The sequence below is a fragment of the Ictidomys tridecemlineatus genome, chromosome 2, assembly GCF_052094955.1.
Source record: "Ictidomys tridecemlineatus isolate mIctTri1 chromosome 2, mIctTri1.hap1, whole genome shotgun sequence".
In the NCBI taxonomy this organism is placed as follows: Eukaryota; Metazoa; Chordata; class Mammalia; order Rodentia; family Sciuridae; genus Ictidomys; species Ictidomys tridecemlineatus.
The window spans coordinates 229,964,534-230,027,771 of record NC_135478.1 but is presented as its reverse complement, the minus strand read 5'-3'; the positions used below and the strand labels follow the sequence as shown (position 1 = coordinate 230,027,771).

The 63,238-nt window shown below is 56.7% G+C and overlaps 1 long non-coding RNA gene and 1 pseudogene across 3 annotated transcripts; both read right to left on the bottom strand.

Moving 5' to 3' along the window:
- Positions 1-5,660: 5,660 nt before the first annotated feature.
- LOC144375517 (uncharacterized) lies at positions 5,661-34,917 on the bottom strand. Of its 3 annotated transcripts, XR_013435560.1 has the most exons (6): positions 34,794-34,917; positions 8,983-9,099; positions 6,909-7,193; positions 6,319-6,483; positions 6,081-6,214; positions 5,661-5,967 (listed from the first exon to the last, which is right to left on the bottom strand). It is a non-coding gene; the product is annotated as an uncharacterized LOC144375517 (long non-coding RNA). The 3 variants fall into 3 exon arrangements; XR_013435558.1 differs by having other exon boundaries at positions 6,319-7,193; XR_013435559.1 differs by lacking the exon at positions 6,909-7,193.
- On the bottom strand, positions 9,108-12,134 carry LOC101957681 (oxysterol-binding protein-related protein 9 pseudogene; annotated as a pseudogene).
- Positions 34,918-63,238: the final 28,321 nt, after the last annotated feature.

Below are 63,238 nucleotides of genomic sequence, written 5' to 3'. Positions count from 1 at the left end.
CTGTGGCTGCGCCCAGGCCTGGGCCTCGTGATGCACGGAGTGTCCGCGCGCCCAGAAATGACAGTGGCAAATGGAATCAGCTACTTCCTGAGTTAATCCATTTGAAGAAATAAATCAGGCCCTGGCCTTCCCATGTCCCCCAACCCTGACAAAATGAGAACTGCAGGAGTTTGTACAGCCGCGTGGTCCAGCCCCCCGCCCCGAGGCTGCTCCTGTCCTCTTTGCTCAGCACGGGGACCCCACACTGCTTCTTAGTGCCGAAGCGCTGGGAGGTGGTGATGCAGAGACCTCACCTCTGAAGGAGCAGCGTCAGGCACCTGCACCTGCCTCGCCCCAGCTCCTTCCTGAGTTCCTGCAGGAAGAGCTTCCTCTCTGCAGGAGGCGCAGTGCCCTGAAGAGCTCGCCTGGAAGCCCATGTAGAGTTTTCATTCAGTGAGCTCTGTTTTCCTATTTTGAGAGAGAGGGAAGGAGGGACTTGGCCTGGCATGTGTCATTTGGTTGAAGGGAAAAACAGACTGAGAATGAAGGCTGTAACGTGTCCACCATGTAGTTTTACTTGTTTTAAGAAAAAAATCATACTTTATCCATCCTGACGCTTTGGCATATTCATTTTATTGACAAAATGAAACAAAGCTCTCAAAGGCACCATGTCTACGGACTTTGTGATCACAGCAGTGTAGGAAGGTGGCCACCCCAGCCTTGAGCTGGACACGCAGATCTAGCCAGAAGATCCCATTTTATTTAACCCAACAGATTTAGTTCTCAGGTGGGACCACACCTCCGGGGCAGACAGACATGAACGGTATTGGCTGGAGCCTCAGGAGGCTTATAAAAGGGGGTCAGTAGGGAACATAAAACAGGAAGTGCAGAGACTCAGAGCTCGCCTGCTAGACCCACGAGATGGAGAACAGAGTTCACAGGCTCAGGTCTCTGGACAGCACCCCGGAGGCACCAGCTGAAGCCCAGGCCCACCGTCCACAGCGCTGCCCTGCGTCCTCACTGACTGGAGACTCGGAAATGGGATTCTGTTGGAGAGTTCCTGCTGCTTTGGCTGGAGGAGCAGCTCCCCAGAGGCCACACAGGGCAGTTCCCCTTGCTGGCCGCATGGTCAGTCCCTGTCACTGTTAGATTTCAGAGGATGGAAATCGGGCGGTCTTGATGATCTACAGGTTGAGAGCAGGATGACATTGGGCAGATCTGACAGAGGCAGATGTCGTTCCACAGTCCCAAGGTGTCTCCAGGGAGGTGAGCTCAGGGCCCTGCGGACTGCCTGTCCACCTCCCCCACTCCTTCCGGCGGCTTGGGGTTTCCTTCTGAAATCAAAGCTTTGGTGGGACTTTCCTTGGGAATGGCTCCTTGGCACCAGGCAGCTGGACCCTGTGTCCACGTGCTCCCGTTTCCTATCTGGGGACACTCCCTTGCAGCCCGTGCATCTTGGTGGGGATGCCTATGCACTGGGTGACAGCAGGTTGGTGATGCGGCTGGTCCTGCTGGGAGCTTCCTTCGGTATCTGCAGAGACAACGGGAGGTAGGGTCAGGGAGAGGCATTGGAGCGCCTGCCTGGCCAGTCTCCCTGCCCCTCCACGTGACACCAGCTGCCTGGGAACCCCTGCAGCACTCCCTGGCTTGGTGACGGGTGCTGGGGCTCAGTGGAGAATGGGAGACAGCCACGTCTCAGGCAAACTGCACTCGGGGCAGTTTCCAGAGGAAGGGCCGAGAGGCCAGTGGTCAGGAGACGCAGGAAAGACTCCGCACAGGTGAGACGCGGCGGCGCGGAGGGCACATCCCCGCGTCTGCACGTGACCAGGAGTGTGCACGTCTGCGGGTGCACCGTGTGCCCGAGCGTGTGTATCCGTGTCTGCGTGTGTGTGCTCCTGCGTGTTCCCCTGAGCAGTCTGCAGCGAGCTCAGGGCACCCCGGCAACTGCCCGTCCTGGGCAGGGCCCGCCGCAGACACGCACAAGCCGCACCAGCGCTGCCTGCTCCGGGGCGTCTCTGGGAGGCGAGTCCCTCACCTCTGCGCCCGGTCTCCCTCCGCTTAATTGCAGGTGATGAATCAGAAGCGCCTTCACCTGTTTCGCCGCTTTCATCTTCGCAGACAGGCAGGTGGGCTGGGCCTTGATGTGGTGCTTAGGCCCCTCACTGAAGGGCTGGGTCTCCCGCAGGCTTTTCAGGGTTGGGGGTTACCTGATGAGCCTGTGTAATAAACTGAAGCTTTGTTGTTTGGCAGGTTTTTTGTGTGTTTGTTTTTCTTTTATCACTCTGGAGAGGGGAGGGGCACGCCAGCGTCCCTCTCTCAGGCTCTGCTCTGCCTTGGGATTTGTCCTTGACTGGTTTGTCGTTGCTAGGTTTCTGTTTCTAAAGTGAAAGCCCTAAATCCAAGTACCCCAATGTCCAGATCTCTGGAGTTTAGAGTCGTGGCAGGGCTTGTGCTGGGCTGGGAAGTGTCACCTCTGGACCCACCGGTGGCGCTCTCCATACCTCCCTGCAGCAGCGCTCAGGGACTTCTCCGGGGGACCTGGTGTCCCTTTTCCTGTGCCAGTACTCTCTGGAGGTGTTCTTTGTTCAGGGCAGAGCCGGAGGGGTTTACTGAGTGGACACACTGTCCCTAGGAGCCCCTGACCATGGGGACGCACCAGGGCTGGACGGTGTGGTCGACCAGCAGCCTGCAGACACGTGTCTGGAGGTGTGAACAGCAGGCTGAGGCTGGAGGGTCCTGCTTTCCATGTGGGAGAAAGGCCACTCTGCCGCTGCTGGGACAGGTCAGGTGTGAAGGCAGGTCTGAGGTGGCTGCACTAGGTGGGAGGAAGGGAACGTGTCAGACAGTTCCTCTTTGCATTCTAATAGTCAGTTTTTAGCGTGAGGAAGATTCGGGAAGCTTTGAGCTTTGTTCTCAGTCCTCGCCCTCTCCTTGGTGGAGGCGATCAGACTCTGCCCATACTTGCCAACATGCTCCCCTCTGCTTAGCTCTTTGTAAATACAGCCGTGCTCCCCTCCCCCCACGGGCTCATTCCCACAGTTTCATTCACTACTATGCTGCGTCTAATCACATCTCTGGGAAATAAGATGAGAAAGTTATGCTCTTTTACTCCATCAGATTTAATAAGTTTGGATGTGTTCCAAGTACCAGGCATTAATCACACTTAAACCCAGGCCTTGATAGTTCATCCACCCGGAGTATTGGTGTCAGGGACATAAAACAGTCTCTCCAGCGCCACGGTGCCCTCCGACTTGAGCACTTGCCTGTGTTCATAAAACTGGCTTTGTGTGGAGGACTGGAGGGGGACGGGGCGGGACTTCAGGTCAGGTCAGACGTCCCATTGGTGAATCTCCCTTTCCTCTACTTTCTAAACCCAGGTTCCAAGCTCTGCAGAATGACATGAAGCAATTAGCAGTGAGGCGAGCTCGGAGCTAGGAAGAGGCAGCCGGCTGCACCTTGGCAACCGGAGAGCCGGGTTAGATCTGAGTGGAGAGGGGCGGTCCTTCCCGTTGTCTGGCTCTCTCCATCTCCAGGTGTGCACTGGGGGCGGACACGGCCATCAGATGATGAGGCCCATTTTCCAGTAGGCGGGTGGGTGAGAGGACTGGCGGTCGCCCCCGGGTAGGAGGGGCTGGATGGACAGACAGGAGGCACTCTTCACCCCACACCCCTCCCTCTGCTCCTTAGGGTGTTATGCTGCTTCCTGCTGTGGACAGCTCACTGCCGCCCATCCCCACCCAGGAAAGGAAGGTTCTAGAATATTTCTCCTTTTCTTTTGGCAAGAACATTTTGTTGTCATAGAGTTCTTTTGTTATTTAATCAGATGGACACAAGTTTGCACTTGTTGGTGTGAAGCTGAAGAGTCCTCTGTATCACGGACGGACATGCCCCCGTGGGCAGTGCTTGTGGGACAGGTGCTTGTGGCTCGTCTGCAGCAGGTGCATTTGCTGCTGCCCAGCAGGATCGAGGGGATGTCAGCTGGATTGTGCATGGGCACTTGGTCCTCCTGGGATGTGTGTGTCTCTGGCACAGAGGGTTTACCCTCCCGGCACAAAGACAAGGCGTGCTGAGCCACAAGCCCCCAAGCGGGTGGCGGGGGGCTGGGCCATGTGTGCAGATGGAACCTGAGGAGTCTGAGAAGGGACGGCTGGGCTGGGAGGGGCCAGGAGGCTGGACAGCCATCAGGGAGAGGATGTCCCTCCCTCCAGTCTGACTCAGGCCCTGCCTTGGGCCTTGCTTGCCACTCCTGGGCTGTCCAGGGCCTCACCTGGACTCAGTGGCTGAGGCATGTCCACCACTAAGGGTTTTTCTAGAATGGTGCCCGTGCATGTTTTACTTTGCTGGATGAGAATTACGAGTGTAATATGTTCCAGCCCCTCACCCCAGTGTCGGCAGATGAGACCTGCACACGGCGCGTTTCCAGCCCCAGCAGTGCACCGACTTGGGGTAGGTGGGTTTCCATGTGAAGCGTGGCTCAGACACCTGGGAGGCATTGGCTTCCACTGTGTGAATGTCTGAGGTTAGGGCCTGCCTGGGTGCTGGTGTTCAGGGAGTAGGATGTGTTCGGCCGGGGTGCCTCAGTCTGTGGTTGGCACAGCCGTGTGTGTGTGACCCGGGCCCGCGGGGGACACAGTGAATCAGCAGGCCTGCGGGGGCTTGATGGCAGGAGCGCAGCACTGGTACTGGTGCCGGAGAGGGCCGTGTTTCCTGGGAAGTTCACCACTTGGTGTGGTAGACCAGCTTTCCTGGAAAACATCTCAATTCACATGACATCAGACTGTGCAGGCGGCTGTCCTGCATGATTCATTCCCTGAACGTTAGTTTAAGGAGTATTTATCGCCTGCTGTGACGAACTGGCAGCCTTCCAGGGCTGGCTGGAGGATGGGCCATCCTCCAGGCAGCTGTGCAGAGGGAAGGCAGGACATAGCGATTCAAAGAGAATCAAGAGGGTTAGAATTGCCAGGTGCTGGGAAGAAACACGTGTGGAGACCAGCAGGTGGAGGTCACGTGGTCCGAGCAGGCCCTGTGCAGACTGGGCATCGAGCAGCGAGCTGAATGCAGCCAACTAGTGAGCCTTGAGGCATCTGAAGGAGAGAACATTCTGGAAGGAACAGGAAGTGGAGTAGGAGTGTGTCCTGTGTGCTCAGTGAACATCTATTCTTTTCTTTCTGCATGCATTGTCTGTATAAATAGACTTTTACTGTAACCCCAAATTTCAAGTATACCAGATTAATGGCTGAGGATTGGAACTGTGTCTGAAATGTGTCTTACACCTTCATAATGTTTAGCCCATAACAAGTGCCGGACAAATACGAGTTGAGTCTGATGGAACCAATGATTTAAAATATTAAATTAATACTAACCATCACGTGAGGGGTGTGCAGTCGGCAGGGGACATTTTCCAAGGAAGAGATCAAGCTATCACAACCTTTCCTTTGAAGAAGTTGCCTTTCCACTAAGATTAAACAGTCTCATCCGGCTCCAGTTAATCATCGAGCACTGTCCCAGGAAACAGTGTGGTGCCGGATATTTAATGGGATTTTTCTACGTGTAGAATGGAGCATCTGCAGTTAACCCAGCAGCTCGGCCGAGTGGAAGGGGCCATCCCAGCTTCCCCGGGAGCACCCAAGGCTCTGCAGGCTGATTCCCAGGTGACTGCATGTCATCCATGGTGTCACAAAGCCCCACATGGCAAATGGGCACAGCTTTTATTTGTCTGGAATGCTTCCAGGGCTGGGGAGAAATGAGGGTGTGTCTTACTTGTCCGGAGGCGAGCTCGGAGAGGGGTGCTTGGGCGACTGGGATGGGTGGGAGCACTCCCTGTGCGTCTGGGGAGTCCAGGAGATGGAGGCGGGATTTTGCAGCAGGTGGTCAGTATAAAGGCCCTGAGCTGGGCCGGTCCTTGGAACAGCTGAGAAGCATCAGAGGCCATTGTACCGAGTTCTGAAGCGTGTGCCATCTGTATAACCCAATCTGTCCAGGCTGGGCCTTGGAGGACAGGGTGAGGACCAGACTGAGAGCTGAACACTGTTTGGACGCACAGTGACATTCCTGAGCTTGAAGGGGACAGGGAGGCCCACAGGGAAGGAGGCTCTTCTCACCACTGTGACCGGAGCCAAGTTGTTGCAGGACGCTGCTCCGGTTTCTTCCGGGGAAGGTGGAAACTCAGTGAGGAGGTCCGGGCCGGCTGGGCTGGACGCACTGAGATGCCGTCTCCGCCACATACCGCCAGCCTCTGCAGCAGAAGGGCCAGGGCTGTTCATTTTGCAACAGGGAAGGGGGCAGCCCCCAAGCCACCCTCAGGAGCCACATGCAGCTTTGGGAGAGCCACCCTGCTACCTTGACCCATGTCAGGTGTCCCTTGCCAAGGCCACCAGAACACCAGGATCCAGGTGGCAGGGGCCGTGTGGGTGGGTGTGTCTGCCTTAAGACATGCCCAGGTCTCTCTCCTCCGGATCTCGCTCCTTCCAGATTCCCCAGGTGTCCGTGCAAAACTCTGGCTGCCTTAACTCACAGGAAAAATAAGTCTGTCAAGAATCTTTCAAGACCTTTCATAGAATTTACGCATCTCCTGTCAACCTTTGGCTCCAGAGAGAAATTGTTAATCGGGCAATTTGAATGATCTTGATATTGATTTCAGCCTTTAAATGCTTTTTTAGATGTTTCATCCTAACGCCATCATGAGAATCAGGAGGGCAAAAATGATCTTCTCATTCATCAAATGACTGCACCCGCCTACGCAGACAGCGCTGGGACCCTGCCCTCTGATTTCTAATCAGGCTTTAACATCCATATGCATTTCAGGCAGATTGGGTGCGTTCCTGATGGCTGGCAGCCAGGGCCCCGAACGCACGCTCTGCAGACTGTGCCTGCAGCTCCAGGAGCCCCCGCTCAGCAAAGGGCTCCCAAGAAAGCCGCCCGGATCTCACCTGTCGGCTTGAGCCTCCCACCTGGAGACTTTCCTTGGACATTGAGACGGAGGGCCTCAAGCTCTGGAATTGGGTAAACGTGCTCTCCAGTGGTCCTTCCGTGGTTCACCACGGCACAACGGAGGAAGCCCCCACGGGTCTGCGGGAGGGGCTGGGGAAGGGGTGGTCTCCCTCACCACACGGACCACCGCCTCATGCTTCACGAGAAGGGACCTGCCTGCGGGAGGCTCCTGTGGCTCCTCAAGTGCGTGGCTGGACACGTCCCTTGCAGCAGCCTTCCTGGGGCTGGAGGGCAGGGCGCGGCCCAGAGGACAGAGCAGCTCCAGGGAGATGCTGAGCTGCTCCCCTCCCATCAGCATCTCCGTCTCTAACATGGATAAGGCTCTGTGACCTCACCCAGAGTCTGACCCCAGAAGTCCCCAGGTATAACCGAGCTTTCACATCATGCCCACAGGGCACTAAAGGAAACTCCACCTGTTCCCTAAACTTGCATTTTCAATAAAGCGTCCATTGACAGCATTGTTCAGAATCCCATTGCTCAGTGTCCCTATATGACTCAGGACCAGAGGAAACCTGTCCTCTGCTTGTGAGCTGTGTATTTCCTTCAAATAGGAGTAGTGTAACTTATCTCTGGCTTTACTGAGAGTAGATTTATTCAGAGAGAAGCTTCAGGTTTAATTCCTGAAATTGATATCTATCTATGGTCTGTCTATCCATCCATCCACCCACCCATCTACCCACCCATTCACCCACCCACCCATCCACCCACACATCCACCCTACCCATCATCTATCCACCCACCCATCCACCCACTCAACCATCCACCCACACATCCACCCCACTCATCCACCCAAACATCCACCTCACACAACCACCCCACTCATCCATCCACCCACCCATCCATCCAATCATCCACCCCACCCACCCCTACATCTACCCACTCACTCACCCACCCAGCCGTTCACTCCACTCATCCACACATCCACGCCACCTACCCACACATTCACATCCATCCATCCACCCCTCCATCTACCCTCCCACCCATCCACACACCTATCCACTCCACCCATATACCTATCCACCCCCCACACCCACCCATCCATCCACACATCCACCCCACCCATCCACCCATCTACCACCCATCTACCCATCCATCTATCTACCCACCCACCCATCCATCTACCCATCCACCCACCCATCTACCCACCCATCCACCCATCCACTCACCCATCTACCCACACATCCACCCACCCACCCACCCATCTACCCACCCATCCACCCACCCACCCACCCATCTACCCACCCATCCACCCATCCACTCACCCATCTACCCACCCATCCACCCATCCACTCACCCATCTACCCACCCATCCACTCACCCATCTACCCACCCATCTACCCATCCATCTACCCATCCACCCACCCATCTACCCATCCATCTACCCATCCACTCACCCATCTACCCACCCATCTACCCATCCATCTATCCATCCACCCACCCATCTACCCATCCACCCACCCATCTACCCATCCACCCACCCATCTACCCATCCATCTACCCATCCACCCACCCATCTACCCATCCACTCACCCATCTACCCACCCATCCACCCATCCACCCACCCATCTACCCATCCACTCACCCATCTACCCACCCTTCCACCCATCCACCCACCCATCTACCCATCCATCTACCCATCCACCCACCCATCTACCCACCCATCCACCCATCCACTCACCCATCTACCCACCCATCCACCCATCCACCCATCCACCCACCCATCTACCCATCCATCTACCCATCCACCCACCCATCTACCCATCCACCCACCCATCTACCCATCCACCTACCCATCCACCCACCCATCTACCCATCCATCTACCCATCCACCCACCCATCTACCCACCCATCCACCCATCCATCCACCCATCCACTCCTCCATCTACCCACTGGCCCATTCACCCCCACGCACCCATTCATTCATCCACCCCACCCACCCTCCACCCATCCACACACCCACCTGTCCCCCCACCCGTCCATGAAGGTATATAGATACATGGTGACCTTTCTTACCCCTACTGCCAATCTTTGCTTCTTGAGTTTCATCTTTTCCCTCTTTTGGTTGATTTTGGTCTTAGTTGATTTTGGTCTGGACAGTTGTAAACCATCTGAAATCTGTTTGGAGGTATCCTAAATTGAAAGAGAACCCATTAATCCCAAGTGTTGAGGACTGATTTGAGGTGTCATATGCTAATGAGCTCCAGAAAACAGATGTGAAACCGGGCATTGGGATCCAACCCTGGTGCTCAGTGGAGGAGGCACTTGGAAGCAAGGATCCCTGCCCTTCTCTGGACAGACATTCCTGGGGCAAGGGAGTCGTTAGGACTGCTCAGGGGTCACACTTCATTTTAGTTTACTAGATATGACCAGAGAAGAAATGCCACTCCCAGAGAACTTGACGCCTGTGGAAAGAGAGCTTAAATTAATCACCAAGTCCTTCACTCTTGGCTGATGTGAGCCTGTTATCACGTGAAACCTGACTTCATGACAGCCTCCTTGATTGAGCATGTCATTCATTTTTATTCAGACAACATTTCTTGGGTCTCCACTGTGTGCAGGACTCCACTACAAATGGGGATACAGCAGCAAACCAAGTGAGAGCTGCCCCCGCCCTTGTGCACCCAATGTCGGTATCCAGATGGTGCTCTGTGGAGAAGCAGGGTGTGCAGGGTGGAGCCCAGGCTCCTGCCTACCTACGGCGGGCCTCCTGAGGGAGCTGGGAGCCCAGCAGGTGGAGCCAGGTTGATCCTTGAGCAAGGGGTGTGGGGAGGACTGTGTCAGGCAGGGCTGCAGGGCGGTCTCCCAGGTCCCCTCCCTGCAGGGCGGTCTCTTGTGGGGGCTAGCACCTGTACCCACACCTCCTTCAGCATGCGGCACCTTCCACAGCACCTCCACTGGCCTCTGAAGTCCCACAGGGTAGTTTGCTATGTCTATTGTCTGTTGATATTACATGTTAGCATTTTCTCTTCAAATAGAGGGTAATTTTCAAAATATTTAGAATAGAACCTTAAAATATTCCATAATCAATTATTTAAAAAATCATTTTTAAACAAAGGTTGGAAAAATTACTTTATGAAGCCTTAAGAAGCACTGAAGATAATTCAGTCATAATCCAGGTTTACAATTTAATAATAACAATTAAATAATACAATTTAATAAAAGTTATCATGCGTGAAACCATGAAATTTCCTCACACTCGATTTCAATACATTTCACTAATTTTCTAAAACAACTCCGAGGAACCAGTATTTACAATAGGTGGAATATTCATGAACAATCTGCCGTCAGGTGCATTTTTGTGTGTCTGTAGTTGTATGGTCAAACCCAGGAGACTGCATGGAGGAGGAGAGGGGTCTGTCGGTCTGTCTCCGTGCAGAGGGGGCTTTCCAGGGCAGGGGTCTGGAGCAGGAGCAGACGTCGCGTTCCAGGACCCAAAGGGTCCTCAGGACTGAAGTCAAGTCTCACCTGCCGTAGAGGAAGGGAGGCTTCCCGGGGTTTCACCGTCATCTGCAAGTCCAGCCCCCTGGATGGTCTGCGGGACACTGCCATGAGAAGGGATGTTGGTTCCTTCCAGGGAAGATGGTGGTTAACTGGCACGACCCGCCCTGGCCATCGGGGTAGACTTGTGATTCCAGCCCAAGGCCTCACAGCACCAAGGCGTCCGCAGCGCTCGTCCTAAACCCAGCCTCCTCCATCTTCATGGAGACCCTTGTCTCCCACTGAGTTCCCTTCTCCTTCCTTTCTTCAAGTCTGTGCTTGGCGTCAGTTGTGCATCAATGCCTCTGATTTCTAAACGAAAGTGACATCCTGCCCAAGGCGGTGGACTCACCTCCTCCGATGTCCCCTTCCTCACTTTCTCCTGGACTACAGACACAACTTGGTGTCTACAAAGACCGCATCTCCCCCTCTTGTGTAGTTTGCACACACCACACCATTCAATTCCCCTTCAATTGCGCAGAAAGACTCCTTGTCATCTGGAGAAGGAATCTCAGCAGTGCGCTGTGATTCTTGCCTCCGTAGAAAGTCCAGTGTGGGAGACGGTATTTTCACCGTGACCAGTTTTGGAACGATTCACACTGTATTCTCCTAGTTTCGCCAGGGCACTGTGAGGACAGACCTTTGGGGAGTGTGAGGATGAGTGCTCATCATAGTCTAGACAGAGACATTGCTTTGCCCTGTGTTGTGCGCCCCAATCGACATCCCATGAATTTTGATTCAGTCCACACATGAGCACTGAATTGGATTTTCTTGTTAAAATGTTCAGCGTAAAAGGCTGAAGTGGGTGGACGATGGTAAACCTGCTCAGCCACGAATGTCACGCTGTTTTTGAAAACCCAGGGAACGGGTCCTTCTGAAACTAGCTCTGTGTTCCCTCCAGTGTCATTTGGTAATGTCCAGCGACACTGAAAGATCTCACCCAAAATGGGGCTGTGTGGTTTCCTTTCCTTCCTGCATGAAAGTCTGAGACGTACCATTACAACCTGAACCTTCCATCCTGGGATCTTTCTTGTCACTGATGGTCACAAACAGGTTCAGATGTGCAAAAAAGTCTGCAGAGGTTTCTAAAAGATCTTCTTTCAAGAATAAATGTTGGAAGAACTACTTAGGTAGTACTAAGTACTAGTAGTACTAAGAACTACTTAGGTAGTACTTGTCACTACTGTGACAAGAGGTGCACGATGACACTCTTGTGCTCCTCACTGACCCTGCCTCCCGTCATCGTCTCTATCGACATGTCAATCCAAAAGGTCAGCATCACTCGTCCCATTGGACGTGGAAGAATGCAGCGATTCTGTGGCATCTGGGTGCTTTAGGCGATTTCCTGAACTGCTGTGTGTCAAGACTGAGGCAGATCCAGAAGAACCTATTAAGCGCTTTGGGGATGAGCCACTCTGGTGGAATCCATCGCGTCATGGAACTCATCTTCACTGCTAGAGTAAGAGAACTCTGGGACCGAATCTGGAGACAAGGCGACATGACTTGGAGAAGTCAGACTGCTACTGGGTGGGGAATGCCCACTGCCCGTGCCACTTGGTGTTGGAGTCTGATGATGTCCCAGGGTAGCTGACCCAGGTCCCACGGGTCAGGAAGACGGACGCTGCTCTGACTTACACAGCTGGTCCTGGAGGTCGGGCAGTCTGGGAAGGCATTGTGCCGACCACAGGTCCCCAGGGACTGGGTTGATAGGTTGGGTCTACGGGGGATTCAGAGCACTGATGATTCCCTCTGCGCACTTCTCCGCGTTGCTGTGCTCTTCACAACCCGCAGCGGCACGGCGCGGTGTTAATAGATCCTACCTGGCTCTGTTGTCTCCCCAGGAGTCTCTGATCTCTTTCTCTGCTCATGAGTTTTGAAACTTGTCGTCAAAAAGCTTTAGTTGTTCTATCAAGAATCGTAGGCAAGCTTCTGCCTGTGGGTTTCTTGTCAGAGTCTTGGGCACTAGAACAGACCCTGAATCCAAACCTCCAGAGGGCGTGAGAAGGAGGGGGGCGGGGCAGGCAGCAGGGACCCCGGGACTCAGGGGTGGGGACCAGCCCCTCTCCCAGACCCTCAGGGTCTACTCACCCCGCAAGTGGCCAGCCAGAAAGCCATCCGCTGAGGCCCCTGCCCTTGGTACTGCCTGGGGCGGGAGCGGGGCTGCTCCTGCCCTGGGGCCTTAAAATTCTTATTATTTGAAAAAGTTAATCCTTGAGTAGCACACTTTATATAGTGTCTCTAGTGTCTAAGAGCACGCCCAGCCAAAGTGCTCGTTTCAAAACATCCCAACGTCTCTTGGTAGAAAACACACGTAAGCTAATCAGAGAAAGCAGAACTTGCCCACAGCTCCATTGTCGAGAGAGCTGCTCTACCTGTAACGTGTGACAGACTTCCAGGCTCCCGTCTTTCCTGACCTTTGCTGCAGTAGGTTTGTGTGCGTGTGCTCACACACCTGAGCATGCACATTCACACACACACTTAGAATACGATTTTGTAATTTTTGCTTAATAACATACTATTATATCTCCCTGTGTCAAAACGGTTTTTCTGTCACATTTCTTGTAGAGTTTGCTTTTGTATCGTCAACATGTCTGTGGAAAACCATCAGAAGATTCAGAAGTTTTATAAAGTAAATTAAAACACGCCTTGCTTGGTTATGTAGGCAGGACCTCAATACTGAATAGTGCTTATTTCACCTCATAACTGGAGCATGTTTCTCCAAAAATTGCTGCTGTTGAGTATCAAAAGGGTTTTCATTTTTAAAATTAAAATGAATGATGGGATTGACAGTCTTGTGGCTGAATCTTTGCATACATCTTAAATTATTTCTTGAAACCCAGTTCTCAAGGTGAAGCTGTAGCGTCTAAGAGCATGCCTAGCCAAAGTGCAAAACATTCCAAACTTCCTTTATCCAATATCCCACCTCTGCGGGGAGCGAGCCCAGGGCTTCCCCTTGCCAGGCAGATGCTCCTGAGCTACGTTCCTGCCCAAATCCTGTAATTCCTGCAGTTTGCCCGCCGACGTCCTCAGAGTCGAACCCGCACACCTGCATCGGGGCCACTGGTGCCTTTGAAAAGACATCTTATTTGACCTTCTCTGATCACAGAAGCTCCGTAGGTGCCCCTGTGCCCTGCCGCCGTCCTGTGCCCTGCCACCACTCCATCTCAGAGGGGCAAGAGGGCTGCCTCTGGGCCAGGTGGTGCAGGCATGTGGCCGGGCCCGGGGGCCAGAGTCTGGGCAGACCCGCCCACCGGATGCCTCCATCTGAGGCTGTCTCCGAGAAGCTTTTCCTTCTGCAAGTGCAGGTGAGTCGGACACCACCGTCCTGTTTCAGTTCCTGCATCGCCCGCCCCCTGTGCACCATGGCTTTCCTGGTTCTGTCCCAAGGTGGCAAGGGTTGAAATCCAGGGCAGCGGAGGACCATGGCTAACTAGGCAAAGCAAGGGGGTGGCTTACTTGAGTGGGGGTGGCATTTGGGCTGGGCCCTGCCCAGGATCCCTCCTGGGATCCAGCTGAGGAGGTGGGATGGGGGGTGGGATCCAGCAGAGGGGGTGGGATCCAGCAGAAGAGGGTAGGATCCAGCAGAGTGGGTGGGATCCAGCAGAAGGAGGTGGGATCCAGCAGAGAAGGGTGGGATCTAGCAGAGAAGGGTGGGATCCAGCAGAGGGGAGTGGGATCCAGCAGAGGGGAGTGGGATCCAGCAGAGGGGATGGGATCCAGCAGTGGGGGTGGGATCCAGCAGAGAAGGATAGGATCCAGCAGTGGGGGTGGGATCCAGCAGAGAAGGATGGGATCTAGCAGAGAAGGATGGGATCCAGCAGAGGGGGTGAAATCCAGCAGAGGGAGATGGGATCCAGCAGAGAAGGGTGGGATCCAGCAGAAGGGTGTGAGATTCAGCAGAAGGGAGTGGGATCCAGCAGTGGGGGTGGGATCCAGCAGAGAAGGATAGGATCCAGCAGTGGGGGTGGGATCCAGCAGTGGGGGTGGGATCCAGCAGAGAAGAATGAGATCCACCAGAGGGAGATGGGATCCAGCAGAGGGGGTGAAATCCAGCAGAGGGAGATGGGATCCAGCAGAGAAGGGTGGGATCCAGCAGAAGGGTATGAGATTCAGCAGAAGGGAGTGGGATCCAGCAGTGGGGGTGGGATCCAGCAGAGAAGAATAGGATCCAGCAGTGGGGGTGGGATCCAGCAGAGAAGGATGAGATCCACCAGAGGGAGATGGGATCCAGCAGAGGGGGTAAAATCCAGCAGAGGGAGATGGGATCCAGCAGAGAAGGGTGGGATCCAGCAGAGGGGTGTGAGATCCAGCAGAGGGGTGTGAGATCCAGCAGAAGGGAGTGGGATCCAGCAGTGGGGCAGTGGGGGTGGGATCCAGCAGTGGGGGTGGGATCTAGCAGAGGGGGTGGGAATCAGCAGAGGAGTGGGATCCAGCAGAGGGGGTGGGAATCAGTAGAGGGGGTGGGATCCAGCAGAGGGAGGTGGTATTCGGCAGGGGTGTGGGATCCAGCAGGGGGTGGGATCCAGCAGAGGGAGTGGGATCCAGCAGAAGGGTGGGATCCAGGGAGCTGAATCACTGCTCATGGGGCAGGTGAGCAGAGGAGTGTTTGCAGCAGGGGTGAGTCCTGTGGACAAGCTGGTGTCAACTGCGCTCTCCACGCACCCTCATCAGGAGGACCCTAAAGTGCTAGGATGGGATGTCAGACTCGGGTGTGTTGAAGGGACTGGTAAGTTAGGGACAGTGGGAAACCTTCCCCTGCAGAGCAGGGGTGACCCAATGACCCGTTCGCTGGCTGGAGGGTGTTCCTGGAGAACTGAAGCCCGGCTCTCCTGGGTACGACTCTGTGGGCAGGAGGAGCACCCACTCGAGTGTTGCTGGGGTGTTGTGTGTCTCCTCCGCTTTGCTTCCTGGCTCGGGCTGTTTAGTGGCTCTTGGTTTGGGGTACACAGTGGATCATTTGGGAATTTTGTGAACAGCCCAGGCAAACCAGACTCCCTGGGTGAGATCTGGCCTCTGAGCACTGGACACAGCCAGCAGCTGAGGCTGGGGACCTGCTCTACCAAGTGTGTATGTCCAGCAAAGTTGTCTGTCATCTGAGTTTGAGGGGAAGAGTCTCCAGCTTTGTTATTAAACGCAAAATGTAGAATTACAAAAAAAAAAAAAAAGTCACCCCTGCACGGGGTCGAAGTCTGGCCCAGACGGGTAAAGTGGTGACGTTCTGGGTATTTGAGGGGCATGTCCTGGGTCCGGCTTTTCTCCGCTGCTGTCAACCTCTTCCTTTCCTCAGGGCAGAGCCACCTCCTACTGTGTCGGGGGACCCTCATTGCGAGTCACGTCTGCCTCCCCTGTGCCGACCCATGCTGGCCTGGAGCAAGGTCTCCACGCCCCACTTTCTTGGCTGGGAGCATCTCACTCTTAGGCATGATTTGTTATAGCCTCAACACTTGCAAATTCTGGTTCTAAGATTCTGTGCAGCGGGTCCCTGTCTTCGATGTCGATCTACTGGGGACTGACTTTTGAGTCCCTTCCCCACATGGTCGACCCCTGGGAATGGTTGAAGACCAGGGCGTGACTCAGTGGGCAGCTGCAGTTCTGGGAGTGACCACTGGGATCGCCCTGTGGCCTCTCCACTGGAGAGTGAAGATCCCAGGCCCAGAGAGGTCAGGGACCTTGTTCAAGTCCACAAATCAGCCAATTTCATTACCTGAGAGTAGACACAAAGTATTGACGGCAGAAGGATCTGAAATTGAACTGAAATGAGGTTTTGGATCACCTGCGGACTTCAATTACCCGATCCATCTCCTGGCTGCAGGACAGGTGGGCTGGGATGATTGATAATAGAGCTCCTTTCTGAAGTGGACTTCAGGAGCACTGGCCAGTAGCCTGCTGGTGAATGTCGTGCTGCTGAGAGGCCGAGACGCGGCCCTGGGCTTGGGCGCCCCCACTCCAGCCTGCCGTCTCAGCCGCTGCCTTTCACTGCAGTTCTAAACCTTCATTTGGGGGAGAAGTTTGATGAATTGGAAATTTGAGGCCTGCAAGAAGAGGAGGGAGTGGGACGGAATAGTGACTTCCAGGGCTAACTTGCAGAGCAGGGGTGCTCAGCCATGACGAAGTCAGAATGGTCATTCATGTTCCAAAAACTGTTCTCGAATTTACTAGGGACAATCTGATCATGCTTCTCAGGCCAGGTGCCTTCTTGAGAAGCCAAAGGAGCATGCCCACTGGCATTTATTGAGTGCTTGCTGTTTACAGGCTCCACCCGCCTCCGTCTTCCTCACTCACAGTCTCTTGCAGGACATGATGGAGAGGACCACTGCCTCAGGGCCTGGCCTGGCTTCTCCTGGCCCTGGGGAGTCTCCTCTGCTCTGGGCCTGGCCTTGCACTGGGGAGGTTCCCCTCCTTCCCTCTCCTCCCCAGAGTGCCCCTCTCACCAGCCTGAGTTGGCACATGCTGTGCTTCTTTCTCCCCTGCCCCGTCCTCTCCCAGGACCCACAGGGCACTCTCAGCAAGTGCTCGGCCAGCCCTGTCCACTTTACCTCACGTGCCCTGGGCCTGTCCACCTGTGGATCCCTTGGTCTTCTCTGGCCTCTCCATGGGCACCCGGGTGCCCCCAGGGCCGCTGCTTCTGCTGACTGGTCTTTGAATAATGAGGCTCGGTGGGTGCACAGGCCCTGTCTGTGGCGTCTCGGCTGCACACCGCTTGGCCTCAGTGGACAGCAATGTCAGGACGCGCTCTGCGCCCACTGCCCACTCGCTTTCCACACGGGCGCTGGCAGGACCTGGCTTTGCAGGTGGCGTGGGCCCCGAGGGCCTCTTGCTGAGTGTCCAGTGCCCGGAGCTGCTGGCTGGCTGGTGAGATGGATCGTCGCTGCCCAGGGTCTTCTGCAGGCAGTGTCCTCCCTGTAGTCCCCAGGACCCAATGCACTGTGCTGCCCTGGACCCTGCTGGTCCTACCCAGGGCAGGAGAGAAGCTGTGGTGTGGCCCCTGGTCTCTGGCCAGGCCGGCTTCCCAGGCCCTCCTCCCAAGCTAAAGCAGCCGGCCTCCCTTCCCAGCCGAGTGGCACTCAGACCGGCCAGTGTACTCTGTCCCACTGGGACGGCCAGCGCTGTCCTTAGATCTGGTGCTTCAGTGGGTGGAGGTGGTGGATTTTCCAAGGATAGAAGCTTGCATTCCTGGAGTAAGCCTTGTTCCCTGTGGGCGTGAAGCCCATGTTCTGTGTGGTCTCGGCCTGTTCCTGGGTGAGGCTGCTGTGCCTGCCTCACGGGGGACCAGGAGGGACTCGCAGTATGAAGTCCAGCGAGCGGAACGGTCCGAGTCCCCAGCCCACCTGTGACAACATCTAGTTTTGTGTTTTCTTTCTGAGCAAATCTGTTCCTCCTGCCTGGCTTTTCTAATGGTAAGAGGTTCATCAGGAGTTCCGTTCAGTTTTGAATTCCTGTGAGTCACTTTTAGAGGAGTCCCCTGTCTGTCCCAGTGCTCGCGTCCTGTCTGTAGAGTGACATCGGCGCTGGGCCCCGGCTCAGGCCCAACATGGCCTCGTCTCTTGGTGTTCTCCAGAAGGCTGATGCTGTTCTTTCTGAAGAACCACTTGGTTGATGTCTTCAGATTCCTGGGTCCAAGGAGGGAGCAGGTGAGCGTGCCAGCCAGGCCCACCCAGAGGAAGGCACTGCGGCCACGGAGCCCCAGACGGGCAGCTGGGCTGGGAGGTCAAGGTGGGGGCCGAGGTCCGATGCTAAGTTTGGACACAGTTCTGACATCCACCTAGGACTGGGCATTGGCATTGTGGACTATTGTTCCCTGTGACTGACCAGGATCAGAGCACACAGGCCCTCGGGCAGTCAAGGATGTGCTCCAGGGTCACCGTGTGAACCTAGAAGGTCCCCAGAGTCTCATGTTTTAAAGATGGGGACCCCATGCAGCAAGGACCAGGGTGGTGACCCTTATTCCCTGTGACTGACCAGGAGTTTCCGTCCAGGGACACAAGGGTCTCACGGGGCAGGCCAGGGGGACAGCAGGAAGCCCACTGAAGAGGCTGCCCCAGGTTGAGCTCCCTGGCACACCTTCTGCTGATCCTAGGAGAAGCCACATCAGCTTCCTCTAGGAGTGGACTATGTGGGCTGCGGCCACAGTGCCACTCAGCGTTAGGTGGCAATGTGCCTGAAACCGCGAGCTGCGAATTTAGGATGTGTAGTGGTTAGTGCCTGGGATGTAGGGGACAGGCCACTGTAGTGGTTAGTGCCTGGGATTTCGGGGGACAGGCCACTGTAGTGGTTAGTGCCTGGGATGTCGGGGGACAGGCCACTGTAGTGGTTAGAGCCTGGAATGTCGGGGGACAGGCCACTGTAGTGGTTAGTGCCTGGGATGTCGGGGGACAGGCCACTGTAGTGGTTAGTGTCTGGGAGTCAGGGGACAGGCCACTGTAGTGGTTAGTGCCTGGGATGTCGGGAGACAGGCCACTGTAGTGGTTAGAGCCTGGGATGTCGGGGGACAGGCCACTGTAGTGGTTAGAGCCTGGGATTTCGGGGGACAGGCCACTGTAGTGGTCAGTGCCTGGGATGTCGGGGGACAGGCCACTGTAGTGGTTAGAGCCTGGGATGTCGGGGGACAGGCCACTGTAGTGGTTAGAGCCTGGGATGTCGGGGGACAGGCCACTGTAGGGTTCAGTGCCAGAGATGTCGGGGGACAGGCCACTGTAGTGGTAAGAGCCAGGGATGTCGGGGGACAGGCCACTATAGTGGTTAGTGCCTGGGATGTCGGGGACAGGCCACTGTAGTGGTTAGAGCCTGGGATGTCGGGGGACAGGCCACTGTAGTGGATAGAACCTGGGATGTCGGGGGACAGGCCACTGTAGTGGTGAGAGCCTGGGATGTCGGGGGACAGGCCACTGTAGTGGTTAGAGCCTGGGATGTCGGGGGACAGGCCACTGTAGTGGTTAGAACCTGGGATGTCGGGGGACAGGCCACTGTAGTGGTTAGTGCCTGGGATGTAGGGGGACAGGCCACTGTAGTGGTTAGTGCCTGGGATGTGGGGGACAGGCCACTGTAGTGGTTAGTGCCTGGGATGTCGGGAGACAGGCCACTGTACTGGTTAGTGCCTGGGATGTAGGGGGACAGGCCACTGTAGTGGTTAGAGCCTGGGATGTCGGGGGACAGGCCACTGTAGTGGTTAGAGCCTGGGATGTCGGGGGACAGGCCACTGTAGTGGTTAGAACCTGGGATGTCGGGGAACAGGCCACTGTAGTGGTTAGTGCCTGGGATGTGGGGGACAGGCCACTGTAGTGGTTAGTGCCTGGGATGTCGGGGACAGGCCACTGTAGGGTTCAGTGCCAGGGATGTCGGGGGACAGGCCACTGTAGTGGTTAGAGCCTCGGATGTCGGGGGACAGGCCACTGTAGTGGTTAGAGCCTGGGATGTCAGGGACAGGCCACTGTAGTGGTTAGAGCCTGGGATGTCGGGGGACAGGCCACTGTAGTGGTTAGAGCCTCGGATGTCGGGGGACAGGCCACTGTAGTGGTTAGTGCCTGGGATGTCGGGGGACAGGCCACTGTAGTGGTTAGTCCCTGGGATGTCGGGGGACAGGCCACTGTAGTGGTTAGAGCCTGGGATGTCGGGGGACAGGCCACTGTAGTGGTTAGAGCCTGGGATGTCAGGGACAGGCCACTGTAGTGGTTAGAGCCTGGGATGTCGGGGGACAAGCCACTGTAGTGGTTAGGGCCTGGGATGTCGGGGGACAGGCCACTGTAGTGGTTAGGGCCTGGGATGTCGGGAGACAGGCCACTGTAGTGGTTAGAGCCTGGGATGTCGGGGGACAGGCCACTGTAGTGGTTAGAGCCTGGGATGTCGGGGGATAGGCCACTGTAGTGGTTACAGCCTGGGATGTCGGGGGACAGGCCACTGTAGTGGTTAGAGCCTGGGATGTCGGGGGACAGGCCACTGTAGTGGTTAGAGCCTGGGATGACGGGGGACAGGCCACTGTAGTGGTTAGAGCCTGGGATGTCGGGGGACAGGCAACTGTAGTGGTTAGGGCCTGGGATTTCGGGGGACAGGCCACTGTAGTGGTTAGAGCCAGGGATGTCGGGGGACAGGCCTGTAGTGGTTAGTGCCTGGGATGTCGGGGGACAGGCCACTGTAGTGGTTAGAGCCTGGGATGTCGGGGGACAGGCCACTGTAGTGGTTAGTGCCTGGGATGTCGGGAGACAGGCCACTGTACTGGTTAGTGCCTGGGATGTAGGGGGACAGGCCACTGTTGTGGTTAGAGCCTGGGATGTCGGGGGAGAGGCCACTGTAGTGGTTAGTGCCTGGGATGTCGGGGGACAGGCCACTGTAGTGGTTAGTCCCTGGGATATCAGGGGACAGGCCACTGTAGTGGTTAGAGCCTGGGATGTCGGGGGACAGGCCACTGTAGTGGTTAGAACCTGGGATGTCGGGGGACAGGCCACTGTAGTGGTTAGAGCCTGGGATGTAGGGGACAGGCCACTGTAGGGTTCAGTGCCAGGGATGTCGGGGGACAGGCCTGTAGTGGTTAGTGCTTGGGATGTCGGGGGACAGGCCACTGTAGTGGTTAGAGCCTGGGATGTCAGGGACAGGCCACTGTAGTGGTTAGAGCCTGGGATGTCGGGGGACAGGCCACTGTAGTGGTTAGTGCCTGGGATGTAGGGGGACAGGCCACTGTAGTGGTTAGTGCCTGGGATGTAGGGGGACAGGCTACTGTTGTGGTTAGAGCCTGGGATGTCGGGGGACAGGCCACTGTAGTGGTTAGAGCCTGGGATGTCGGGGAAAAGGCCACTGTAGTGGTTAGTGCCTGGGATGTGGGGGACAGGCCACTGTAGTGGTTAGTGCCTGGGATGTCGGGGACAGGCCACTGTAGGGTTCAGTGCCAGGGATGTCGGGGGACAGGCCACTGTAGTGGTTAGAGCCTCGGATGTCGGGGGACAGGCCACTGTAGTGGTTAGTGCCTGGGATGTCGAGGACAGGCCACTGTAGTGGTTAGAGCCAGGGATGTCGGGGGACAGGCCACTGTAGTGGTTAGAGCCTGGGATGTCGGGGGACAGGCCACTGTAGTGGTTAGAGCCTGGGATGTCAGGGACAGGCCACTGTAGTGGTTAGAGCCTGGGATGTCGGGGGACAGGCCACTGTAGTGGTTAGAGCCTCGGATGTCGGGGGACAGGCCACTGTAGTGGTTAGTGCCTGGGATGTCGGGGGACAGGCCACTGTAGTGGTTAGTGCCTGGGATGTCGGGGGACAGGCCACTGTAGTGGTTAGAGCCTGGGATGTCGGGGGACAGGCCACTGTAGTGGTTAGAGCCTGGGATGTCAGGGACAGGCCACTGTAGTGGTTAGAGCCTGGGATGTCGGGGGACAAGCCACTGTAGTGGTTAGGGCCTGGGATGTCGGGGGACAGGCCACTGTAGTGGTTAGGGCCTGGGATGTCGGGAGACAGGCCACTGTAGTGGTTAGAGCCTGGGATGTCGGGGGACAGGCCACTGTAGTGGTTAGAGCCTGGGATGTCGGGGGATAGGCCACTGTAGTGGTTACAGCCTGGGATGTCGGGGGACAGGCCACTGTAGTGGTTAGAGCCTGGGATGTCGGGGGACAGGCCACTGTAGTGGTTAGAGCCTGGGATGACGGGGGACAGGCCACTGTAGTGGTTTGAGCCTGGGATGTCGGGGGACAGGCCACTGTAGTGGTTAGGGCCTGGGATTTCGGGGGACAGGCCACTGTAGTGGTTAGAGCCAGGGATGTCGGGGGACAGGCCTGTAGTGGTTAGTGCCTGGGATGTCGGGGGACAGGCCACTGTAGTGGTTAGAGCCTGGGATGTCGGGGGACAGGCCACTGTAGTGGTTAGTGCCTGGGATGTCGGGAGACAGGCCACTGTACTGGTTAGTGCCTGGGATGTAGGGGGACAGGCCACTGTTGTGGTTAGAGCCTGGGATGTCGGGGGAGAGGCCACTGTAGTGGTTAGTGCCTGGGATGTCGGGGGACAGGCCACTGTAGTGGTTAGTCCCTGGGATGTCAGGGGACAGGCCACTGTAGTGGTTAGAGCCTGGGATGTCGGGGGACAGGCCACTGTAGTGGTTAGAACCTGGGATGTCGGGGGACAGGCCACTGTAGTGGTTAGAGCCTGGGATGTCGGGGTCAGGCCACTGTAGGGTTCAGTGCCAGGGATGTCGGGGGACAGGCCTGTAGTGGTTAGTGCTTGGGATGTCGGGGGACAGGCCACTGTAGTGGTTAGAGCCTGGGATGTCGGGGGACAGGCCACTGTAGTGGTTAGAGCCTGGGATGTCGGGGGACAGGCCACTGTAGTGGTTAGTGCCTGGGATGTCGGGAGACAGGCCACTGTACTGGTTAGTGCCTGGGATGTAGGGGGACAGGCCACTGTTGTGGTTAGAGCCTGGGATGTCGGGGGAGAGGCCATTGTAGTGGTTAGTGCCTGGGATGTCGGGGGACAGGCCACTGTAGTGGTTAGTCCCTGGGATGTCAGGGGACAGGCCACTGTAGTGGTTAGAGCCTGGGATGTCGGGGGACAGGCCACTGTAGTGGTTAGTGCCTGGGATGTCGGGGGACAGGCCACTGTAGTGGTTAGAGCCTGGGATGTCGGGGACAGGCCACTGTAGGGTACAGTGCCAGGGATGTCGGGGGACAGGCCTGTAGTGGTTAGTGCTTGGGATGTCGGGGGACAGGCCACTGTAGTGGTTAGAGCCTGGGATGTCAGGGACAGGCCACTGTAGTGGTTAGAGCCTGGGATGTCGGGGGACAAGCCACTGTAGTGGTTAGGGCCTGGGATGTCGGGGGTCAGGCCACTGTAGTGGTTAGAGCCTGGGATGTCGGGGGACAGGCCACTGTATTGGTTAGAGCCTGGGATGTCGGGGGACAGGCCACTGTAGTGGTTAGTGCCTGGGATGTCGGGGGACAGGCCACTGTAGTGGTTAGAGCTTGGGATGTCGAGGGACAGGTAACTGTAGTGGTTAGAGCCTGGGATGTCGGGGGACAGGCCACTGTAGTGGTTAGAGCCTGTGATGTCGGGGGACAGGCCACTGTAGTGGTTAGAGCCTGGGATGTCGGGGGACAGGCCACTGTAGTGGTAAGAGCCAGGGATGTCGGGGGATAGGCCACTGTAGTGGTAAGAGCCAGGGATGTCGGGGGACAGGCCACTGTAGTGGTTAGTCCCTGGGATGTCAGGGGACAGGCCACTGTAGTGGTTAGTGCCTGGGATGTCGGGGGACAGGCCACTGTAGTGGTTAGAGCCAGGGATGTCGGGGGATAGGCCACTGTAGTGGTTAGTCCCTAGGATGTCAGGGGACAGGCCACTGTAGTGGTTAGAGCCAGGGATGTCGGGGGACAGGCCACTGTAGTGGTAAGAGCTAGGGATGTCGGGGGACAGGCCACTGTAGTGGTTAGTCCCTGGGATGTCAGGGGACAGGCCACTGTAGTGGTTAGTGCCTGGGATGTCGGGGGACAGGCCACTGTAGTGGTTAGAGCCAGGGATGTCGGGGGATAAGCCACTGTAGTGGTTAGTCCCTGGGATGTCGGGGGACAGGCCACTGTAGTGGTTAGTCCCTGGGATGTCAGGGGACAGGCCACTGTAGTGGTTAGAGCCAGGGATGTCGGGGGACAGGCCACTGTAGTGGTTAGAGCCTGGGATGTCGGGGGACAGGCCAATGTAGTGGTTAGAGCCTGGGATGTCGGGGCCAGGCCACTGTAGTGGTTAGTGCCCGGGATTGCGGGGGACAGGCCACTGTAGTGGTTAGTGCCTGGAATGTCGGGGGACAGGCCACTGTAGTGGTTAGTGCCTGGGATGTCGGGGACAGGCCACTGTAGTGGTTAGAGCCAGGGATGTTGGGGGACAGGCCACTGTAGTGGTTAGAGCCTGGGATGTAGGGGGACAGGCCACTGTAGTGGTTAGAGCCAGGGATGTCGGGGACAGGCCACTGTAATGGTTAGTGCCTGGGATGTCGGGGGACAGGCCACTGTAGTGGTTAGTCCCTGGGATGTCAGGGGACAGGCCACTGTATTGGTTAGAGCCAGGGATGTCGGGGACAGGCCACTGTAATGGTTAGTGCCTGGGATGTCGGGGGACAGGCCACTGTAGTGTTTAGTGCCTGGGATGTCGGGGGACAGGCCACTGTAGTGGTTAGAGCCTGGGATGTAGGGGGACAGTCCACTGTAGTGGTTAGTGCCTGGGATGTAGGGGGACAGGCCACTGTAGTGGTTAGTGCCTGGGATGTCGGGGGACAGGCCACTGTAGTGGTTAGTTCCTGGGATGTCGGAGACAGACCACTGTAGTGGTTCGAGGCTGGGATGTAGGGGGACAGGCCACTGTAGTGGTTAGTGCCTGGGATGTTGGGGGACAGGCCACTGTAGTGGTTAGTGCCTGGGATGTCAGGGACAGGCTACTGTAGTGGTTAGAGCCAGGGATGTCGTGGGACAGGCAACTGTAGTGGTTAGAGCCTGGGATGTCGGGGGACAGGCCACTGTAGTGGTTAGAGCCTGGGATGTCGGGGGACAGGCCACTGTAGTGGTTAGTGCCTGGGAGTCGGGGGACAGGCCACTGTAGTGGTTAGTGCCTGGGATGTCGGGAGACAGGCCACTGTAGTGGTTAGTGCCTGGGATGTCGGGGGACAGGCCACTGTAATGGTTAGAGCCTGGGATGTCAGGGACAGGCCACTGTAGTGGTTAGAGCCTGGGACGTCGAGGGACAGGCCACTGTAGTGGTTAGTGCCTGGGATGTGGGGGACAGGCCACTGTAGTGGTTAGTCCCTGGGATGTCGGGGGACAGGCCACTGTAGTGGTTAGTGCCTGGGATGTCGGGGACAGGCCACTGTAGTGGTTAGAGCCAGGGATGTTGGGGGACAGGCCACTGTAGTGGTTAGAGGCTGGGATGTAGGGGGACAGGCCACTGTAGTGGTTAGAGCCAGGGATGTAGGGGACAAGCCACTGTAATGGTTAGTGCCTGGGATGTCGGGGGACAGGCCACTGTAGTGGTTAGAGCCTGGGATGTCGGGGGACAGGCCACTGTAGTGGTTTGTCCCTGGGATGTCAGGGGACAGGCCACTGTAGTGGTTAGTGCCTGGGATGTCGGGGGACAGGCCACTGTAGTGGTTAGAGCCAGGGATGTGGGGGGATAGGCCACTGTAGTGGTTAGTCCCTGGGATGTCGGGAGACAGGCCACTGTAGTGGTTAGAGCCTGGGATGTCGGGGGACAGGCCACTGTAGTGGTTAGAGCCTGGGATATCGGGGGACAAGCCACTGTAGTGGTTAGGGCCTGGGATGTCGGGGGACAGGCCACTGTAGTGGTTAGGGCCTGGGATGTCGGGAGACAGGCCACTGTAGTGGTTAGGGCCTGGGATGTCGGGGGACAGGCCACTGTAGTGGTTAGAGCCTGGGATGTCGGGGGACAGGCCACTGTAGTGGTTAGTGCCTGGGATGTCGGGGGACAGGCCACTGTAGTGGTTAGAGCCTGGGATGTAGGGGGACAGGCCACTGTAGTGGTTACAGCCTGGGATGTCGGGGGACAGGCCACTGTAGTGGTTAGAGCCTGGGATGTCGGGGGACAGGCCACTGTAGTGGTTAGAGCCTGGGATGACGGGGGACAGGCCACTGTAGTGGTTAGAGCCTGGGATGTCGGGGGACAGGCCACTGTAGTGGTTAGGGCCTGGGATTTCGGGGGACAGGCCACTGTAGTGGTTAGAGCCAGGGATGTCGGGGGACAGGCCTGTAGTGGTTAGTGCCTGGGATGTCGGGGGACAGGCCACTGTAGTGGTTAGAGCCTGGGATGTCGGGGGACAGGCCACTGTAGTGGTTAGTGCCTGGGATGTCGGGAGACAGGCCACTGTACTGGTTAGTGCCTGGGATGTAGGGGGACAGGCCACTGTTGTGGTTAGAGCCTGGGATGTCGGGGGAGAGGCCACTGTAGTGGTTAGTGCCTGGGATGTCGGGGGACATGCCACTGTAGTGGTTAGTCCCTGGGATGTCAGGGGACAGGCCACTGTAGTGGTTAGAGCCTGGGATGTCGGGGGACAGGCCACTGTAGTGGTTAGAACCTGGGATGTCGGGGGACAGGCCACTGTAGTGGTTAGAGCCTGGGATGTCGGGGTCAGGCCACTGTAGGGTTCAGTGCCAGGGATATCGGGGGACAGGCCTGTCGTGGTTAGTGCTTGGGATGTCGGGGGACAGGCCACTGTAGTTTTTAGAGCCTGGGATGTCGGGGGACAGGCCACTGTAGTGGTTAGAGCCTGGGATGTCGGGGGACAGGCCACTGTAGTGGTTAGTGCCTGGGATGTCGGGAGACAGGCCACTGTACTGGTTAGTGCCTGGGATGTAGGGGGACAGGCCACTGTTGTGGTTAGAGCCTGGGATGTCGGGGGAGAGGCCACTGTAGTGGTTAGTGCCTGGGATGTCGGGGGACAGGCCACTGTAGTGGTTAGTCCCTGGGATGTCAGGGGACAGGCCACTGTAGTGGTTAGAGCTTGGGATGTCGAGGGACAGGCCACTGTAGTGGTTAGAGCCTGGGATGTCGGGGGACAGGCCACTGTAGTGGTTAGAGCCTGTGATGTCGGGGGACAGGCCACTGTAGTGGTTAGAGCCTGGGATGTCGGGGGACAGGCCACTGTAGTGGTAAGAGCCAGGGATGTCGGGGGATAGGCCACTGTAGTGGTAAGAGCCAGGGATGTCGGGGGACAGGCCACTGTAGTGGTTAGTCCCTGGGATGTCAGGGGACAGGCCACTGTAGTGGTTAGTGCCTGGGATGTCGGGGGACAGGCCACTGTAGTGGTTAGAGCCAGGGATGTCGGGGGATAGGCCACTGTAGTGGTTAGTCCCTGGGATGTCGGGGGATAGGCCACTGTAGTGGTTAGTCCCTGGGATGTCGGGGGACAGGCCACTGTAGTGGTTAGTCCCTGGGATGTCAGGGGACAGGCCACTGTAGTGGTTAGAGCCAGGGATGTCGGGGGACAGGCCACTGTAGTGGTTAGAGCCTGGGATGTCGGGGGACAGGCCAATGTAGTGGTTAGAGCCTGGGATGTCGGGGCCAGGCCACTGTAGTGGTTAGTGCCCGGGATGTTGGGGGACAGGCCACTGTAGTGGTTAGAGCCTGGGATGTAGGGGGACAGGCCACTGTAGTGGTTAGTGCCTGGAATGTCGGGGGACAGGCCACTGTAGTGGTTAGTGCCTGGGATGTCGGGGACAGGCCACTGTAGTGGTTAGAGCCAGGGATGTTGGGGGACAGGCCACTGTAGTGGTTAGAGCCTGGGATGTAGGGGGACAGGCCACTGTAGTGGTTAGAGCCAGGGATGTCGGGGACAGGCCACTGTAATGGTTAGTGCCTGGGATGTCGGGGGACAGGCCACTGTAGTGGTTAGTCCCTGGGATGTCAGGGGACAGGCCACTGTATTGGTTAGAGCCAGGGATGTCGGGGACAGGCCACTGTAATGGTTAGTGCCTGGGATGTCGGGGGACAGGCCACTGTAGTGTTTAGTGCCTGGGATGTTGGGGGACAGGCCACTGTAGTGGTTAGAGCCTGGGATGTAGGGGGACAGTCCACTGTAGTGGTTAGTGCCTGGGATGTAGGGGGACAGGCCACTGTAGTGGTTAGTGCCTGGGATGTCGGGGGACAGGCCACTGTAGTGGTTAGTTCCTGGGATGTCGGAGACAGACCACTGTAGTGGTTCGAGGCTGGGATGTAGGGGGACAGGCCACTGTAGTGGTTAGTGCCTGGGATGTTGGGGGACAGGCCACTGTAGTGGTTAGTGCCTGGGATGTCAGGGACAGGCCACTGTAGTGGTTAGAGCCAGGGATGTCGTGGGAGAGGCAACTGTAGTGGTTAGAGCCTGGGATGTCGGGGGACAGGCCACTGTAGTGGTTAGAGCCTGGGATGTCGGGGGACAGGCCACTGTAGTGGTTAGTGCCTGGGAGTCGGGGGACAGGCCACTGTAGTGGTTAGTGCCTGGGATGTCGGGAGACAGGCCACTGTAGTGGTTAGTGCCTGGGATGTCGGGGGACAGGCCACTGTAATGTTTAGAGCCTGGGATGTCGAGGGACAGGCCACTGTAGTGGTTAGAGCCTGGGACGTCGAGGGACAGGCCACTGTAGTGGTTAGTGCCTGGGATGTGGGGGACAGGCCACTGTAGTGGTTAGTCCCTGGGATGTCGGGGGACAGGCCACTGTAGTGGTTAGTGCCTGGGATGTCGGGGACAGGCCACTGTAGTGGTTAGAGCCAGGGATGTTGGGGGACAGGCCACTGTAGTGGTTAGAGCCTGGGATGTAGGGGGACAGGCCACTGTAGTGGTTAGAGCCAGGGATGTAGGGGACAAGCCACTGTAATGGTTAGTGCCTGGGATGTCGGGGGACAGGCCACTGTAGTGGTTAGAGCCTGGGATGTCGGGGGACAGGCCACTGTAGTGGTTTGTCCCTGGGATGTCAGGGGACAGGCCACTGTAGTGGTTAGTGCCTGGGATGTCGGGGGACAGGCCACTGTAGTGGTTAGAGCCAGGGATGTGGGGGGATAGGCCACTGTAGTGGTTAGTCCCTGGGATGTCGGGGGACAGGCCACTGTAGTGGTTAGTCCCTGGGATGTCAGGGGACAGGCCACTGTAGTGGTTAGAGCCAGGGATGTCGGGGGACAGGCCACTGTAGTGGTTAGAGCCTGGGATGTCGGGGGACAGGCCACTGTAGTGGTTAGAGCCTGGGATGTCGGGGCCAGGCCACTGTAGTGGTTAGTGCCCGGGATTGCGGGGGACAGGCCACTGTAGTGGTTAGTGCCTGGAATGTCGGGGGACAGGCCACTGTAGTGGTTAGTGCCTGGGATGTCGGGGACAGGCCACTGTAGTGGTTAGAGCCAGGGATGTTGGGGGACAGGCCACTGTAGTGGTTAGAGCCTGGGATGTAGGGGGACAGGCCACTGTAGTGGTTAGAGCCAGGGATGTCGGGGACAGGCCACTGTAATGGTTAGTGCCTGGGATGTCGGGGGACAGGCCACTGTAGTGGTTAGTCCCTGGGATGTCAGGGGACAGGCCACTGTATTGGTTAGAGCCAGGGATGTCGGGGACAGGCCACTGTAATGGTTAGTGCCTGGGATGTCGGGGGACAGGCCACTGTAGTGTTTAGTGCCTGGGATGTCGGGGGACAGGCCACTGTAGTGGTTAGAGCCTGGGATGTAGGGGGACAGTCCATTGTAGTGGTTAGTGCCTGGGATGTAGGGGGACAGGCCACTGTAGTGGTTAGTGCCTGGGATGTCGGGGGACAGGCCACTGTAGTGGTTAGTTCCTGGGATGTCGGAGACAGACCACTGTAGTGGTTCGAGGCTGGGATGTAGGGGGACAGGCCACTGTAGTGGTTAGAGCCTGGGATGTCGGGGGACAGGCCACTGTAGTGGTTAGAGCCTGGGATGTCGGGGGACAGGCCACTGTAGTGGTTAGAGCCTGGGATGTCGGGGGACAGGCCACTGTAGTGGTTAGTGCCTGGGAGTCCGGGGACAGGCCACTGTAGTGGTTAGTGCCTGGGATGTCGGGAGACAGGCCACTGTAGTGGTTAGTGCCTGGGATGTCGGGGGACAGGCCACTGTAATGGTTAGAGCCTGGGATGTCGAGGGACAGGCCACTGTAGTGGTTAGAGCCTGGGACGTCGAGGGACAGGCCACTGTAGTGGTTAGTGCCTGGGATGTGGGGGACAGGCCACTGTAGTGGTTAGTCCCTGGGATGTCGGGGGACAGGCCACTGTAGTGGTTAGTGCCTGGGATGTCGGGGACAGGCCACTGTAGTGGTTAGAGCCAGGGATGTTGGGGGACAGGCCACTGTAGTGGTTAGAGCCTGGGATGTAGGGGGACAGGCCACTGTAGTGGTTAGAGCCAGGGATGTCGGGGACAGGCCAGTGTAATGGTTAGTGCCTGGGATGTCGGGGGACAGGCCACTGTAGTGGTTAGAGCCTGGGATGTCGGGGGACAGGCCACTGTAGTGGTTAGAGCCTGGGATGTAGGGGGACAGTCCACTGTAGTGGTTAGTGCCTGGGATGTAGGGGGACAGGCCACTGTAGTGGTTAGTGCTTGGGATGTCGGGGGACAGGCCACTGTAGTGGTTAGTTCCTGGGATGTCGGAGACAGACCACTGTAGTGGTTCGAGGCTGGGATGTAGGGGGACAGGCCACTGTAGTGGTTAGTGCCTGGGATGTCGGGGGACAGGCCACTGTAGTGGTTAGTGCCTGGGATGTCGGGGACAGGCCACTGTAGTGGTTAGAGCCAGGGATGTCGTGGGACAGGCCACTGTAGTGGTTAGAGCCTGGGATGTCGGGGGACAGGCCACTGTAGTGGTTAGAGCCTGGGATGTCGGGGGACAGGCCACTGTAGTGGTTAGTGCCTGGGAGTCGGGGGACAGGCCACTGTAGTGTTTAGTGCCTGGGATGTCGGGGGACAGGCCACTGTAGTGGTTAGTGCCTGGGATGTCGGGGGACAGGCCACTGTAGTGGTTATTGCCTGGGATGTCGGGGGAGAGGCCACTGTAGTGGTTAGTGCCTGGGATGTCGGGGGACAGGCCACTGTAGTGGTTAGTGCCTGGGATGTCGGGGGACAGGCCACTGTAGTGGTTAGAGCCTGGGATGTAGGGGGACAGTCCACTGTAGTGGTTAGTGCCTGGGATGTAGGGGGACAGGCCACTGTAGTGGTTAGTGCTTGGGATGTCGGGGGACAGGCCACTGTAGTGGTTAGTTCCTGGGATGTCGGAGACAGACCACTGTAGTGGTTCGAGGCTGGGATGTAGGGGGACAGGCCACTGTAGTGGTTAGTGCCTGGGATGTCGGGGGACAGGCCACTGTAGTGGTTAGTGCCTGGGATGTCGGGGACAGGCCACTGTAGTGGTTAGAGCCAGGGATGTCGTGGGACAGGCCACTGTAGTGGTTAGAGCCTGGGATGTCGGGGGACAGGCCACTGTAGTGGTTAGAGCCTGGGATGTCGGGGGACAGGCCACTGTAGTGGTTAGTGCCTGGGAGTCGGGGGACAGGCCACTGTAGTGTTTATTGCCTGGGATGTCGGGGGACAGGCCACTGTAGTGGTTAGTGCCTGGGATGTCGGGGGACAGGCCACTGTAGTGGTTATTGCCTGGGATGTCGGGGGAGAGGCCACTGTAGTGGTTAGTGCCTGGGATGTCGGGGGACAGGCCACTGTAGTGGTTAGTGCCTGGGATGTCGGGGGACAGGCCACTGTAGTGGTAAGAGCCTGGGATGTAGGGGGACAGGCCACTGTAGTGGTTATTGCCTGGGATGTAGGGGGACAGGCCACTGTAGTGGTTAGTTCCTGGGATATCGGGGGACAGGCCACTGTAGTGGTTAGAGCCTGGGATGTCAGGGGACAGAATGAAGGGACACAGAGGGGAGTGAGCGTGTCCCTGTGTCACTCTGCCTCCCATCCCTGTGACTAGAGACCTGAGGTAAGGGACTTAAAGGAAGGAGGTTTACTGTGGCTCACAGTTTCCCAGGGCTCAGTGCCTGTCCCTTGTCCTCTTGTGTTTGGGCCTGGGACAGGCAGGGCATCACAATGGGGAGGAAGCCACTTCCTTCTTGGTTGCTGGGAAGCAGAGGAGAAGGAGCTGAGGACAGGAATGGTCCCCAACGGGGCACTCGCAGCGACCGGCTCCCGCCTTCCAGGCCCCACCCCTCCGAGTCACCCCTTGGCCATGATCCACCAGGGCATGACCTTTCAGTGAGATCAGAGCCCTCGTGACCACTCATGTCCTCCTGAAGGTCCACCCTGGTCCTTGCTGCATGGGGCCCCATGTTTAAAACGTGAGACTCTGGGGACCTTCCAGGTCCACACGGTGACCCTGGAGCACATCCTTGACTGCCCCGAGGGCCCGTGTGCTCTGGGTGGCATCTTAGTCGTCTGACTGAGCCAGATGCACTGCCCCTCGCGCCACCCTTCCACCTCTCAGAGGGCCCTGGCCATGGTGTCCACTTCCTAAAGCCCAGTCAGTGCTGTAGGTGCACAGTGACTCAGGCAGCTGGGTCAGCACAGTCCAGCCATCTGCAGCCCATTGGCCGAGTAGAACCCACCTGCTGAGCAATCACAGTGAGAGACGCTTCGGTGGCCCCCGAGGGACGCAGCCTGGGAGGCCCAGCCAGAGGGACGCCTCGAGTGTCCTGCAGGGCCCTGCCCAGATTCTCCCCACGGTCACTGTACGGATCCTTAGAAGAAGGATTGGCCAGAAGCAAGAAGGGCAGCTGCAGAACCCCCCACCCTCAGGACCTGCCCGGGTCATGGATGTGGGCTACGACCAGGTGCTCAGGTCCTTCTCCAGCAAACCAGGTGTCCAGTGTGTCCCAGCACGACACTCCACACCTGGTACTCACACCTGACACTCCACACCTGGTACTCACACCTGACACTCCACACCTGGCACTCACACCTGGCACTCACACCTGGCACTCCACACCCGACACTCACACCTGGAACTCACACCTGGTACTCCGCACCTGACACTCCACACGTGGCACTCACACCTGGTACTCCACACCTGGTACTCCACACCTGGTACTCACACCTGGCACGCACACCTGGAACTCCACACCTGGCACTCACACCTGGTACTCACACCTGGTACTCACACCTGACACTCCACACCTGGCACTCATACCTGGCACTCACACCTGGCACTCCACACCCGACACTCCACACCCGACACTCACACCTGGCACTCCACATCTGGTACTCACACCTGGTACTCACACCTGGAACTCACACCTGGCACTACACTCCTGGACTCACACCTGGTACTCACACCTGGTACTCACACCTGGCACTCCACACCTGGCACTCACACCTGGCACTCACATCTGGCACTCACACCCGGCACTCCACACCTGGTACTCACACCTGGAACTCACACCTAGCACTCACACCCGGAACTCACACCTGGCACTCCACACCCGACACTCCACACCTGGCACTCACACCCGGCACTCACACCCCGCACTCACACCTGGCACTCCACACCTGGCACTCACGTCTGGAACTCACACCTGGTACTCACACCCGGCACTCACACCTGGCAATTCACACCTGGCACTCCACACCTGGCACTCACACCTGGCACTCACACCTAGCACTCCACACCTGGCACTCACACCCGACACTCCACACCCGGCACTCCATATCTGGCACTCACTCCCGGCCCTCACACCTGGCACTCCACACCTGGCACTCACTTCCGGCACTCACACCCGGCACTCACTTCCGGCACTCACACCCGGTACTCACACCCGGTACTCACACCCGGCACTCACACCCGGCACTCACAACCAACACTCCACACCCGGCACTCACACCTGGCACTCACACCCGACACTCCACACCTGGAACTCACACCTGGCACTCCACACACGACACTCACACCCGACACTCCACACCTGACACTCACACCTGGCACTCCACACCTGGCACTCACACCTGGCACTCACACCCGGCACTCACACCCGGCACTCACACCTGGAACTCACACCCGACACTCCACACCCAGCACTTTACACCTGACACTCCACACCTGGCACTCACAACTGGCACTCCACACCCAGCACTTTACACCTGACACTCCACACCTGGCACTCACAACTGGCATTCCCACCCAGCACTCCCACCTGGCACTCACACCCAACACTCCACACCTGGCACTCACACCCGAAACTCATGGCACTCACACCTGGCACTCCACACACTCGGCACTCCACACCTGGCACTCCATTCTGGCACTCACACCTGGCACTCCACACCTGGCACTCACACCTGGCACTCCACACACTCGGCACTCGCATACACACACACAGTACACCCCACTCCCCAACATCCACTCACACCACACCCTGACACCCACACACAGCACAAACACCAACACACTCCACACCCAAACATGCACTCATATACCCTACACTTGACACACACACACACACACACAAACACTGTTACACCCCATGTCATAATACACTCACCCCACACTTGTACACACACACACTTGCACATAGACTGTCACATGTGTGCACACTCAGTGTTTCCTCACACACTCACATTTTACACACCCCAAATCCTGCCACGTCACACACGCCCACACTCCTGGGCACACAGGGCCCACACGTGGCACCCTCATGCCCTTCTGGGCTGCGGGTGGGCAGTGGATGGCCCCTCCCATCCCCTGTCCCTGCGGGCTCCGCCCTCCTCTCCCAGCAGACCAGCCCTGCCCCCGCCCAGCCCCCAGAACACATGGCAGTGGCAGTGTGTTGCTCAATCTTTTGCTCCAAGGAGCATGTTAACTGATCTTAAAAATAATTACAGATCAATAAATTACAGGGTGAATTACAAAACAATTATAAACAGCTCACTGCGCGTCCCTCCAGCCTGATGCCGATGTCACTTGAGCGGCCTGCTGTCTCCTCTGCCTCCGCTGTGGGCCACATCCACAGGGGCCCTGCCGTCAGCCAGGTCGTCCCTGGGCCTGCCCCTCCAGCCTGTGCAGTGTGCGTCGTCCCAAGGCCACCTTCTGCCTGCTGGGGCGTCTTGTGGTGGTACTGCTGGCCTCACGGCTCCTGTCCCCCAGCCAGGCTGACCAGTGCCTTCTGACATGGGAGCACATGGACAAGGGCTGGTGGGAAAGGGGAGGGGCTCACCAGAGGGCACCCACCTGGGGTCTGGGGGGACCCCATCCCAGGCTGCAGCTCTGCAGTGCATCTGGATTTGGCGCGGTCTCTAGACAGCACAGCACCAAGAAGCCCAGTCGCTGCCCATGGGAGAGCGGAGCTTCCTCCTGTAGCCCTAAAACATCTCCAGCTAAATACACCTGGGCGGGGCCGCGGCTCAGCCACAGAGCGCTGCCTGGTGTGTGAGGCCGGGTTCCAGTCCAGCAGCACAAGAGCAAAACCAAACCAAAGGAGGACATTCGACCTTTCCTATCTTTACTCAAGTGAAACCTACTCACTCTGAGTAATTCAGCATTTAGGAATGAATGATCATTCAACATTCTAAGTAGAGAGCTCAGTGGTGTTCACCACAGTCAGACTGAACACAGGCAGCAACTCTAGTTTTAAAATGTTTTTATCACCCCCCAAAGGAGACCCTCCCTCTCGCTCCAGCTTCTAGCAAACACTGGTTACGTTCTTTCTCTCTGGACTCACCTGCTCTGGATATTTCACTAAATAAAATCATACACTCTGTGGCCTTCTACACCTGAATCCTTTCACTGAGTGCAATGTTTTCAAGATCCAGCCATGTGCATCTTGTGTCTGTGCATCCATACACTGTTCTTTTTATGACTGAATAATATTCCACAGTATGGACATAACATATGTTGTTTATCCATTCATCCTTTGATGGACATTTGGGTCATTTCCACATTTGGACTATTATTTAGTGTTCTTCTAAGCAATTGTGTAGTGTTTGTTTGAACACTTGTTTTCAATTCCTTCGTGTTGCAGCTGGTTGTGGAATTGCTGGGTCACTTGGTAATTCTGTGCTTAGCCTCCAAGGGCCTGACAAACCATTTCCCATGGCAGTGTTACTGCTTTACGTCCCTGCCAGCCATGCGCAGGCACTAACCTCCACATCCTCACCAACACTCCTTAGTTCCTGTTTTAAAGAGTCATCCTGCTGGGGGCTGTGAAGTAGCACTGTGTTTTGATTCGCGTTTCCCTTGGAAGGATGCTGTGGGCTGTGTACAGATCTGACTGTTGAGCAAACAGAGGTGGAGCAGCTGTCTGAGCCATGTGATGTCTGTCCCGCCACATGGCACCTTCACTGCCGAGGACCCTGGAGAGCACCTCTGTCAGCCCAGCAGGTGCAGTGCCACCAGTCCCCTGTCGGAGGCGCTGCACCATGCGAGTGTGTCACTAGAGCCCTGGCCTACTGGACAGGCCAGAGCAGGCTCACAGGGACTTTCCAGTCCAAACTGAGACTGGAAGTGAGCCAGCCACAGCCTGCAGAACAGGACGGGTTGGCAGTGGAGAGGCAGGAAGCAAGCCCCAGGCCCGGGGCCAGGCCGCCTGCTCCTGTGCCAGGGCTGGGGTGACACAGGGGCTGGAGGGAGAGGGTGCTTGCCCTGCAGAGGGGATATCAGTGGAGGTGAGTGGGGAAGGACCCCTGAAGCCCGGGACAGAGAGGCTAGATGGCTGGTCTCAGGCAGCAGGCAGTACCCTCGGCAGCCCACACTGGAACGTGTCACCTCCAGGCCCTATTCTTCAGTCTCCTATTCAGGAGCCAGCAGGAGCTGAGAATGCAGAGGCTGCATCACCAGGAGGCACCCCATGGTGACACAGCAAGTGAGCTGGTAGAGATGTGTTACAGCACAACCTGCATGGGGACCCAAGAAACTGATGTCCCAATAGACATTGCAACACATAAATCTGTTCTCCTGTTAGCCATGGTGAGCTGGGAACCCAGTGACCCACTGGGCAGAGTGACCAGGAAACCCGCTGGGCAGTCAGTTCATTAATCCATAAACATATTAACATATTACAAATAATTTGGACTCATGATGTGATATTCTCCCAAAGAACAACCAGCATCACTACATCTAAAAAAATACCAGCATCACTCCATCTCCTACATGACCAGCATCATTCAAGCTCCAAGAAGCCACAGAAAGACATGATCTCCATGCACCAGCAGCAACTCTCCAACTTCAACACCACCATAGTCATTCCATCTCCAGGACCACCACCATCACACCATCTCCAAGACCACCACCATCACTCCATCTCCAGGACCACCAGCATCACTCCATCTCCAGGACCACCAGCATCACTCCATCTCCAGGACCACCAGCATCACTCCATCTCCAGGACCACCAGCATCACTCCATTTCCAGGACCACCAGCATCACTCCATCTCCAAGACCACAAGCATCACTCCATCTCCAAGACCACCAGCATCACTCCATCTCCAGGACCACCAGCATCACTCCATCTCCAGGACCACCAGCATCACTCCATCTCCAAGACCACCAGCATCACTCCATCTCCAGGACCACCAGATTCACTCCATCTCCAGGACTACCAGCATCACTCCATCTCCAAGACCACGAGCATCACTCCATCTCCAAGACCACCACCATCACTCCATCTACAGGACCACCAGATTTACTCAATCTCCAGAACCACCAGCATCACTCCATCTCCAAGACCACCATATTCACCCCATCTCTAGGACCACCATCATCACTCCAACTCCAAGACCACCACTATCACTTCATCACTAAATTCACCAGCATTACTCCATCTCCAGGACCACCAGCATCACTCCATCTTCAAATTCACCAGCATCACTCCTTCTACAGGACCACCAGATTCACTCCATCTCCAGGACCACCAGCATCACTCCATCTCCAAGACTACTGGTGTCACTCCATCTCCAACACGACCAGTATTATTCAAGCTCCAAGAAGCCACAGAAAGACATTATCCACATGCATCACCAGCAACTCTTCAAATTTAATACCACCACAGTCATTTCATCTCCAGGATCACCAACAATCCTCCATCTCCAAGACCACCAGCATCACTCCGTCTCTAACATCAGCATCACTCTATCCCTGACACCACCAGAATCATTCCATCTCCAACACCACCAGAATCTCTCCATCTCCAAAACCACCAGCATCACTCCATCTCCAACACGACCAGCATCATTCAAGTTCCAAGAAGCCACAGAAAGACATCATCTCCATGCACTACCAGCAACTCTCCAACTACAAAACCAGCCAGTCATTCCATCTCCAGGACCATTAGCATCAATCAATCTCAAACACCACCACTATCACTCCATCTCCAAATTCAACAGCATTATTCAATCACTAGGACCACCAGATTCACTCCATCTCCAACACCACCAGCATCACTCCTTCTCCAAGACTACCAACATCACTCCATATTCAAGACCACTAGAATCACTCCATCTCTAAGACCACCAGCATCATTCCATCTCCAACATGACCAGCATTATTCAAGCTCCAAGAAGCCATAGAAAGACATCATCTCCATGCACCACCAGCAACTCTCCAACTTTAACACCACCACAGTCATTCCATTCCCAGGACCACCAGCATCACTTCATCTTCAACACAACAGACATTACTCCATCTCCAGGACCACCAGCATCACATTATCTCCAACATCACCACCATCACTCCATCTACAGGACCACCAGATTCTCTCCATCTCCAGGCCACCAGCCTCAATCCATCTCCAACACCACATACATTACTCCATCTCCGGGACCACCAGCATCACTCCATCTCTAACACCAGCATCACTCCATCCCTGCCACAACAGAATGACTCCATCTCCAACACCACCAGCATTACTCTGTCTCCAAAACCACCAGGATCTCTCCATCTCCAACACAACCAGCATCATTCAAGTTCAAAGAAGCCACAGAAAGACATCATCTCCATGCACCACCAGCAACTCTCCACCTACAAAACCACCCAGTCATTCCATCTTCAGGACCACCAGCATCACTACATATCCAGAACCACCAGCGTCAACACATGTCCAACACCACAGACATGACTCCATCTCCAAGACCACATTATCACTACATCCCTATCAACATCAGCATCACTCCATCTCCAGGACACAAGCATCACTACATCTCTGACACAATCACCATCATTCCATCTCCAACACCACCAGCATCACTCCATCTCCAAGATCACCAGCATCACTACATATCCAGAACCACCAGCGTCACTCCATCCTCAACAACACCAGCATCACTCCATCTCCAACACCACCAGCATCACTCCAACTCCAAAACCATCAGCATCACTCCATCTACAGGACCATCACCATCCCTCCAACTTCAAAACCACTACCATCACTCCATCTCCATGACCACCAGCATCACTCCAACTCCAGAACCACCAGAATCACTCCATCTCCAACACCACCAGCATCACTCCATGTCCAACACCACCACCATCACTCCATCTCCAGGATCACCAGCATCACTCCATCTCTAACACCAAAACCATCACTCCATATCCAGGACAACCAGCATCACTTCATCTCCAAGACCACATCACTCCACTTCCAAGACAACCAGCATAACTCCATTTCCATACCTACCAGCGTCACTCCATCTCCAATACCACTAACATTACTCCTTCTCCAGGACAACCAACATCACTCCATCTTCAACACCACCAGTATCATTCCATTCCTGACACCATCACCATCATGCCATCTCCAATACCAGCATCATTCCATCTCCAGGACCACCAGTATCACTCCATTTCCAATACCACCAACATAATTCTATCTCCAGGATCACCAGCATCACTCCATCTCCAAGACCACCACCAAAATGCCAGCTTCAAGACCATCACAATCATGCCATCTCCAAGACAACAGCCATCACTCCATCTCCAGGACCACCAGCATCACTCCATCTGTAGGACCACCAGCATCACTCCATCTCCAACACCAGCTACATTCCATCTCCTGAACCACCAGCATCACTCCATTCCCTACACCACCAGCATCATTCCATCTCCAGGACCACCAGTATCACTCCATCTCCAGGACCACCAGCATTACTTCATCTCCAAGACCAGTATCACTCCATCTCCAGGACCACTAGCATCACTCTATCTCTAAGACCAGCATCACTCCATCTTCAGGACCACCAGCATCACTCCATCTCCAAGACCACAACATCATGACATCTTCAAGACCACCACCAACACGCAATCTCCAAGACAATGGCCATCACTCCATCTCTAAGACCACCAGTATCACTCCATCTCCAAGACCAGCATCACTTCATATCCAACACCAGCTACACTCCATCTTCAGGAACACCAGCATCACTCCATCTCCAAGACCACCATCATCACTCCATCTCCAGGACCACCAACATCTCTCCATCTCCAAGACCAACAGATTACTCCATCTCCAACACCAGCATTATTCCATCTCTAAGACCACCAGCATCACTCCATCTCCAACACTACTGACATCACTCCATCTCCAGGATCACAAGCATCACTCCATCTCCAAGACCACCAGCATTGCTCTATCCCTGACACGACCAGAATCACTCTATCTCCAAGACCACAGCATCACTCCATCTCCAAAACCACCAGCATCACTCCATCTCTAATATGACCAGCATTATTCAAGCTCCAAGAAGCCATAGAAAGACATCATCTCCATGCACTAGCAGCAACACTCCAACTTCAAATCCACCCAGTAATTCCATCTCCAGGACCACCACCATCACTCCATATCCAAATTCAACAGCATCACTCCATCTCCAGGACCACCAGCATCACTCCATCTCCAACATCACCATAAATCCATCTCCAAGACCAGCATCACTCCATTTCTAGGGCCAGCATCACCCCATCTCCAGGACTATCAGCATCACTCCATCTCCAGGACCACCAGTATTACTCCATCTCCAAGACCATCACCATCACTCCATCTCCAAGACCACCAGCATCACTCCATCCCTGACACTACCAGAATCACTCTATCTCCAAGACCGCAGCATCACTACATCTCCAAAACCACCAGTATCACTCTATCTCCAACACAACCAGCATAATTCATGTTCCAAGAAGCCACAGAAAGACATCATCTCCGTGTACCACCAGCCACTCTCCAACTTCAAAACCACCCAGTTATTCCATTTCCAGGACCACCAGCATCACTCCCATCTCCAAAAACACAGCATCACTCCATCTCCAAGATCTCCAGCATCACTCCATCTCTAATATGACCAGCATTATTCAAGCTCCAAGAAGCCATAGAAAGACATCATCTCCATGCACTAGCAGCAACACTCCAACTTCAAAACCACCCAGTAATTCCATCTCCAGGACCACCACCATCACTCCATATCCAAATTCAACAGCATCACTCCATCTCCAGGACCACCAGCATCACTCCATCTCCAAGACCACCATCATCATGCCATCTTCAAGACAACAGCCATTACTCCATCTCCAGGACCATCAGCATCACTCCATCTCCAAGATCAGTATCACTCTATCTCTAGGACCACCATCACTCCATCTCCAACACCACCATCACTCCATCTCTAAGACCACCAGCATCACTCTGTCTCCAGGACCACCAGCATCACTCCATCTCCAGGACCACCAGCATCACTCCATCTCCAGGACCACCAGCATCACTCCATCTCCAAGACCATCACCATCACTCCATCTCCAAGACCACCATCATCATGCCATCTTCAAGACAACAGCCATTACTCCATCTCCAGGACCACCAGCATCACTCCATCTCCAAATTCACCAGCGTCACTACATCTCCAGGACCACCATCATCATGCCATCTTCAAGACCACCACAATCATGCCATCTCCAAGAAAATGGCCATCACTCCATCTCCAGGCCCACCAGCATCACTCCATCTCCAATACCACCACCATCACTCCATCTCCAAGACTACCACCATCATGCCATCTCCAAGACAACAGCCATCACCACATCTCCAGGACCTCCAGCATCACTTCCATTTCCAGGACCACCAGCATCACTTTATCTCCAAGACCAGCATCCCTCTATCTCCAGGACCACCATCACTCCATCTCCAATACCTCCATCACTCCATCTCCAAGATCACCATCATCACTTCATATTCAACACCAGCATCACTCCATCTCCAGGACCATCAGCATCACTCCATCTTCAAAACCACCACCATCACTCCATCTCATGGACCACCAGCAGCACCTCATCTCCAAGACCACTACCATCACTCCATCTCCAAAACCACCAGCATCACGCTATCTCCAGGACCACTAGCATCACTCCATCTCCAGGACCACCACCATCACTCCATCTCCAGGACCATCAGCATCTCTCCATCTCCAATACCACCATCACTCCTTCTCCAAGACCACCAGCATCACTCCATCTCCAACACCAGCATCACTCCTTCTCCAAGACCAGCATCACTCCATCTCCAGGGCCACCAACATCACTCCATCTCCAACACCAGCATCACTTCTTCTCCAAGACCACCAGTATCACTCCATATCCAAGACCACCACTATCACTCCATCTCCAACACCAGAGTTGCTCCATTCCCAACACCAGCATCACTCCATCTCCAGGGCCACCAGCATCACTCCATCTCCAGGGCCACCAGCATCACTCCATCTCCAACACCAGCATCACTCCTTCTCCAAGACCACCAGCATCACTCCATCTCTAAGACCACCACCATCACTCTATCTCCAACACCACCATCACTCCATCTCCAACACCAGAGTTGCTCCATTCCCAACACCAGCATCACTCCATCTCCAACACCATTGGCATCACTTACTCTCCAGGCACCACGGCATTATTTGGGCACTTAGTTTCCTACATATGGATCTGGGGATGCATCCAATAATGTGTAAAAATTGGTGTTTTTTTCCCTATCACCTCCAAATTCATTTTATATTTAAGATCTCATTTTCTCCATTCCTCACCTGATCTACTGGACCAGGACATCAGAAGACATGAAGCACAGAACAGCTTTTCCTGGAGAAGCAAGAAGGCAGGAGTTGGAGTCTCTTCCCTTGAGTAAGGCAGTAGTGAGAACCCAAGGACAAGAGCTTTCAGGTGTTGCCTGCGTGACCTCTGCAGGTTCCAGAAGGCTGTGGAAAGGTGGGTATTCTGTTTTCTGTTGATATAGCAAAACACCCAAGGCCAGGTGCTTTAGAAAGAATTGAAGTTTATTTACTTCACAGTTTTTCAGAGACTAAGTCCAAGATTAAGCTCTGGGAGGGACCCAGTTGCTGTGTCACAACACGTGGATGGCATCATGGCGGGGGAAGGGAGGACGTCTTGGGAGGTGTGGGGAGGATGACTTGGGAAATGTGGGGAGGACAGAGGGGAAGGCGCAGCAGCAGGTGTGTAGGGCACCTGCTGGAGCCGAGACCCCAAACTGCTGTGCAGACTTAGAGATGAGGCCCTGGCCCCCTCCCTGGGTGGGACACAGGCTCGTCCCCGCCCTCCCCACCCTCCTTTCCAAGCTCAGCCCGTCTCTGGACACCCTGAGGTCCTGGGTGTCCAGGAGGACTGCCTGTCCTCCTGTTCTCTGTAGCTTTGCACAAGCATGTGTCTTTCTGGAGCGCCGCCCGGTCTCCTCTGTATCAGGTACCTACAGCGCCCCGTGCTACTTGTTTGTATGTAAATTCATGAAACAGCTCCTATGGGAACCATCCCATGACCTAGGCGGGAAGACGGTGTGTGGATGAAACTCAAAATGAGGACGCCTGGGCTCTGGAGAAGTCCCCAGCGGGGTGGTGTGGCAACCTGCCCCAGCGGAGCCACAGGCACAGCTAGGATGCTGCAGCAGCACCTGGGGAGCCGCAGCTCGGGGGACGTGGCGCACAGCTGAGGCTGAGGTCCTGGGTGGAAGGAAGTCGGTGGACAGCAGAGAGCAGGGACGAAGCCCAGCGGTGCAGCTGCCCCACGGCCAGTACAGCGGGGAGGAGCTGGTGGCTGGTGCTCTGCCTGCCGAAGGACAAAGGGGGCCAGGCCAGCGTGGGCGGGGTGGCCCTCTCCCCAGCGGTGCCCGTGGCTGCGGGGCTGCGGCAGACGCCACAGGATGCGGGGGCTTGGAAGGGAAAGTGACCGGGCTCTGAGAGCTGACCGCCCGCTCTCTGAGAGCTCAGGGCGGTGGATGGTTTCAGTTCCCAGTTTCTCCAGCTGTCAGGCCGCTCTCCACCTGGGACTTTGAGGCGGCAGCGTCCTGGGTCCCAGGAGGTGCTGGGGAGTCACCGCGAGGTCACTGCGAGGAGCACTGGCATTTCTGCCTGGACAGCGCGGTCACCACGTTGGAAACAACGCGGGGCAGAAAGCGCCAGTGAGGGGCGTCCTCAGGCTGGGTGACCACGTGAGCAGAGCACCGCCCTCCCTTTCGATAAGTCAGGCCGGTGACACTGTGGGTGACTTCCAAGTTTGTGTTCCAACGGAATCAGTTTTAGCAGCACTTCAGGCTTTAAAGTGCAGAGTGACAACTGGTGCTCAGGCTCTGGCTGGAGCTAACAAAGAGCGCGGAACTTCAGGTCCTCGAGCCGGCGTCCTCGGACGGCCACCAGGTGGTGCCAAACCGCAGGGCCGTGAAACCTGCCGCAGTTGATGATTTTAAGTGAATTTGGGAATCATGGCTGCTGGTGTTCTAGGCTCCCTGAAAGCTGCTTCATCTGGCAGATTGTGGCGAAGAGACTCAGAGGCTTATCTGACACTTCCCAGGCTCCGTTTCCGTCCGTCCTTGGAGTTGAAGTCTCTCCCGCCCCAATCTTGGCTGTGGAGGGAGGTGGGGACAGCTTTCCTCCGCTGTCCTGGGTCCAGTGTGGGTGCTCTGGCCCCCCACCCCAAGGTTTTGGTGTTCTCCCCTTGAATCTGTAGAAAAGTGACTTACCAAGAGCAATTTATACTAAAACGTGAGTGACTGATGTCCCTGGAGGACAGGTGAAAGTGTGCTCAGGCCCAGGGCTGGTCCCAGGGCTCGGTGGGGACCTGCTCAGGACACGGGCTCCACATTCACCTTCACGTCTCCCTCGGACCCCAGCGAACTCTTTAATAATAAAGTCAGCTGCCGTTCAGTATCATGGATGTTTCTAATCAAGCAGGTTCGGTTTTCCTTGTTTTCACAATGACATCACAATTGAGAATGGCCACCACGAGTTCATAATGAACAAAACATATTTTTGGAGCTTTTATTGGAACCGTGAGAGGGACGGTGTGAAACAGGGCAGCAGGAAGACATCTGAGCATCCAGGTGCCGTAATTAGTGCATCTGAATCTTAAACACTGTTTACCGTTGCAGCTAATGCACAATAATATACACTGCAGAGCTCCACACGGGAGGCTGGATCCTTTGTTGAAATTACAGCTTTGGCTCTGTGTTCTTTCAGGTGATCCTCTGTTTTTGTCAGAATGTCTCACCTGCTGAGCACACATTTAGAGATTAAGGGGCTTTCTCCCCGGGGAGGACACGTCTCCCTCTGTTCTCCAGGGGGAGGTTGCTCTAGGAGGCCTCTGCCATGGGTAGAGTGGAGGACGGGGAGGCCGGCAGGCCCTGGGGCTCCCTTCACGCACCCACTCCTCACAGCCATTAGGGGGCTCTGTCCTGGACCGGGCAGGGGGCTCGGAGGTCACCTCAGCCAGGTCTGGACTCAGCTCTGAGCTCTGGGAAGGTGAGGAGGTGCAGCAGGGCCCGGGGCAGGCGGGGCTGGGCAGCAGATTCACAGGACGTGATGGTCCTTGGGAAGAGGGGCAGGGCCCTGTGTGGTGTCCTTTCCTGAGGGTCAGGCTGCGGGGGCATAGAGAGGCGCCCTCTCCCCAGCCCACTGCTGCTCAGGCTCCTTGGGGGTGTGCCAGTCGAGGCCACCATGGGCGCCAGCCATCAAGGGGGCAGGCCAGTGCCCTGCAGAGGCCGTGCTGGGATGTCCCAAGAGTGCTGCTCACGAGCCACCTTCTCTTGGGCCTGTGCTCACCACGCAGAGCCCCGGAGAGCCGGTGACCGCTGTCCTGGTGGCCAGTGCAATGGAATGGGAGAGCAACGGGCCTCGGGGCGGCCTCTGACCGGCCACGACGCTGTGCTCTGGGTGGGATCTGGGCCCGGTCCCTGCCCTCGAGCTCCTGCTAAAGCTGTGGCCTTGGATGTGCCCTGCACCTTCGTTTCCCCTGTGGAGGACCGCAGGTGACTCTGGCACCTAGTAGGACTAGTTAACGTGGCACACCACACCAACAGGCAGATGCGGCCCTGGAGGGAGCTCCGTCAGGGCTCCTTCCTGTTGGTCCTTCCCCTGCAGCCTGTCCTCGCCCCGAGGGACGGAGGCCCGAGTGCTCTCTGAGGACGGTGTTTCGGGGAGGGGGAGGCGAGGAGGGACGGAGGAGGGCGTTCACCTAGTGCTCGGCTCTCGCGCTGTTCCCGCAGCTCCCAGGAAAGCCAGAGGTGCGGGCAGGTCCCAGCTGTTCCTCGCTCTGCCCTTACTCTCCCGGGCCCGCGTGTGCCACGAATTACCAGGAGCGCGTGGGGACCGCTCCCCTTGGGTGTCACCCTGGCCCTTCGGGAAGAGCCTCTCTGCCTTGGGCCAGGGCTTGGGGTCTTGCTCACTGCCCTTCATGCAGACAGCACTGGGCAGGACCTTCTCACCAAGCCACCTGCCTTCCAGCAGGGTGGCCTCCGAGAGGGGCTCCCCGTCCACCTGCCGGAGTGGACCCTAGTCCTCCCAGCCTGCACCCCTCTGCTGACCCCAGGTGTGGCTGGCTTCTCTGTGGGCCGCAGTGATGGAGAGTTACAGGCGTCCCCTTGGCAGGGCGCAGGTGCTGAGCCCTGAGAACCTTCTCACTGTGGGCAGAGCCATGCCCCGCGGGCTGGTAGCAGCCAGGGCACACGGGCAGGAGAGGGCCCTCAGGCTGTGGGGCCCGGCGCTTCCCCAGGGTCCTGGTGTGCTGCCCCAGGCACTGGCCCACCTGCCCAGGCCCTCCTGGGGAAGGGGTTCCTTGGCAGAGGACACCTTGTTCTCTTTTGTCTGTGTTTTCGTTCCTGGAGGTGCTGGGGCTGGAACCAGGCTGTGCTGGCCAGGCCAGGGCTCCTCGCGAGCGGCACCCCCAGCCCACGCCTCGTTCTTAAAGGGAACTCTTTGCAGCTGTTTGCTTTGTGAGCTGGACGCTGGGGCTGCCGCTGCTGCTGAGGCTGGCCGTCCTCTGTCCTGACTCCCGGCTTGGGCTTCTCTCCACTCAAGAATTCCAGCCATTCCAGGCAGAAGCAAGGCCCACTTGGGCTGGAGAGCCACAGACCACAGCAGCAGGCGCTGGCCCGGCGGGCGGGCGCAGAGGGACGGTGTGCAGGAGGTTCCTTCTCTGCTCCAGGCACAAGCATTCGGTAATTACGCATTTACCCAGCACCCAGGGAGCGACCCGTTCCTTCTCTTTGTCTTAAGATCAGGAATGTGGTCTTGAGCAGTTTATTTGTTGTGACAAATCCATTTTGAGAGAACCTGTAGGATTTTTATGTTTTGTTTTATATACAGGGATTTTGTCCGCAATGAGCCTCTTTGTAAAGGGCTGAGATAACACCGTGGTAGCTTTTGTCTCAAGGAGACTGGAGGGATAATAAAATGTAGTCACCACTAAATTACGTTGTGGGCTGAAGGAGATTTTTACCATTAATTGGATCTAGGCCCTCTGACCTTTCTGCAGGAAGCAAACTAAAGGTATAATAATTTTTATAAAGATGAGCTTTCTGGACTTGCAGTCATTTTTTTAGAGCACTGAAATCATTTCTGGACATTGGAAGGACTGTGACTTGCTGAGATGAAGCGGGCTCTGATTCTCGGGGCCTCACCGTGTCTGCCCTGCATACCCAGCCGGGAGGGGAGCTCGCAGATGCCCACATCCAGGAACAGAGTCTGACGGGGCCGCGTTGCTTTCCGACTTGGGTTTCCACCGATGCACTTCAAATGGCCTCCTGTGGCTCCTGCACAACATGGACCAGGCCCAGGCAAAGGGCCGTGCGGGGAAAACGGGCCACCCCTCTGGGACGCTGTGCTCAGGAGTCGGGAGCCCCGAGGCTCTGAGAGAGAAGGGCACGGGGTGCTGCAGGGACGGACGCAGGGTGCTGCAGGCGTGCCAGGCCACTCGAAGAGGCAGAAGGAGGCGCAGTGACCACAGTGTTGGCTCAGGTCTCTGGTGCGTGCTGCCCTGGGAGTTCCGTTTTATGTGCCCCTGACTTCACACATTGGGGTGCTGTTGGTCTAACTGGCTCTACTAAGCCCTGTCGGTGGGTTCAAGATTTTTTACCATTTTCTAAATGGTGCTTATAAGTCAGTTAATGGAGCTGAATGAATACAGTGGGTTGGGTCACAGTCTGCCGCCCACAGGATGGGAGAACCAGGTTCCCGGGCCAGCATTTCTGGCTTCACCCTGAGACGGTCTGCCCGGTGCCGGGTCTGTAGGGAGAGGGGGGTGAGCGAGCTGGAGGGGTCTGCAGAGCAGGAGACTGGGGTCCTCGGCTGCCTGCTCAAGGAGGGTCGGGAGGCCCAGGCCAGGGAAAGCGACTCTGGTCCACAGGGTGGTCAGATCCCTCAGGTCCTCTTTGTATTCACAGATTTGCATATTCACGTGCAGTGACCTCCAGGTTGGACTGCCTTGAGGAAATTGCATGGACTTGTCCTTTAAGGACAGTTGTAGGCAAGGTGAGGCCCATGGCTTTGTTTCGCATTCAAAAACTGTACCAAGGGCTGGTGTCTCTGTGCACACGCTCACCTGCGTATTTTTATGAAATCATTTCAAAGACAGATGCGTCTTTTCACATGCCTCCTTTGTGCAGCTGTGGAAAGATAATTAACAACCTACATGAAGTACCAGGAAAATAAAGGCAGCGGTGAGCAATTACCCATGCGTCCACCTACCGCGAAGGCCGGTGGTGAGTGAGGTCCTCGCGGGTTGGCTCATGGCTGAATGAAGTTATTAACGATATGACAAAAATCTCGAAAAGCACTCATTTAATGGAAACTGGCGTCAGAGCCTTGTAGTAACAAGCCGGCTGCGAGACGCAACCTTGGAGCACAGAGCGCCGGGCCTTGGCGCTGGCTGCGATGACAGCAGGTGGGCCACAACCGCTCAGGGGGCCTGGCGCCCTTGCCCAGGGCTTCCTGGTGATGCCTGCTCCCTCCTGGGCCTCCCGGGTGGAGGTGGAAGCGTCTTCCTAGCTCTTGCCTCCCGTGGTGGGGCCCTCCTCTCACGCCGTCTCCTACCACTCCACTGAGACGGGGGGATGTGGTGGGCTGGCCACACGGGAGCCCGGCTGAAAGGACCAGCGTGGTGGTGACTTAGCAGGTCCGGAACAGCGAGGGGCACACAGAGCAGACGTCCATTTGTTCCCGAAACCCATCATTCTTACGCCATGTTCTCTCCTTCAAGGCTCCCCCCAGATAAATTATAAAAACAAGAGTGGGGGCCCCGGCCTTCTTTCCACAGGGGAGGTCTTCTCTCAGAGGTGCTGACCATGCTCTGACAAGCAAGTCCCCGGGGGCTGGGACAGTGGCTGGCTGGCGGGGAGCTTCACTGGACACTGTTTTGGGGATGGGTCTGTCTGGGCCTCAGGGTGACCTCTTTTCCTTCCGCGTCTTTTGGACTGTGGCGCCGGCTGAGCGCGACTGTTCTTCTGTTCTTACATAATCAGATTACTCAGGTAATAGGAGCTTTGGTCTTTTTGAAAATAATTTGAGAGAAATGTTTTTGTAGAGGATTGGAACAAACTGCTCCGGGTTCTTCCCGCTCGAAGTGCAGAAGCCACTTAGCAGCTTAATGAAGCCTGATCGATGGAGAACGTGGGTGAGGGCGGCGGGCCTTGCTGGCTCTCACCTGTGCCTCTCGGGGTCAGTGCGCTGACTTCACCCCAGGCCTGGAAGAAGGAAGCAGGTCCCCTTCCCCGCTCCCCACCTCGTCCAGGGTGTCCAGAGGCCGTTCTCCTGGGCGGGGGCCCTGCTAGCTGGATTTTTTTTTTGCTGCACATTGTGCTCCCTGAAATGACAGACTCTTCCCAGTGTTGACACGGCAGCTCTGTCTACGTCTTGGAGTGTTTAATTGTGTAAATTCCATTTAATCTGTAAAACTGGGGCAGCCCTTCCAAGGCCACGCAACAACAGAGGCGGCGTGGATCCTGGGCTGGGCGGCTTCAGACTGTTAACGCTGTAAAAACAACAATCTCGGTTTGAAGGGAGACAATCGGAGCTTATTCTGATTAAAAGGAAGCAAAGTATTTTAAGTGGCGGTGGGTGAGGGGCGTCAGGTGCAGCCGGCATCTGAGAGGTGGGGTCTTAGCCTGTGTTGACAGCTGAGGGTTAGAGAAAACCCTGGCAGCAAAGAATGTTTTTCTCTTCCCAAACATCCAGCTATTTGTTTGAATATTATCGGCATTTTCAAGAGGGTTTTCAGCTGTGCAGAGCTTCAAATATGTGGTTCTTCAGTTCGGCCTTTTGAAGCCTCTGAAGTCCTGTGTGGCAGCCAGAGATGGACATTTCATTACAAAAATACTTTACAAGTGAGACAGGAAGACGTCGCTCTGCCCAACTTCCCCGACTGTTTCAGAGCCGAATGTGGTGAAGACTCTTCCCTGGGCTGTGTTGGGCCGTGTTTGGGCCGTGTTTGCCTGTGCAGGGTGACGGCAATGGCGGGCTGGTAGTCTGCAGCCCCCGGTCCACGGGGAAGGCATTGCTAGAACAGCCCTCTCCACCCAGCCACCTAGCTCTCTGCTCTGCACACACACCCCGCAGGGCTTCCGTTAAACAACATTATCTTCACACAAAGGGACAAAATTCGTAGGCACAGCCTTGGAGTTTTAGGAGGCGCTGGTGTTTTGAAGGAATGTTCCTTCTGTCCTTCCCAGAACCAACCTGACTCCTCCCACCCTCTCTCTGACAGGCAGGAGGGGGGCACCCCGGGCCTTCTCCTTTGAGGAGACCCTCCATAAGCCCATGAGCACCGCTCTGTGGCGGAGCCGTGGGTGATGGTGGCAGGGCGTGACGGGTGGGAGGGAGGCCTGGGTTCCCTGGGTGGAGGCTGAAGGGGCACCTGGGGCTGCGGTGGTGACAGAGGGAGCAGGACTGTGCCCTCCACCAAAGTGGCAGGAGAGCTGCTGAGCAGGAGCAGCCGCGAGACGGCAGCCTGGTGGTGTCCAGTGGGCCTTGAGCATCGTCCCCTGGCTTCCCGTGTCCCCGTGTGGGAGAAATACACACGTGAAACCCGCCGTCTGTGCGGCTTTCAGGGGCCGAGTTCAGGTCATCAGGCACAGCCACCCGTTGTGCCGCCGTCTCCACCATCCGTCTCCAGAATGTTCTTCTTCTCCCAGACGAAGCTCTGTCCCTGCCAAGTGTCCTCTCCCTGGCCCCTCCGCAGCCTGGTGCCCACTGTCCTGCTTCCTCCCCGTCGCCTCTGGCCCCTTCAGTGCCTGGTGCGTGGGGGACCACACGGGCTTTGTCCTTGTCCCCGGGCTTGGCGTCCTCAGGCCCATCTGCAGCGGTGTCGGAGCCTCCTCCTATGGGAAGCCCAGGAACATTCCGTGGTATGGCTGGACTGTGTCCAGCCTGCTCATGCCTGGACGGGCAGTGGTGCTTCGGCCTCTGCCCACAGTGGACGGTGTCTGGTCCCTGCTCTCTGCTCTGTGTGTGTACCAGAGGAGGAGCTGCTGGGTGGGCCGTGCACGCTCCTTGCCTGATGTTGGGGGAAGTCCTGCTGCCCCCCTTGCCCCCACCAGCTGGGCGCGAGGGCGCTGCTCTCTCTGGGGCCTCAGCCACTGCTGTGTCCTGCTTCTGATGACCTGGCTGCTCCTTGAGACACGTTTGTTGGCCAAGGGTGGAAGCCCTCGTCCAGGTGGGGCTGGACAGTGGTAGTGTCCAGGTGTGGATTGAAGGTGAGGCCACATGCTTTGCTGCTGGGTCAGCTGTAGGCTGAGAGGACAGCAGGACCGAAGGAGCAGAGGGTTTGGCCTGAGCCATGGGCAGGAAGGTGCAGGGTGGGGACAGAAAACTCAAGGGCTGGGGCTTGGGCCTCTCCCGTCTGAGCTGCTCCTGGGTGCCCAGGGCTGGGGTCAGCAGGTGGACGCCTGAGACTGAGCTCAGAGAAGCTCAGCGCAATGCCATCCAGGAAGGTGCTCTGGGCCCTTCCCTGGGGGACAAGCCCGAGAAGCCGCAGGAGGACTTCTGCTCCTCTGCCACGTCCTGACCCTCCCTGTGACGAGGGCCTATGGGAAGAGCCTCGAGGACACTGCAGGGAGGGGCTGTCCCTCGGCGCACTCCGGTGGAGGTCTTCCCTGGGCAGTGGCACTTCTGTCCTCCCCGGCCCTGTCCTCGGAACCTGTTCCCTTCCTCCCCGTCCCACTTCCCTCAGAGGCGCACGTGGACCCTGAGGGCAGCGTGTCCCTCGTGTAGGGCTCCTGGTGGCCTTCCCCACCCTGGGACAGTCACCGTGCCAGCCCAGCCAGGCAGCCAGAGCTGCGGATGCTCCTGACCGACACTGTGAAGCTCAGGACCTGAGGCTGTCACTGTCTCCTTTCCCATCCAGCTACCTGTGGTCTGAAAGGGGACTTCACACAGCCGTCCTGGGGGACACAGGAGTCCCGAGCCCTGCCACCCCATTACCCCACCCCTCAGCCCCAGTGAGTCCGCACCTGACACCGCCTGAGTCCAGCTCCTTTCCCTGTTGAGGTGACACCATGACACACACCAGCCCTTCCTGGCTTCCCGCATGTCCCTCCTCCCTGGGGTGCCCCTCTTCCCTGGGGGTGCCCCCTCCTCCCTGGGGGTGCCCCTCCTCCTTGGGGGTGCCCCTCCTCCCTGGGGGTGCTCCTCCTCCCTGGGGTGCCCCTCCTCCCTGGGGGTGCCCCCTCCTCCCTGAGGGTGCCCCCTCCTCCCTTGGGGTGCCCCCTCCTCCCTGGGGGTGCCCCCTCCTCCTTGGGGGTGCCCCCTCCTCCCTGAGGGTGCCCCCTCCTCCCTTGGGGTGCCCCCTCCTCCCTGGGGGTGCCCCCTCCTCCTTGGGGGTGCCCCTCCTCCCTGGGGGTGCCCCTCCTCCCTTGGGGTGCCCCCTCCTCCCTGGGGGTTCCCCCTCCTCCCTTGGGGTGCCCCCTCCTCCCTGGGGGTGCCCCCTCCTCCCTGGGGGTGCCCCTCCTCCCTGAGGGTGCCCCTCCTCCCTTGGGGTGCCCCCTGCTCCCTGGGGGTGCCCCCTCCTCCTTGGGGGTGCCCCTCCTCCCTGAGGGTGCCCCTCCTCCCTGGGGTGCCCTCCGTCTTCCAAGGGGCAGCCCCAGGCCCACCCAGGGATCTCTTCTTACCTATGTGATGTGGGCTCACTGCCCCTTCTCTGCCTCCCCAGTGGGTTTTGGCCAGCCCCTTTGGGCCCACAATCGTGTCACTTTGTAAGGACATCTTTCTTCCAGCTCATGGCCAGAGGCCTGAGGACAGGCCACTCTCTGACTTGGGTGAATGGACCTGAACACGCTTCCTGAATGCAGGCTGGAGGAGGGTCCACCCTGCACACACCCTGCACACACCCTGCACACACCCTGCACACACCCTGCACCCTGGGAGCCTCACATGTTCTTTTCTTTCACAGAAATACACGGTTGGTCATAAGATAAATGACCAAAGGAGCCAGAGTCCTCTGGGGAACGCAGCCTGCCCTGCGGGCCGCTGTGACCCACCTCCCTGAGTGACGAGTGCTTGAATTGGAAGACCCAGAGCTCCTGGCGCCTTGGCGCGTCCACGCGTCCATGGTGCTCCCTGCCGGCCGGCCCTGCTGCTGTGCTCTGAAGCTGCCTGAGTCCAGAGGCTGGAGGCAGCAGAGTCTGTCCGCGCCCTGCTCTTGGCCCCTCGCCAGGCCACGTGTCTGGGGACACAGGACGTGGGTATGTGGGAGGAATTTGCCCGGGCGTTGGGTGGCAGCACCTACAGTCCACGTGCATTCCAGGGGAGGACCAGGCCTCAGGAGCATTCCAGACGTCGGGCTCGGCTGTGTGCTGCAGGTGCGGGCGGCAGAGTCCCCGGTGTGGCACCGTGTGCCCAGCTCCTGGTCCTGGCCTGGTGCTGTGAGGCCAGAGTGGGCCCTTCAGGAGTCCAGGCCCTCCCTTCCCGTGTGGAAACCGCCACGGACACGGCTTCCTGCAGGCTCTCCGTGGGAAGGGCAGGGCCAGGGCACATGCTCTCTGCTGACCCAGGGCAGTGTACAGAGGCCAGCTGCTGGTGTCCACGGGGCACACCTCAGAGCCTGGTGGGCCCTGGTCCTGGGCCGAGTCACTGACCCTGCTCCCTGAACTCCTATCCCCAAGGCTCTTGTGATTCCAGAGGCCACCCTGCACGTGTCCCTACGAGAGGCCTCCACCTCCATCTGCTTCCCACACAGCCGGGTGGGACAGCCCACAGCCATCTCTGCACTGCTTGGGTGACAGCATCGCTGTGCCCGATCTTGTGCCTGGGCCCTGAGTCTCTTTCCCCCAAGGGCAAGCACGGCACTTGGCAAACAGAAGGAGTCGAGGGCCACTCAGAGGCTGCAGTTAGTGAAGGACACAGACCCAGTTGCATGTGCTGGCCAGGTGGTGTCCTGGGACCTGTGTTCCTAACTGGAGCTCGCCTGTACGCCCCGGCCGCTGGAGCAGCCGTCGGTCCAGGAAAGTGCGCTCCGGGCGCCCCCAGTGCTGCCGACCACTGCGGCCTGACCCTGTCCACGGGGCTGTTTCCAAGGTCCCAGTTCAGGGCTGCTGGCTCCCCGTTTGATCTGGCGGCCTTTGGCCAGCTGGGAAACATTCAAGGTTGATGAGCAGAGCCCTCTCCTCGGAGGGTGCTCACTGGGTTCCCTGAAGGAGCGTGTGCTTTACGACCTCTCGTGTCCTGGGGCACCTAACACCCTGCCTGCCTGACAACAGGCCGTCCCCGGGCTTCCGGAAGGAATAAAGAAACACTGTTGGGGTTGGACTGTCCCCAAACTGTCAGCTTGGAGCTGGGCAGGCGGAATACCTCCAAGGCAGCTTCACATTCAGCAAGAATTTCTTTCAAGAGTCTTCTAGTCTCCCGGGAATGCTATCCGCGAACAGTAACCTGCCAGGATCAGATTGCAAGGCAGAAGTCAACCTGGCAGGGTGAATAGAGTTCTCAAAGTTTTATTTAGTAACCTCCCTTTACAAAGCTATTTTTTTCCCTAAGTGAGAAACAAAACCAGAATTCTACCTGGGAGTTCAACCTAAGCAAACAGTGGTGAGCAGAGTGGATTACGGCGGCTGTAACCTGAGCTAGGCCCAACCCTGAGCAAACGGTGCGCCAGCCAAGTTTGTCTTTGATGCCCTCTCCCCTTGGCTGGCTCCACCTGCGCCTGATCACACTGCCCTCAGCCATCTCCGTGAACTTCAAAGCTGAGGCTCCATCCAGAGACCAGCTCCACCTAGACAGAGGTTGGGGTGGAGCTTCCCAGCGGGCCCAAATTAGCAGCTCATAGACCTAACATGAATTTCTTCTCCTTGCTGCTTGACTTTGAACTCAGTATCTCAGTTTTCTCTTTGTCCCTGGCTTTGAACTTCAGTGCCGAGGTGCCAGATTATCTGACTGGGCCCCGATACCTGCCAGAGGGCCTCCCGAATTCCAAACGCTCTCCTCTGGACTCTGCTCGGACCTCCCCTGCCTGGCCGCCCGGGGTAGACGTCTGCTGCTGGACGTGTGTGAGGAGCTAGCTGCTGAATGCCCTTGTGCATGTGGACTCTTCCTCTGGTTTAGGATGCAGTCCAGGACAGTGGGCAGACATGGGGCCAGACCTGCCCTTGGCCAGCTGGTCTGGACTTGCCCCTCCTTGCTTCACGGCGGGAGGAGTGTAGCCCTGAAATCTCAGGACCCCTGGGCTTCCTCCCTCACCTCCCCATACTTTCATTTTCCCGACCAACCTCTGCGTCTGAGTAATAAATCCACCTGCCTTGTTAATGGCCGGTACCGCGTGCGTGACGGTGCGTACTTCCTAAGTAGTAGGTGCATTTCAGAGGTGGCCCCCAATCACCCAGGGCTCATTTTCATAAGGATTGAAGGACCCCACAGAGTCCTGGTGGCTTTCAGTTCTTTCCAAACGCCTACTTTCTGTATGAGATGCAAACTCAGACTTGTATACAAATGAGGGTTTAGAAACTCATGCTGGGGACTTTAATCACCAAAATAAGGAAAACAAACACCGCTGCAGCTTATAAATGAAATAAAATCACAGCCACGTAGATTTTCCGCTGGTAACCCAAGGAACTGCTACCTGACAGCTCAGATGAGCCAGCATCACAGAACCCTGTGCTGGGCCTGGTCCCGTCTGCTCGGTGTGGAAGTGCTCAGGGTCAGTCTGTGGCAACAGGCCAGCGCAGGCCAGGCGCTGCAGGTTTCTGTGGGATCCCTGTGCTCCTAAGGGGGCAGAAGGGGCTGCGTGGGGCTAGCAGCTGCTGGGACCTGTTCCCATTCCAGACCCTGCTTCTCCTGAGAGCTCTTCTCTCCAGACACTCGGCCACCAGAGTGAGGTCCACACCAGGAGGAGGTCTCGCTCTGTCCACGGCAGCACCCTAGAGCCTAGAGTCACGCCGGCCCCAAGGATGTGCTGGTGAAATGACTGGACCCTGGGTCCAACTGGCTGTGTCAAAAGCTCTGATTTTTTCCAACTCTCCAAAGACTGTCCTGGGCTCGAGGTTTAAGCTCAGATTTCCTCTGTGAAACCATCTTTCTGGAATATTCCCTACCCGTGTGTTCCCGTTGTGTCTACTGCTGTGAGAATGGGGTAGACCTCATGTCTCCAACCAGAATGAGCCCTGAGGGACATCTGGTACCCCTGAGGTGCCACTGTGGGGTCCTGCTCATTCCTGGCCCAGGAACAGGAGAGGAAGGGGCTTTCCTCTGGGTCCAGTGGAGCAGGCACGAAGCCAAGCAGGAAGCTGGCCATGGTGGTGGGACTCAGGAGGCAAGGAGAGTGGGACTTGTGGGCACAAGGCACACCAGGCTGCCCTGGCAGCTGCTGGCAGCATTTGGGGCTCTTGCCTAAAAGTACTACAAGCCAAAAAAAGAAAGGCATGACTTCAGGAGCAGATCTGGACTTCTGGGAGCCCCGAGGGGTGGGCAGGGCTCTGAGGAGGGCCCAGCCAGGCTGGAGATGGACATGGAGGGAGGTGGCCACCCGCACTGTGGGACGGGGACCTGGTCTGGCGAGCCAGCCAGATCGTTATATTAATAAGCTTTTGATTCTCCTATTTCTTCATATTGTAATTTCAATCTTAATGACTTCAGCCACAATCTCTTTCATAGTAATTAAGAGCTCTTGAAAGTCACGGAGCTTAGATTAAAATCTTGGAGCCACACAAGCATTCTGTGCAGTGTCATCTGCACATTGTCCTCGTTCCCAGGATCATCACACTGGATGATCAGTGGCTCTGTGGGCCCAGGTCCCCTGTCCTGCGCCTCTTGTGGCCCCATGAGACTCATGGCCCCCCCCCCCCCCCCCGGCAGCCCCTGACCTCACTGAGGAGATGATGGCTCGGGAAGGGCTGCAGTCTTGCTGACGTCGTGACCCGTGCTGTGGCCGGCTCCCTTCGACCCTGGGCCGGAGCGTGTCCCCACGTCCACCCAAGCTCTCCACTCTGGGATAGCACCCTTTCCGTTTAGATGCCCCTCCTCTTTCCCTCCGGGGTCTCTGCGGATGCCGCCTTTCCCACAGACCTATTGCATTTATTCCCAGGGACCTGGGGAGTGGTGGTGAGCACCGCGGGCTGTTACTCTCAGCCCTGGGTGGAGCACGGCCTGCTCCACGGCGGGGACACACTCTGGAGTCCCTGTTGAGTCTGCTCCACCAGAGCCTGCCACGGCTCGGCAGGGACCTGCCTGAAGTGAACCCTGAGTTTTACCTGTCATTCAAACCAAGTCATGCCAAGGATGGTGCCCGGGACAGCGCTGCCCTCTGTGGAAGGCAGGGCCGGCCTCCCTGCCATCTCAGGCCCGTGGCCTCTGCCCGTCTCACCCTGCCCGTGCCCTGGGGGTGCAGGGCTGTGGGGCAGCTCCCGCTCCTTCCCTCACCGCCCGGCAGCTCGTCTAACTCTCCGTTTCTCGCCCGGCTCCAGGCTCAGCCTTCACTGCCAACTGCAGTGTGGTTTTGTGACCTGGAAATACACATCCATTAAGGAGAGGATCGAGAGCATCCAGCCATTTAGGCTAATCATACCCTGCACTTAGGCACCTTGCGAGTCATCCTCAGCTTGTGAGGTCTCCCGCTCCTGCACTGAAGTCCCGGGCAGGAGTGCATCCTGGTGGCTGGGCTGCAGGAGCAGGACATTAGAGGCCTTCAGATTTGCCAAAGGCTAGGTGAGAAAGGAAGGTTCTAGATGTGAGCTTCTTCCATCCAGCAATGCCACCTTCCTGGCCGCCTGCTGGGCTACTGTCAAAGCCCCTTCCCAGCCATGGTCCAGCCCTAGCTCACCCACTGGGACAGGCAGCTCGGCTCTGGCTGACATCACCCCTGCTGGAGGACTAGGTGGACCTGCGGGCTTCCCCACGGGGGTCTGTGGGGCCACTGGGCTAGGTGTCCTTGTGCTCCAGGTGGAGGCACGTGACCTGTGAGCACCTCTCCCATGTGAAGCACCTGGAGGGGCCACCCATGCTTCTGATCCCCCTGCCCCTTGGTAGAGCACTGTATCCCAGGGCAGGGCAATGCAGAGAGGGAGGCCCTGGAGACAAGGCCCCCAGGTTGCAGAACGGCTGTAATCGCCCTAGGTGCACCTCGCGGGCTTCCACTCGCTTCTCCTTTCCGGGCAGGTGGTTCACTCCTCAGATCAGCTTTGCAAACTTCCATCCAGACTCGGGACTGTGTGATGACTGCTCTTGCACTCTTGTGGCAGGGGACACAGGACGTGTTTTTGCTGTCACCCACATACACACGATGCAGAAACCCTGAAACCTCACCACTGCACCCAGCTGGCGATGGTGCCTGTAACCTCAGGCCAGCCGCTTTCGTACTTTCTGAAGGGTTGACGGGGTTTTGAAGCTGTGATCATGACTAGTGATTTAACTACCCTGATTGACAAGCTCCAAGAGAGCTCAGTTTCCCCCAATGAATTTTTAAAGTATTTGGCTGGGTCTGGAAGGGACTGCCCCACACCACGTGCCGTTCACTCGATTACAGAGCACCTTAATGGGACCCAAGTGCACCAGATCAAAGTGTTTATTTGGTAATTGTGGGCCATTAGAAAGGTGGATTTGTTTTAAGCCTGAGCCCATAAATGTTTTGCCGCCTTCTTTGGCCACCCCCTTGGTAACAGAACCGCGACTCAGAGGAACTGATAGCGGAGTTACAGTTGGGCCACAAGGAGGCCCAACTGTAACTGTCTCGGTTGGTTTTCATCTTGAGGGGAAGAGACCAGTGGGCCAGAGACCCCGCTGGCTCGGAGCTCGGCATCAGCTTGCTCCGTGAGCTTGGGGAAGCTGCGGAACCTCCCTGAGGCTGGGGCTCCTCATCTGTAGAAGGGAGACCACAGTATGACCCCCGAGGGGCTGCGGGGGCCACAGGGTCCCGCGTATAATGGCGTTTGGGGGACCTGGCGCAGCACTGTGGGAGGGCCTGTCTGCCCACGCACCTGCCAGGGAGGGGACCCTGAGGGAGAACCTTGTCACAAACCCGTCCTCCTCTTTGTTTGCAACGTGTGGCTCCCTCCTGTGCTCACGCCTTCAGACCCACAGATGAGTGATTCCGGAGCTCTGTCACAGACGAGGGAGGCCCAGCAGCCTGGACAGGGGGCGGTCACTAGGAAACCCTGCTCCGCTCTCCTCCCTGAAATCCCTCAGGAGTGAGGGCGTCCTGCTAGCCTCCATCCCCGTGGGGGCCAGGACATGGGTGAAACAGACACTCCAAAATCAGGAGAAGAAAAAATGTTCTTGAAAAAGAGTCTGACTTTATTAAAGCATTGAATTCACTGTCATGAAACACTCAGAACTCCTTGAAGTTCTTTTCATCCATTTTATGAAGCAACAGTGTTTCCGGTCTTTGATACGGGGAACAGCAATCTTCCTGGAGCTCCGGGCCTCCGGCTCGGCCTTGGGTTCCAGTCACACGGGGAAATGCAGTTGAGTGACGCTGTCTCCAGATGCAGAATTCTTGGCACAGGGGTGGCGGCGATGACGTGCTCAGCTTCACCCTGACCACAGGTGAGATGTCGGCCAGCAGAGGCATCGCATCCCAGGGCTGCAGGGAAGGAACGAGCCCCAGGGCCCGGGGGGCCGTCTTGCTCCCGTTCCCAGAGAGCAGGAGGAGAGGAGGACGCTCTGCACACACGTGGCAAGTTTAAGTAAGGACAAGTGTAGGGTGAGCCAGAAAACGGTGGCGCTTCACTCTGCACATTAATGGTATGCTTCCTAGAATGACAAGAAGTTGTAGAACTAAAAAAGAAATCAGTGGCCTGAGTTTGAGTTCATTCTTGCCTTCAAAAATGGTACCATCTGTTGCTAAGTCCACAAATAACACCCCCTGAGCCATAAGGAGGGCTGCAGCGCTGGGAAAGGCAGGGGCCATTCATGTTCATATGGCTGAAAGGCCACCAGCACTTCAGTGGTGGTGCGTCTGCGGGAAACAGAACCTGGGGCGGCGAGACCTCTCCTTGATGGTGGATTGTGATTCGGTGTTCAGCGAGGCCAGTCAGTGACAGATGCTAACGACGGCCGCGATGCGAACTCGCTGGGTCAGCCGCCCACAGTCCCGAGGGAACGAGGTAAAGTGGGGACACTCCCTCCCGCCCTCATCACCTTAGTCCCTCTGGCAACAGGCCCCTTCTGCAGTCTCGGAGCAAGGCCCACATCAGGAGGGCCCAATACAGAGCTGGCGTGCAGCCCTGGGAGGTGATCCATCAAGATGCACACTGTTGACTCTGGGGTCTCACTGCCCCATTCAGATCCCTCCACCAGGCAGGAAGCCTGGGGTCCCCCGTCTCTGGGAGTGGCCTCTCTTCGTTCCTCACTTGGAGGCTGTGCCTGTTTCTCAGGGCTCAGGGGCCAGTCCTCCACCTCTGCTCCAGCCCACGTGTGGTGCCTGGGTGGCTCTGTGAACTGCTCGGCCACCCCAGGTCCCAGATCTCCCCCCATAAGTGGTTGTGGTGGCTCTTACCTACATTTCTCTGCTGTTTAACAGCTGGATGTGTGCACAACTTTTCCAACTCCTGAGAGCTCCTGAGAATCAGGGGTTTGGGCATGAGCTTTTCAGGGACACATGCAAACCTGGTCCTCAAAAACTCATGCCCCTCGCACAATGCAAAATACATTTAGTCCATTTCAAGAGTCCCGTAGGCTTCTCAGTTAAGGAAGGTCCAAAATTCCAAGTCCAAAGTCTCCTCTGTGACCCAAGCCAAACTCTTAGCTGTGAGCACCTATAAAAATCAAAAGCAAGTTACACATATCCAATCAACAGAGCAGACATTTCCATCACAAAAGGGAAGAAGAGGGGCGCAGACAGAGGGATGGGGCCACAGGAGGCCTGAAACCCAGCTGGACACTAGGTCCCCGGCTCTGCCCGGAACTCGGCCCAGCATCTAGGAACACGGCAGGAGTGTGCTCTGCAGGTGGCTTGGCCAGTCTGGCCCCTTGGCCTTGCTGTTGTGGTCATGGGGTCCCTTTAACCTTGCTCACTCTGCACCAGCTGCTTTTCTCAGCAGAGAGTTCGTAGCACTGGCTTCTCTGAATTCCTGGGTCCCCAGTTCAGCTTTTGCTCCACTTTCCCAGGGTCATGCATCACCCTCTTGGGGCATCCTAAATGAATTCTGACCCTGCTACATTTCACCGACTCCTTAGACCTTCCTTTGAAATCTCGGTGAAGGCTCCATGACCCTTGACCTCAGCATCCTGCATTCCTGCAGAACCAGCACCATGTCAAGGATGTCAGGGTCTGCTGCCAGCTTGTGCAGTACCTGGTCCCCTTGGGTCATGGCTGCAGTGTCCTCTAAGTTCCTGGGCAGCAGCACAGTCAAACGACTTCGTAGGCCCCCATGTGCATCAGAATCCCCCAGGATCTCTTTCCCTTTTATACCCTTGATTCTGGAGTGGCTGTGCTCTTGCAAATTCCCAAGCAGTCCCCAAGCCACCTTTTCTATTGTCTCTGTGCCAAGCACTTAGTAACTCTTAAGTGGCTGTGACCCTTTCAGCCAGCACACCTTCCTTGGGCACAGTTTTATAGGTGATTTTATGATCAACTTGTAAGTTTTTAAAACTCTTCAGCTCTGCTTTCTGCTCCTGATTCTCACAGTCAATCTGTGTAGAAACTTCCAGCAAAATTCATGCCACTGACTGAATGCTATGAAATTTCCTCTGCCAGATTTTTTTTTTTAAGTTTGTCACCTTTAAATTCAGCCTCACACAGTTTCAGGACATGGGAAAATGTAGACAAGTTCTTTGACAGAATATAACATGCGTGGCCTCTTGTCCAGTTCTCAGCAGAGTCCTCGTTTCCATGTTGAGACCACCTGAGCACAGCCCGCCTTCCTCTTGGCCGTCTGGTCTTTTGAACTCCCACTAGAAACACCCATTAAACTGTGCTTACAAAATCTTAACCCTTCTCCATTCTGCATCTCCAAGCTGTTCCAAACTCCTCCTGCAAATCATTTCCAAAGGATCTAAACCACAGGTTCAGGTGACTTACAGCAGTGACCCCACTCCTGGGTACCAGTTTTCTGTGTTAGTCGGCTTTTGTGTTGCTGCTGCTGTGACCAAATGCCTGTCCAGAACAACTTAGTGGAGGGAAAGTTTATTTTTGCCTCAGAGTTTCACAGGTTCAGTCCATGGTGGGCCGAATCCATTGCTTTGGGCCCAAGGTGAGGCAGAACCTCACAGCAGAAGGGTGTGTAGAGGGAGGCTGCTGCCCACATGGTGGCCAGGAAGCAGGGGAGGGTCGGAAGGGTCTCAGGGAAGATGCACCCTTCCAGGGCACGCCCCAGTGACCCTCCTCCTCCAGTCACACCCCACCTGCTGCACTTACCACCCATCCTAACTAGAACGGACTGATTAGGCTGCAACTCTCAGAATCTAATCATTTTGCCTCTGAATATTCTTGCATTAACCCAGGAGCTGTTAGAGGGCACCTCATAGCCCACCCACAGCACTGCCTTGAAGTGGACTTGTGGCTTGCCTCAGGGCATTGGGTCCAGAGTGGCAAGTTCCAAACAGCAGCATTTCACTTTGGAGACAAGTCAGGAATAGCCGTTGTCATGGGCAACGCGGGATGTTCCAATAAAAGTATTTCCAACTGCAGGAAACCTGGGCAGGGGCTAGCCGGTTC